Below are 72,089 nucleotides of genomic sequence, written 5' to 3'. Positions count from 1 at the left end.
CGGATGGTATTAAAGGCACTGGAGAAGTCCAAGAAGAGGACCCTCACTGTGCCATTCCCCTTATCCAGATGGGAGTGGACCCGGTGTAACAGGTAGAGGATGGCGTCCTCCACACCAACATCTGGCTGGTACGCAAACTGCAGGAGGTCCTGGGCGTGCTGTACCTGGGGTCTGAGGAGGCTGAGGAAGAGCCGCTCCAACGTCTTCATCAGGTGTGAAGTGAGCGCCACCGGTCGGAAGTCATTCAGCTCGCTGGGCCTGTTCTTCTTGGGAACTGCGATAGTTCATTGAACTATCGCAGTGATTTTTATTTTTTATAGATTTAAATTCAAGTTATGAGTGCATTAGGCTGAGCTGATATGATCTAAATGTTGTGTCAAATGCCAAAAATGAACTTAGTTTATACTTGTTGCATGTGAATCACCCTGTCACTATGAGGATTTTCACTTACGCTCTGTAAAAGGGCAAAGCCATGGAAGGACTCTAGAGCCAACACTCCACAGAAGGACAAGCTGTGCACCAAATGCTGAATCTATATTAAAATTAAGAGTAATTTAGTTTTCAGTGAGGACTAACCATGGTCTTCATGGGTAAGAAATGTTTTTTAAGAACTATTTGATCCAATCATTACTTTTGCTTTCAAATGACCCAAGTCTAAAAATATGCAGAAATGTAACCACAACCAAGCTAACTGCCCAACCACTACATTAAATGGCTGTTTTATATGAAGATACAAACTCAGTGCAGCAGGCCAGTGTGAGGTAAAAGTGTTAGTGCTTTTTCTTTGAGCATGGCTGGCAACGCTGTGACTGACATCTGTTTATTATACAGTAAAAAAAACACTTCACACACAGTTTGACAGATTGATCAGTTTGCTGAAGCTAAAGTCTGACGCTTTAGTTTCCTAAAGCCAAATGTAGTAGCCCTGAGGTTTTAGGGTTGCCCTAGTCTTGCATTCCCACAGTGCTGTGGACTAAGGTGTGGCATCTCCACACATTGCAAGATAGGAGAAAAAAAACAAACACTGGGTTGTTTGCATTTCTTAATTTCTAATAAGCTTCTGTCGCAGAGACGCTGACTCTGTAAAACGGTCTTGAGAAGGAACTTGTTTTGGTGGAACATCTGCACCCCGATAAAAGAGAACGCCACACAATATGAAGTTAGCTGTTCACACAATAAAGTAATGTGAGCATTTATATTAGCTAGATACATGCTAATACAGGGTTTGCCGGGCACTAATGCAGGGGTTTTATCCACATTTTGGACATGGATTTAATTGATATGAGAACTTCTACCATTTATGGATGTATTAAGAGAGTCATAAAGGTGAGTAACGTTATTTTGTTTAAATTTAGTACTGCCAAATTGGCTTTGCATTAAACCAAGCAGGCCTGCCTTATTGCACAATCCAAATTGTCTTCAAAACAATGCCTTTTTCAGCGTCTATAGCTTAGTAGCTTAAAATGTGTGTTGCAAGGCAGGGGACATCCAGAGGAACATCCGGTGGTGCTGGATGTTTCGTGATCATCCAGGAATAAAGTATAAGTTAATACATTCATGTAAAAATATGTTACAAGTGAAATGAACATCATTGAAAATCCCAATTAAGTAAAAGTACAGAAGAATTATCTGCAAAAAATAGAAACTGCTATAACTCATAGACATCTGAAACGTAACAAGTGCCTGGGTCACAAGCCAAAAAGGAGCATAAAATTGGAAATACTGAAGCAAAGTTCAGCTACCTAAAATTGTACTTAAGTACAGTACTTGAGTTAATGTATCTAGTTACTATTTATCATTGACTTGCTGAGAGAGTAGACTAAAATACTACAGATGAGCTCTAAGCTTGGGAAGGCAGCTTCAACACAAATTTGGTGCTACCCCCAGCAATGCTGCTGTCTCAACCCAGTTGGGACCCACAAACTGCTGACTCAGTCTGTTAGGTCTGAGGATTAGGCACTCAAAGGAAACAGCACAGAAGTTATACAGGGTATCACACAGCAAATAATCAGATAATACTAATAGCCGAGGTATAGGTTGTAGAAATCAGCAGAAATGAGCTTGGTGCTGGTGACAGCTCCAGAGTGCGCAGTAGGGTCAGCACCTTGGACAGCTCTTATAACAAGGCTCCACGCTGTTCTTCAACCAGTGTTACTTTTACCACTGAGTTTTGAGTTTCAGGCCCCTATGTCAATAATCTAAGCATGCGGTGTGAAGTGCAGGTGCATTTAGGTTGTGTACAAATCCACTTTTGTTAGTTTAACGGTGGAAAACAGGGTAAATGCGCCAGGCGCATGGTTCAAAAGGGTTGTACTTAGTGTCTTAATTAATCATGTGTGTTTTGGGCGTAACATACAATAAACCAATCAGAATGTCATCTCCCATTCCCTTTCAAAGCCAGGCACATTTGTACCTTGGTGCGTTGCTATTATGATGGAGGATTTGCTAAGAAGGAAGGAGAGAGTTTCAGGAGAAGAAACTGATCTGCTCATGCGTGAAATTTGTTTGTGTGCTGCTGTACGTCCCTGTGTGTGTGTAACAAGCATAGTGTGTGCGCGCTGTGCACGAGCCTTGGCGCATTTTGCTAATGCACTGTTAAAATGACAATGAAAAGCTGCGTGATTGACTTTAGACCAGGTTTTAGTTGGTCAATGGCGCGATATCTTTCCGCTGCCTCAAGATAGCAATAAGCCAAGAATGCACCTGAACACATCTCTTCTTTCACCGTTCACCGTTTCTTTAGCAAACATCTAAAGGAAGATATAGTTGGTTAGCATCCGACATTAATGCTAGAATTTACTTATTCCGAAATGGAAGATTCCCAACTAAAAGTAACATTAAACTTACATCCACAGTACATGATAATTATTTTTAATTTCAGATTAATTTAGTCCATTTTTCTTCCACAAACCAGTAGCATCAGATAATATATAACGGACAGAGACATTACTGAATGCAAAATGCTTTGTATTAACAACAGTGCCACAAGTAAAGCGGCTAAATCAACTTCTGAATATTTTAGGGCGGTGGAGGATGCTGTTTTCTTAATTAGGCCCAGGGGCAAGGTTACAGTATGTGATCCAACACAGGCCAGCAGGTCATTCAATCAGACTTTGCATTATGACAGTAATTAGTTAATTTGTCCCTTCTGTCCTTCACATAATCATTTAGTTTGTTGTCACTGCCAGCAAATACATATTGCCACTGTCCACTGAGACTGTCCTGTCTCATATTTATAGGTCACTTTTTATTTATGATGTTCATGATGAAAATGTTGCTTTTATTGACACTGTCTTCAGGGTCCAGTCTCTTGTTTGGGTGAAGTGTTGCCATATTATCAGACTCTTCCCAGCCTTTCTGCCCAAGGCTGCTTTGTTGTATAGCATTCACTAAGACCACCCACACTACAAACTCCCCACACACTCACTCTTTTTAAAACAGGAGCATGTGCCTTATCTATTTATATCCATCCTTCTTGCTCACTCACAGACACACACTTCAGGGGGGCTGAAAAGCTTGTCAATGGCAGAGAGGGGGGAAAAAAAGGTATAGTTGTGGTAATTTATTTGTTGCCATTAACTCAGATAAAGAAGTTGTTCAAATACTTGCCTAAGGCTGACACTTGGTAAGTAACAAAGCTCTACTTTTTGTGAATCAGTAGCATGTGGTGCCAAAACTGTATGGCCAAAGCTAACTTGCCTTGACGCAGTGGGAACTGTTGTGTATTGTGGGAATCCTCATCGTCTTGTTTTCCTGTATCAGCAGCAAACTTTCCTGTGCATAATCACTTATTTCACCACCCCAATACAAAGGTATCATCATGTTATCGCAAATGTTATTTTAATAAAGCTGCTGCTGACAGAAGTTTGACTTTGCCCTTTGTATGGTTTTGTTTTTAGGAAGATCCATTATATCATGTTGGGCTGTTTGCTGTATAGTTAGACATGCTGAGATACGATGCCCATTGTATCCTCAGACCTTTGGCATTCAGGGTTGTTGGAGCAGATTTAAACACACACAGACACACGCACATTCTTTCTCTCATTCTTTCATTTGAAAGTAAACACAAACCTTATTTAGTGCAGGAGACTGGATGCAGCGCAGTCTGTGCTGTAATCTGCCTCCTCCTGACAATGTTCAATTCAGATGTATCTGAGAGGCAACACCAATCTGTTCTGTCATACATCAATTTCACAATCTGTATCAAACGGCCCCTCTGTCTCTCTTTTCTCTCTCTCAGCATTGCCTCTCACTCTCCCAGCATCTGGCTCTCGTTCTCCTTGTCTATCACTTTTCTTTTCTCACCCTGTATGTCTGCCAATCTTGAGGTTTTCTGGAGGTCAGAATTTATGTACAGATATATTGTTGCCTCCAGAGCCTGTAAAAGTAAAACATGCCCTGTTCCTCCCAAGAGGATTGACAGCATCAGTTGTTTCAGCTAGCACCCCAAAACAACAAATGTTTACGATTAAATGACAAAGTGTTCTAGCGGCGGAGGAGGAAGAAAAGTGAGGTTTTTCTAGAGCTACAGTAAGAAGCAGGTCAGGGTGGATGGACGGGTCAACAAAACATCAGACTTTAACACGGGAGACAGCTTTCCATTTCCAACCACGAGTCAATGTTGTTGTTTTTTAAAGCATAACCACAATCGTTCCATTACCTTAACCACGTATTATTGTAAACAACACAACAAAGATCCCCTTACCTTAACAAAGTGCTAATTTTAACCTACACCATGATGTTTACATAAACCTAGCCAAGTTGAGTTTGTGCCTTACCAAACCTTTACCATCTGGCACATTATAACACAGTTTTGGATGGCAATCCTGCCATAAGGGCAACACTTTGAGGAAAAGCAAGACAAAAGTTGACTATGTCTGTGTATCCTAAATATAGGCTTAAAATTCCTGAATTAATTTGGAGGGAACACATGTTTAATCATGTGTGCCGAGATGAGTGGTGGATGTTGGTTTACTTATGGCAGTAGTAACGCTCTGGCTATAGCTTTAATGGAGTTCTTGAGGAATATAACCAATGACAAAATATATGGGTGAAGTTTATAACGCACGAGAGAGAGGAAAGAAAAACTAAATTTGCAAGAGAGAATATGGCAGGGTGAGGAGAGGAGGACATTAGAGATTCATTAGTGTTTTCCACTCGTTCCATTAGTATCAGCCTGCTGATGCTTTTACTTTTCAGATTTTTGTTTTCAGCTAACAAAAAAAACAAAGCTCCGGGACAGTTTTTCTCTTTCGAGAGAGAGCTTAATGAAGAGAAAAGGAGAGCAAGGTATCAGAATACACAAAAAAGACACGAAAGGAAAAACGAGTAAGCAAGGCAGCACCTGTGTTCCATGCTAATGGCCTTAATGGGTTCATTGACTGTGACTGATAGTGTCCCTCCTTCACCTGGCTTACAGTTCAATAGGGCTGCTGAGCTGAAACACACATTAATAGGACGATGAGAATGTGACGAGTGGCTTTTAGGACTTTTCTTAATGTTTTCCTCAGGATACCATTAATTAGTTGAACTTGATAGGTTGTTTTCAGCAGCATAGTTTACACTGCAACATTGTTTAAGTATTGGAAGTTTTTCTAAAAGTATTTGTTTTCTTGGAACGGTGTCATCTTTAATTTGGACAATGATTTCCAGTGTGTTTAATAGGGGTAGGGGAAAAATGGACACAGCATAGTATTGCAATATTTTCCGTAGCTAAAATACTGTATTGATACACAGACACCAAGTATTGATCTATATTATATATCTGTTGGTCAGTTTGTCTGCTTGACAATCCCATTTTGCGGCAAAAAAATTGAAGTGATAATGGGATAAACCAACAGAGAATTTTATCTTTTTAGATAAAACAGATGTCAACAAAGTTTACTTTTGGGAACATAATACTTTTGGAGAAATTGGAAAAATTTGAAATGTAAAAAAAAATAGTCTATATCCACGACATTCCACTTCCGGGATTGTTCCGTTGACGCTATAAAATCCACTGGATTTCATCTGTACAGGGTAAATCTGTGACTGGTTTGAAGAAATGCCAACAAACCAGAGTACGTTACTCTCCCATCATGGAATGCTGTGTGGACTAGCCAGACCATCCTCCGCAGCGCTGTGGAGGAAGATCTGGCAAAGTGAAATCTAGAAAAAAGGTAATAATTGAAATATATCAGAGAATATTCCAATATGTTTAAAATTGCAATAATATTGTATCGGGACATACAGTAAGTATTGTGATGATATCGTATTGTGAGGCCTCTGGGGATTCCCGCCCCTACTGTATAATTTCTTTTACAAACAAAATGTAGATCCTGGCTCTTTTGAGATAAAAGCCTCAAACTTTAGATCTAAGGGAGTTCTTTAACCAATCATGTAAAAAAAAAAATACAAATGGCGGGCGCCCAGATAGCTCAGTTGGTAGAGCGGGTGGCCATATATAGAGGTGTATTCCTCAACACAGCGGGCCATGTTTTGACTTCAACCTGCGGCCCTTTTCTCCCCCCCTCTCTTTGTCCTTTCATGTCTTCAGCTGTCCTGTAAAAAAGGCCAAATATGCCCCAAAAATAATATTTAAAAAATACAAATGCCACAAATGTTTTTTTTTATGCAACAATCACAAATTAAATCCATAAGAACTTGAAGGGAATTACATTGTCGCTTTACAGCGGTGAAATGTCTAAACATTTCCAAGAACAGTCACAACACTGTAAAATATTTTACTGACAGCATTTTATGGCCAACTGTTGAATGCCATAATAGAGATTTCAGATCTTTACTTAAACCGCTCAGACAATAGTACTGCAGTGATACCTGTTTCTATTTCTCCACTTCTTTCAGTTCCTCATTGCACCCTATTATCTCGTGTTCAGCCCGTCCTCTCTAAGGCCCTTACTACTGCCCAGCAGTTTTTCTGTTCTGTGTGGCTCTTAGTTAGTTGACTGCACTGTCTGGAATAGAATTCCAACCCCTCTATGATTCACTCATTTTATTTAATGGCACGAGAAGCTGGCCGTTACTTTTTCCTCGGTCATCACATCACGCTGAGGCATTTTTTCCCTGAAGGTACATGACCTTTATCAGGAAGCAGAGCTCAGTGTTGCTTTGGCTAACTACTGACCATCTCCCTGGGAGCTCATTAGCCAACCACACTCTCCACGGCCACTTTCTAGACACTTGGGCAATTAGGGTCTTTACAAATACCACCAATACCTGAGGAAAGCCAGGACAGACCAGGTGTGTGTGTGTGTGTGTGTGTGTGTGTGTGTGTGTGTGTGTGTGTGTGTGTGTGTGTGTGAGACAGAAGGAGGGATATGTACTGTGAGTTGTGTGTGTAAAGAAGTATGTGCAGTACTTGTCGCTTAATGGTATTTGAGATCATGGCAGATAGAAATGCTACTCAGATCATATGTAAAAATGAAATGTAGATCACGTGGACTCAGCAGGGCAATATTCAGACAGGAAATTAGCAATAACAATAAACCAAAGCATGGTGTTGGGGTATACTCGAAAGATGAGTTTGCACGTGTCGTCAAACAATGTCTGAAGGCAAAATGACATTCTGTTGAAGGAAACTGACAACTTAACAATAACCCTAAGCAACTCTTAACCAAAACTTTTAACCAAAACTGAAAAAATAAAATGTCAAGCTCTTTCCAAGATAAGTCGGCCAACGCATTCTTTTTCTCAGTGCATTCAATGTTTTAGTTTGGTGCAACACCGGCAGCGCCACCGCTAGTTAGCTTAGCATAGTGAATGGAATCCTACAATCAATAAAGAGAAGTCTAAGTCTACAACAACAACAACCTAATTACTTCTTGAGGCCTGCGTGTTCACAATGGCGCTCATTTATCAACCTAACGTAGAAACCAGCGCAGATATGAGCACAGAAATCCTCTTACGACTGGCTTCACGTGTGATTTATGAAACGTTCATATCACACCAATCAGAGCGTAAGAATGGTCGTACGATCATAAATGGAGCGTCTGGAAGCGATCATAATTTAAATATCACGCCCCAATATTGTCTTGGTTTTGAGGCCTCGCCCCTACTATTTACGACGTGTCCAGACATAATCCGGCTAAGAAGCAGCACTTTTTAGAGATGGAGACTAAAACCCTGACAAATCCTGTCCTATTTGGCAGCCGAAAAACTGGTATTAGGCTGTAGGAAGGATGCGGAATAGAAAGAGATCACTGATGAGATCAACATTGGTGCCGTATTAAATCGCATTCCAGCTGAAGTTTATTTAATTTATACATCCTTGACATATGTATGCTATACTCCTAATAGTAATATATAGGATTCTATTGCAATCTATCAGGCCTACATGTAGTTGTACCAATATTTAAATAGAAACACGGTAGCGGAGTTTTTTTTTTTTATTTTACTCGTTTTTTTTGTGAGTCAGAGCCAGGCAACCCCCCACCCCCACCCCCGCCCCCACGTGCTGGACCACCACCCCGACCCTGACAGCAGAGGGGCTGGAAAAACAAGCCAAAATATGTCGGTCAATGGCAGAAAGAAATTGTTCACCTGTGGCCATTAACGACACTTTAAAAGACAAACGAAAACCTAAAGAATAGATAAAAATGTTGCATTGTCATGTTTCCTGTATTGAATATCATCGCCAAACATAACACTATACGTTTTGAAAGCGAGGAGTAATATCCTGTCTCCTTTGTATAGCCACCAGTTGGAGCTGTGCTGGACACTGCTCTCTGGGCATCGGCTGGCTCCGTAACTAGGCCTACATTTATAGCACCCTGTTTTCCTGCGCAATGTTGTGCAGATCCCCACAGGCAAAACAATGTTGCAGACTTTTTCTGGCGTTTATAGTAGGGTCCTGAGTCATTGTGTAATGTCCTCTTCTGTTTAATACGTTTTCCCTGATAAATAGTTTTTCATTCCCTCGCTGAGAGCACTTAAAATAATCAATTAAAATTAATTAAATTGAGTACTTACTCTTGTGTTTGTTTGATACTCAACCGCATCGAATGCTGAAAAGCCAAAGTCAGCTACTTTGCTATCTCATAACCTAACCACCCGACTGTGTTCACCTTGTTATTGCTACTGGTTATGTTATACACAGTAACTTCAACAATCATAACTACTGTACTTCTAACTATCCTTACTTGTCAACGGCTTTTTACAGCTCACTGTATTTACTGTTTCTCAATACATCTGTGACATTTCATAATTGGTCTAAAAAAAGCATCTCTATGAATCTAGACAATGTGAAACTAATATGGATCCACATCTTGATACCAATCCCACTGGTGACTATTAGTAACAGTAAGAAATTCAGGTATCCGCTGGAAGCAAAACATTAGAGTGGATGTGATCAGAGGTTTGGAGGAGCGACCAAAGGATAGCACAGTGTCCTGTCTGCTTCCGACTGGCAGCCACTTTGGAGAAGTTGACGGCTTGAGTGGGCAGTGGCACTTGATATGTACTTTCAATGTCTTTGAACTTGACTGACAGTCATTTGGGGATGTCATCCACCCGTTGTCTGAACTCCCATCTTCGCTGTCCCGCCGCTGTCCACTGTAGACTGTCCAATTAATAAATGAATGTAAAAGAAATTATTTATATTCTGTGTGTGTTCTTTTGATCATAGACAGTGCTGTCTAATTTGTGAACCTGACCATGCTTTTACCAAAGTAAAAACAGAATAACCCAGACTCTTAATGATGGAGAAAAAAAGAAAATAGGACAAATGTATTCAGAGAGCTGTCAAACTATTTGAAACTGTAAAAAGTTACACAACGCAAAGCCAGTATTACTTCTCCTGTCCTGCCTGTTGACAAGTCAAACGCAAACTCTGTGTGCATTAAAGAGGTGGCGTCGAGGGAGACACAGGGGAGCTTCTTATCATGAAACTCCAAGGTGGACCAAAAACCCAATCCAAGCCTTTGGTATGCTTTCATTAGACAACCAGCGCAGCCTGTAAATATTTACAGTTCAGATCCTCTGTGTGGTTACATTAACAGCAACCTTTGCACACGAGGAGATGAATGAAAGTGTGCATGCTCTCAGTCACTCTCTCCATCACTGAAGTCCAACTTGAAATTGTGAAATACTGTGTGACCATATCTGTTGTGATCAATGTTGAAAAAGAGTCATTCTCATCTGTTTTATTTGTTCATTTGGTTCATAAATTGCAACACAGTTTTTTCTATCTGTAAACAAACCTTAAGACCTTAAGAAAAGTGGGCCCCTTGCAGTAACTCTGAGGACCCCCTTTTGAAGTTCTCTGTTTTAGAACATTGTGAACTGAACAGTGCTTTGTGTTGCTTTGTTCTCAGAGCTCGCTACTGCTTTCAGAATCAACTCACATGGGTCAAGCAAGTAGATGATAGGATTCGGACCCCAAAACAATCCTGATCGAATTGTTTCACAACAATATCTTCACTAAACAATCATCAATGTCTTTACTTCACCTCCAACCTGTTAATCCCAGACAGGTCAAACTGGGGAACATGGACATGATGAAGAATACTCACTACTTGTACACAGCAAGGTTGGCTGATGGTTAGTTCAAGGCTGATTTGATTGTGGAAGACTGATTATACAGTATATACTATCTACAACATTTGAACTGGTTTTGATATCGGTTTTGCTCTGGATTTTAAGAACGTTTTATGTTATGAAAGAGGAAGTGTGATCAAAGTAGCAGAAGTAGATGGAGTTTGAGCCTTTATTTGAAAACCCTATAAATTAGCAAAATGTGATGTACCTGAGCAGAAAAAGAAACCAGCATTTCGAAAATCATTATCCCGCATTTGATGACTGGAATTTTTCCAGACAATGTTTATTATACTGGAGGGAAGGCTAATCGCGATGGCCATCTCTTAATCTGGAGCGCTCATCTTCTGTCTACTTAGAGAGCCCACCATTTGATTGTAAGGGTGGACTGGACTGGGGAAAGAAGTGTGGACTGCCAATTTCCAAACGCCTTTGACCAGAAGGATTTGTGCTGCTAGTTATCTGTTGAGGGTCTCTCCTGCCCCCTGCTGGGCATGCCGGGGTTGAGATCACCCAAGCCTGACAAACAGGAACACAAACATCCGAAACCCTTCAGAAATCAAGGTTTAAATTTAACACATGCTAGAAAAAATGCTTTCTGCAAATCCTGACTTCCACAATCCCTTATTTTAAGAAAGGGTGACTGAGGGGGAAAAAAACATAGCGTGAGCGTACAATACAGGGAGTGTGACAGGAAGGCAGATTCAGAGTGTTGGTGCCCAGAGAATGAGGCAAACATAAAAGACAAAGAGAAAACTGAAAACGAGAGCTCCATAACTGAACGCCATGCTGTTTAAACTCCCCTCTGTCCAGTTATTTGAGTCCAACTAAGCTCCTGACAAACCTTTTAAAAGAATGAGTTAGATAAGAATTATAAACTCTCTCTCTCTCTTTCTCTCTCTCTCTCTCTCTGCCTCCTGCTTTGTCTTCATTGCCACAGGCGATGACTGAATAATTCTGTTTGAGATTTGTAAAAGTGAGGGAGAGAAAGACATCTTGACGTGCTGAATGTGAAAACAGTGATCGTTGAGAGGTGAGAAATATCTTGTCTGCCAGAGGTTGTGCCACAGATTCCCAGCTGAGAGTTGAGACATTATTTTGGTCCAATTTGAATGACACAGAAGAGAGCAAACTGAGATGTCTGTATTACAATATTTGTACTGTTAAAAAAACTAGAATTGAACCTTAAATAATATAACTACAATGTGTGTGTCAATACATTCAGTAGTTGGGAAAATGCATGCTATTTGGGTATGGAATCACCAGAGGCCTCACAATAGGATATCCTCACGATACTTATGTCACAATACAATACTATTGCAATTTGAAACAGTATTTAAATACCGTATCACAGCCTGGAATGGTAACCTGACAGTACAGTCCAAATCACAGATCGCCCATCAGGTTCAGACAGCAACGAAAATTATGGGGGTCAAAAACCATCTGTCCTCCCAGACAATTTATGAGCAGCCGGTTATCAGTCCAAAAGCCATCCATCCAAAAAGTGTTTCCATACTGCAAATGAACCGAACCATGATTCAGTTTGGTCGGGACAGAGACCACCTCTTTCGATTGGACCGAAATATAGTCTTTTGAGCCATACTGTGGTTCAAGGCACCTTTCTTGCCTGCAATTTTGGCAGCAGCACCCGCAGCATAGGGCCGCAAGCCGGACTCAGCCAACATGGGGCGAGCGCGCTAACTGAGTGAGCTATAGGCCACTCCATTAATGTATATTTTTAGGCTGCTTACACAGTCGGCCAGCGATTGTATGCCACGGCCGTGTTTCTTCATTGCAAATAATGTGTTTCACGTTATCATACTTTCACGAGAAGCAGCTGCCTACTCTGTATAAAAATATAAACAACGCATATTCTCCATTTTAGCATCAGCAAATCTGTTATTGACCTTGTGGTCTGTTAAGGAAAGCTGTGAATGTGCATCTATCCGTATTACTTCAGCCTGGCTCGACCTAGTCGCTCCTCTTCAGCCTGGCTTGGCCTTCGTGAAACGCACCAAGCAAGGCTGCACAGATTAGACAAGGTCAAGCCTCGCTTTATCGGTTATCCTGGATTTATAAATTCTGCTTTTGTGAGAAAGCCCACAGGGATGCAAATTTATTTTTTAATGCACACAGAAAACAGAGAGCTAGGTGATTGTGAGGAGATATTCATTGATTTTGACAAAAAAGTGTATTAGACTGACATCACTTACTATACCTTTAACTCTCACACTTTTTATTCAGTTCATACATGTGACCTCTAATAGACATTCAAGTGAACAAATCATCTTATATCAATTCAATTATATCAATCAATTATATCTACACATACAGTACACATATACTAAGGATACAGAAACACATATGAGCAGGTTAGGAGGATTTGACCAGAATTATGAGAGAATTGAAAAAAGGAATAAACAGAAAGGAAAAATGACTTATTAAGTGGTGTATGGATGGAAAGGTTAAGATCAGGAATGAGTGATTTATTTTCATTAATTTATCAAGGTTAAATTTGTTTAAAACCTGAAATCCCTGAAAGCCGTGGTAAACAGGATTTTTTTCAAGTTTCAAGTTTAACAGCGGCGGCAGACTTTTGGACCGTGCAAACAAAGCCTTCTCTTTAATTTCTTTAACCAGCTTCTGGAAATGGTTGACATAGCGACGTGTGCGCATATCCAAAAACCTGTTGATATCCAAGTCATTGAAAATGTTAAAGTAGCTGTGTTTCTCCTTCTGATCGGGTCTGCAGCCTTGCAAACTGTTGGCTGGTTGATTAGTAGTACAGAAACTATAGCAACACACAGACCTGACCATAAGCCTGCGGTAAAACCCCCTATTGTAATGCATATTACGAATGTGCTGGTACACATGTCCAAACAATGCCAGAATGATGCCTCATCTTAATCAGAAAATGCTATATTCGGAAAAAGGCCTTATTAAATTTATCCAACCGGAATATGCTGTTTACATGACCTGTATTAAATTTGTAATATTGTCATAATCTGAATAATAGTGGAATATTGGTGTGCATGTAAACATACTCACTGGTGAGGTTTTCAGACACTGATTGTCTTTGAGCAGCAAGGCACTGCTCTGTTGCAGATGCACTGGGGCCTCCGGGCAATGGTCAAGAGAAAAACAAGAATTTCCTAAGGGGATCATTGTAAATGTAAGACATTTTTATTCTTGTAGTGTCATGTAATATAAAGCAGTACTATTGGCTGTAAATGGGTGGAGGGATGAGGTAGATTATCAGGGCGCATCCTCATTATTCCTCCCCTTGCCTCTGATCCCTTGTTATCCCAAAACTCATCGCTCATCCGTCACCCTGGGGAATGGAAGGAATATCTTTCACATTTGTTTAATTCCCCCAACGTGCCTTCCAGTGCACCTTAAGGCAATTGCATGTTGTTTTTGCTTTAAAACATGCTCCTGTGGTCCTCTGTAACTCGGGGGAAAGACTGGCATGAATATTGCGAGGGTAGGGGGCTTGATTCCCGCTGGGGCCAACCATACTAAAAAATGTGGGGTCTGGTGTTAGCCGTGAGGCACACAGCATGTGTAAATTACAGCATGGCAGCATGTTAAGGTTTTGTTGAGTGTAGTGTAGCTTTAGGCATTTTTGTATCTGTACATATTTTTGTGAAACATACTAATTGTATTTTAGGAAATTTATGTTGATAAAAGCAGGATGAATTCATTTATTTATTGCTTTATTTTTCTGATCCAATACAGGCTCATCATATATCAGCATTGTTTATGTTCCTATCGCTGTTAAGCTGCTTATGTTAACTAGCAGTTGGCGATATCAACCAGATATAAAAAGGGAAATGTTTTACAGTAGGACGTAGGACTGTAACCAAACCATCAACTAAACGTTAGAGCCACATCCACAGCTGAGACACAAGGTTGTTTTTTTTCTGTCAGCAACTGTATCATAATCACCAGTGTTGCATCTCAAAACAGGAGGACTAAATACTGCAATTATGGGTAACATCTGTTGGCTAAACCATTTGTGGTGCGATAAGAGGCTTGAGATGCTGCCAGAGCTATAAAACTGTTGTCAAACACCTGCTGAATGATTTGTTAATGTGACTTACAGTGTTTTTCTTAACTGCTGATATCACTATCATCATCATCATCATCACACATGCGAGCTATTACTATGCATGTCTTTGTTGTTCACTTAAAAGACAGCGGTTTTCCACCCCGACTGGGCACAGTGTATATGGTGCTGTAGCGAGAGCAATAAACTGTTAACGTAGAGGGGTGTGTTTGACTGCAACCGCAGTCAAACTCGTTATCCGAGCGCCACAATCGCCAAACGCATTGCTCAGTCCACATCCATTTCTCTTGTGATGTTAAAAGTAAAACATTAGGTTTTAAAATTGGAACAATTTAAGCATAAGTTTCCGCTGTCTAACTTACAAATGTGTAAGCTTAGCATGTAAACAGGGTTGTGTTGGATCGTGTGGTGAATGGATGGAAAAATATAAGATTAGACAAGTAGTAGAACTAACTAGCTCTACACTGCCATACAAGAAAAAGGCTGTTTCTTTAATGAATGTTTTCTACATCATCAACTTGTGAAGACCTTTTGTCTGGCTCTTGCCGTTTTGGCTTCAGTGTTTTCAAATTATGCATTTAGCCATTAAGTGCATTAAGACACATTTTACTGGTTACTCTTTTTAAAATGAATCAACTGGAAACATTAAAAAGTCCGCTAGGAATGGCTGTGGAGCACTTGAGGGGCTTAGAGAATGGTAAATTGCACTTGTTGACTGCATAAATAAAAAAATTCATACAGACAAAAGTTACAGATTTTCTCATTTTCATCCAAACGCTACAATGTCCTGTTCCTGAACTTGTCAGCCTGGGAGGGAGTCTGGAGAGAACAGACCTGCAACCTCTTTGACACACAATGACACTAGCCACATTATTTCACACTCACTATAAAAAAACCTTGATCAGGAGGTTGTGGAGGGTTCACACTATACCCACAGTTCAACCACCCACTGTGTAGACAACCCCTCCTCAGGCCATCAAAATAAAGAAAATAAATGTGTACAGCATACTAGAAAAAATGTCCTGTCCACACTGGAATGTGGCTCGGAATTGAGTTTTGTAGCTTTTTTGACATTGGGGAAGTAAACAAAGTCTAAAAATGATCAAGACCTGATTTAAAAGTAGGATTTGTCAACAAAGTCAAAATCACAAGGACTTCAGTCGAACAATACAGATGGATGGTCAAGTGGAGTCCAAACTAGAGGTGGTGGAATAAATCGGTACAGCATAGTATCGTAATATTTTCCATTGCAATACTGTATCGACACACAGACGGAAAGTATTGATCTACTATTATATATGTGTTGGTCATTTTGTCTGCTTGACCATCCCATTTTGTAGCAATAAAGTTAAAGAGATGTACAGACGTACAGGCAGAGAGACAGACCAGACTGGCTGTGAAATGAGCATGATGTCCTTTAATGCAAATGTATGGTGTTTGCATGTGATATAAGATAGCTGTATTTAAACACCATGCAAGTATATAACTCTTATCATATTATAATGAGGAAACTGTTCATTACACTATTTCAGTGTCAGACCTTATTAATGTGTCTTGAGATATAACTCTTTTGACTGTGAAATTGTGATGGAAAACTTGTTTTACTCCCCTACCTTAACATTTAATCTGTATATCAAACATTTGATTGTACATTAAAAAAAATACATATATAGTATTACTGTAATGCCTGCCTTGTAATGCAATTGAAGGACTTAATCTTCACCTTATCTCTGTCCACAGCTCGGAAGCTGCATCTCGGAGTTTGTGCTCACGTCACAAAATGTTATGAGTGTGTTGGAGCAGCAGACTGGAGGCTGGCCTTGTTTTTGAAGCAGAGCCTTTTTCCTCTGTGGTTCTTGTGTTGGATGCAGCTTTGTGTCACAGTCACAGTCAATGCACACTGCTCTCCATCTCCATCATCACAGCTCCACAGGGACTCGGAAAGAAGAAGAGAGACAGATATAGACTGTTTGTGACTGTGCGTGTATGTGTGTATGAATGAAAGATGCTGCCTTTGAACCAAAGCATGTTGTTTAAGTTTGTGAGAAAAAATGCATATTTGTCTCTCTGGACGTGTGTGTGTGTGTGTGTGTGTGTGTGTGTGTGTGTGTGTGTGTGTGTGTGTGTGTGTGTGTGTGTGTGTGTGTGTGTGTGTGTGTGTGTGTGTGTGTGTGTGTGTGTGTGTGCCTCCCAATCCTCTGTGGTATTCTCCTTCTCTCTAACCGTCATCCCTCTGTCTGCTATCTGTCCAAGCTTAAAGCACCAGTTGTTTTCTAAAAGGCTTCTGGGAGAAAAAGAAACAACTGGGCGATTACACTTCTTTTATCCTCACAGAGATGTTCTGCTCCTCCCTGTCTTGCTTTTCCTGCAGGAGGTCTTTGCTGTGAGGCGTTTCCCTTTCTCTCTCTCTCTCTCTCTCTCTCTCTCTGTCAACTGATAATGTTGACTTTGCTTCACTTTGCCTCTCGGTAAAGAGACTCCCTCAGTTTCGCTTTGTCTTTCTCCTCTCTGCTCATCTCAGTTTGTCGCTTAATTTCTTTCGAGCTGACTGAAAATGTTAACATTTCTCTGAGATTCTTATCTGCGAGACTGCCTCCTCTTATATGGCGCTCTGAAACCAGCTGGAGATGAGACAGGCTTTAAGGGGCCTTCAGAACTGCTTGCTGAAGGAATCCCGAACGTGCAGCAAAACTGAAACAGGCTATTTCCGTTTTCATCTATGACTTCTTTTTCGTGTTGTGTTGTCTCATGTTTGCAGCCATCCGGAACCACCCATGATACCATCACTACATAATTTAGTAGGAGTTTTCAATCATGCATGCATATGTATGCGCAATCATATGTATTAATTCAATTGAGAGCGTGTGTGTCTACAACTGAGTACCAGCATAGAATATGCATGTGTTGATCTCACTCTTGCTCCCTCCTGTTCCCCCTTGCTCATCAGTCAAGTTTACATTTCAACCCACACTCTCTCTCTCTCTCTCATACACACACACACACACACACACTTCAGAATTTACCATTCTTATTCTCTTCCTGATTTACCCTGGTCATTACTATTCTACTCAGATTTTCCAACTGATGGCCTGCTGCGTACATTTGGCTCAGATCATTTTGATTATGAATAAACAACATGGCTAATCACAGTGCAACCATTTTCATCAGAGATGCGCACGCACACACACACACACACACACACACCTCTCCTCCGTCTTGTATAACACATGAATACTAGAGATGGTCAATACCATTTTACTACTATCCCTGTATGAATGTGATATGATTTCTATCTTTGTTGTTGGTCTGACTCGGGTTAAACTCTTGGTAAGACTTGAACAAACACAAACAATGAATGCCACAGAACTTTCTTTTACAATCTAGTTTGACAGTCGGTTATAATGGCAAAACAACATAAATAAACTACTTTAACGTAGATTTCCTTCAGGGCTTTATTACGTGGTATCGGCTCTGTGCATAAACCCCAGTACTTTACTAAAAATGTTACTGGGAGATATTGTTTGACAGCCAGGGCCCTCTATCGCATTTTCATTACTCACGACAATCACAGCAATCCCACGTCCACTCTGAGAGCCAATGACCAAGCAGGAGTGAGAAGAACGGGTTAAATTTATTTCCTTGTTTTTGAACTAAGACAAGACATGTGTGACTTGAACATCTCACATTTACCAACAAAACGTACCGCGAAAGACTGTGCAAAACATGTCAGACTGTCCTGCCAACCTACATTTTAACATCAATGTACACTGTAAGGTTTTTTCACTCTATAGTCACTGAAGCGACTGCTGTTTCAATCCTGTCGGCTCTCTGCAGCAGGGTGGGGCTGCTGCTTGACTGACGCACGTACTAGCCTGCGCGATTAATCGTTATGAAATCGCAGTCTTAGGTTCTCATTTAATTTTACAAGCCGAATGCATCACAAACGCTACTACTTTCTTCCATGAGTTGTAAACATAGATTGTATAAAATAAGTTTCAAAGTGCTCCCAAGCGCTCCAATGCTCTCTAAAATTATAGAGTAAATGCCCTTATGTTTCATCTTTGTCAATGTCTTTCAATGAGCAAATAACGTTATATCTTTCCGACCATGACATTTCGCGTAGACGTGTATAGTTTCCAACATGGAACCCAGAAATTCCGCCATTCCATGTAAAATTGAACACAACAAACAACATAGTCCGTGCCTGGCATCGTGGCGGCACCAAAAGTTGGAAGAAAGCAGCAGAGTCCTATGACTGTGTCAGATAAAAGCAAGTGCCTTGCAGTGTGAGGTGGTAAAATATGTGAACAGTTTATTACAGGGAAACATCCCACGGATTTGAAAGTAGCCTACATTTGAGAAACAAACACAAGGAGGCGAACCTAGCTTACCTTAACAAGGTAAAGGAGTGAATCAATACAAATTTCTAAAATTGTGTGATGTTTTTGTTGAGTTATTATTACACAATACTTTTTCTGACCTTTTTGAATCCCCGGACAAATAACCCATATTACAAAAAAAGACTACAAATAATAAAAACTAAAATAAAACTAAGCATTTTCAAAAAATAAAAACTGAACTAGCATATCCGCTTTAAAAACGAATTAAAACTAAACTGAATTTGAAAACAAAAAGTAAAAACAAAATAAAAATAAAAGCAAATGAAAAATGCAAAACTATAATAACCTTGGTTCGGTACTGCCAATATGTTTTGTCATGGTCAAAAAAATCGTGGCAGAGAATCGTGATATCAATTCTAAGCAAAAAAATTGTGATTCATATTTTTCCCCAAATCGCGCAGGCCTAGCGCGCACACACAAACACACATGGATGCAGGAAAAACTGCAGATGAGACGTACAGGATGACCTAAATTGAGGACAACTACAATCGTTAATGTAAGTGCTATGATAAGTTAAAGTCGAATAAGTACTTAATCAAACTGTATAAATGTGTGTCCAAGCCCAGGATAGGAAATTAACAATGTAGGCCTAAAGATCAACAAGCCACTGACAGTGACTTTCACTGTCTCCTGTACGGCCCCCCCGGAGGTGACATGAAGGGGAAAAAAACAAAAACTAAGAAAGAAACAAAGAAAATAAATTAAAAAAAAAATAAAACATGTAATGGGGACACACTTTTGCAAGATCATGACTTTGTTTTGCGGGATATTGAGTTTTATTTGAGAGATCTCACAAATCCAACAAACAATAAGGCTAACCTAGCTAGCCAGCTTGTAGCGCGCTAGCTAGCTAGTATCACAATATGATTACATCTCCTTGGTTGTCTAAATACATCTATCGTTGATTTTGATTAGCATTACTAATTAATACTGTAAATGCCAAAGTGAAGATGCTCTATGATCCTATCCTGTCCTATTCATGGTAGCCTCTCGTGGACACTGCGCCATCATTACGTGCTGTAGTACGGGGGCCCGCCTTGATAATCCTGCATAAGGACCCGGTGTTGGCTTGATACGCCACTGCAACAAAGTCCTTGTTGTCCCAAGTCCCTCATCCCGTTAGTTCTCCAGTTACCTCCCAAAACAACTCTAATTTTAACTGCTTCCTGCTTCTTACAGTGCAGACGCTTTGCTGCTTGCTCCTGCTTCTGCTTGCATATTTTTGCTGATATTTTTGCTGATAATCGTGCTTTTCCTCTGAGAAACTATGAGCAGCGGCTCTTGGACACTTCAAAAACACTGGACTATACATTTTTTGTAGACATAGTAGGCTATTGCCATATTTTAAAATTTTTCTGCGTGAGCGTGGCCTACCAATAGCTCAAGCCTGTCCTACAGTGATTGTAGCTAAAGCTAATTAGCAGCAAGATGCCTCCTTTCTCCGTAGAAGACTACTACAAACTCCTTCAGAAGATTGCACTTCTGGAAACCAAGGTTCACCTTCTAGAAGTGAACGTGGAAGTTAACGGATCTTGTGGAAATGACACCACTTTACCATGGACCCATAACAATGGACAGAAGTATGCTAACACACGGCTAATTAGCACCAACAAGACTACAAAGAAACAGGAGGGTGGAACTGGTAATAAATCAACAAGTGGCGGTCCTCCCTGGAACTCGTCTGGTGCGAAGCCTAAGAGTAAATCATTTTCTGGGAAATGGGAGGACGACTAACGGGCCGGGCACAGCGCCCTGAGGTTTGTGATATGACCGGCTGGCCTGCATTATCATCTGGGCAGAGCGCCTCTTCAACCCCTGTACCTAGTAGGACACAGCCGTGGACAGCTGCAAAAGGGAAAATAAGCAACAAAATGCCCCCCCAACAACCTTGTGTGCAACTGGATAACAGATTTGCTCCTCTGCTGCAAGACGCTGGACAGTCATCTGATGACCGGGACTGCGTCTCATCACCACACAGCAGGGTAAGGACTGAGAGCAATTCAAAAGTAAAAAGCTAACAACTGGGCCTCAAACCCTGATTGTGGGTGACTCTGCTGTAAAAGATTTAAAAAACAGTAAAACACACCAAAATACTATGTTTTCCCAAAGACATGGTGTCTGACTTGACCCAAAAAATCCCAGATATCGTGGCAGCACACCCAACTGTGAAGAACATTATTCTGCATATAGGGTCAAATGATGTTGTAAAGCAACAGTCTGAATTGCTGAAACTGGACTTTAGGGAACTGCTTGACACAGTCACCCCCCTAAGCGCAAATGTGTTTATCAGTGGTCCTATACCGTCAGTCAGAAGAGGAGATGAGAGATTCAGCCGACTGTTGGACTAAACAAATGGCTTTCAACTGAATGTACCGTCCACTCTCTGAAGTTCATTGACAATTTAAACATTTTCTGGGAGCGCAGACATCTTTTTAAAGCAGATAGACTTTCCCTTAACAAGCCAGGAGTAAAGCTGTTCACCTCTAATCTGCTTTACTTTCTGCGCTACACATCTGCTCCCTCTGCCAAGGTCACAAAACAAAAGGAAGACACAACAAAGTGCGGCAGTGATCCAGCACAGCCCCCGCCTGTGCAAAGATTTGACCATGGGAGACCAGAGAGCAGAGACACGAAACCTCCACTCCCCTCTTCACCCGTCCAGCACCCCTCAAACCTTCCCAACCCCGAACCTTCTGAGGATTCATCGCTGTCTCTACTGATGTCTCCACACACCCTTTCCCTTATTTCCCCCATCAATTATGCACCCCTTCCTACCCCCATGGCTCAACCCCGGGCAAAAGTAAAACGCCAAGCACCACTACCAGGATGTCAGAAAACTCCTTCCCCCCAGACTGATAAGGACGCTTGTGTGCAAAATCTGGCAAGCACTATCTGATATGTGCCGGGCCTTGGCTGCAGGACTAGTGATACTAATGACTCTTTTCAAGACAAGCCCGGCCCTGTGGATTCAATTCTTCCTCAATTTCTGTTGTGATAGGTAATAGGAAAAGAATGGTGAATAAGCACTTAACTGCAAACTTAGCAAATTTAGCATCCATTCCTTGTCAGCTACAGCCTGTCCCAAAAATGAAAACACACTAACACTAGCCTTACTAAACGTCAGGTCTTTGGCAGGAAAATCATTTTTAATCAATGATTTTATTACTAAGCACAATCTAGATTTTATGTTTTTAACTGAAACCTGGTTAGACCATAATAACAGCGCTGCTGTTCTCATCGAGTCAGCTCCCCCTAACTTCAGTTTTATGAGTGAGAATAGAGTGAATAAGAAAGGAGGTGGAGTCGCCATTTTGTTTAATGACTCATTCCACTGTACGCAAATATGTTATGGAAATTTTGTTTCTTTTGAATATGTTGCTCTTCAATTAAGATCTTCCCCTCAAGCGATGTTTTCTAAATATCTACAGGCCACCTAAATATTGTGCAACCTTCATTGATGACTTCACTGAACTGCTGTCTATTATCTGCATTAACTTTGATTGTGTAATCATTGCGGGTGATTTTAACATTCATGTTGACAGCCCCCAGGACAGGGGGACAAAAGAGCTGTGTTGTGTTTTTGAGAACTATGGACTGACTCAGCATGTGACGGAGCCCACCCACAATAAGGGCACACTCTGGACTTGATTGTCTCCAAAGGTCTGAACATTTCCAAGGTTGTGGTGACTGACGTTGCTCTCTCAGATCATTCCTGTGTTTTCTTTAACGGCACTATCTCTGTGCCCAAAAGTGTCCAAACAAAGATAATCAGAAAACGGTATATCACTGAAAACACCAGTGACACATTTATTCAGCTTTTCTCCTCCACACCAGCCTCTCTGGGCTATCAGTCAGTGAGCTTGTAGATAATTTCAACTGTAAAATTACAAATGTTATTGATGCCATTGCTCCCACTAAGGTCAAAGTTGTATCTGGTAAGAAAAGATCTCCATGGAGAAATGTCCTACTGGTGAGAACAGAAAAAAGAGAGTGTAGGAAAGCTGAACGAAGGTGGCGAAAAACAAATCTCCTGGTCCATTATAACTCCTATAAAGAGAGACTTCGCATTTATAATTTGGAACTGAGGAATGCAAGAAGGTCCTTTTTCTCTGATATTATCTCTAGAAACAATAATAATTCCCGTGCTTTGTTTGCTACTGTTGATAGGTTAACAAACCCTCCAGTACCAGTAGCATCTGAACTTTTATCTACCAAGGCCTGCAATGACTTTGCCTCCTTCTTCAAAGACAAAATTCAAAAGATTAGACAAACAGTCAGTGCCTCCATATCAAGTCCAGGATATGTGTTGTCACAGTGTTCAAGCAAAAATAGTTCCAATATGACAGAATTTCACACGATCAACCATACAAACCTGGAGGACATTATTCAACATCTGAAAACCTCGACCTGTTGCCTTGATGTTCTACCAACGGGACTTTTCAAAAATGTTTCCAATTGTTTGACTTCTGATCTTCTACAGATTGTGAACACATCTCTTCTTTCAGGTATCTTTCCACAGGCCCTGAAAACTGCAGTAATCAAGCCACTCTTAAAAAAGAACAACCTAGACAAGTCACTAATGAGCAACTATAGGCCAATATCAAACCTTCCGTTTTAAGTAAAATCATTGAAAAAGTAGTCTTTCAACAACTCAACCATTTCTTGTCACTAAGCAACAGTTTTGATACCTTTCAGTCGGGTTTCCGACCACACCACAGCACTGAAACGGCTCTTGTCAAAGTCTTTAATGACATCCACCTTAACACAGATAATGGCAAAATTTCAATCTTAGTATTACTTGATCTCAGTGCTGCATTTGACACGGTCGACCATGACATACTACTAGACCGATTGGAAAACTGCGTTGGCCTTTCTGGCTCAGTACTAAACTGGTTTGAATCCTACCTAAAGAATAGGGATTACTTTGTGTCTATAGGTAATTATGCATCTGAGCGTACAAATATGACGTGCGGAGTTCCGCAAGGCTCCATTCTGGGGCCTCTTCTGTTTAACATCTACATGCTTCCACTGGCTCAGATTATGGAGAAAAACAAAATAAGTTACCATAGTTATGCGGACGACACACAAATTTACATAACCTTATCGCCAGGGGACTATAGTCCAATACAAAAACTGACTAAGTGCATCGAACAAATTAACGGCTGGATGTGCCAGAACTTTCTGAAATTAAATGAAGGAAAAACTGAGGTGGTTGTTTTTGGAGCAAGAGAGGAACGATTAAAAGTCTGCGCTCAGCTTCAAACAACAATGTTAAAAACAACAGACAAAGCCAGAATCTTGGTGTAGTCATGGACTCAGACCTGAACTTTAACAGCCACATTAAGACAATTACAAAGTCAGCCTACTATCACCTTAAGAATATATCAAGGGTTAAAGGACTTATGTGTCAACAGGATTTGGAAAAACTTGTCCATGCCTTTATCTTCAGTAGACTTGACTACTGTAACGGGGTCTTTACAGGTCTCCCTAAAAAATCAATCAGACAGCTGCAGCTGATTCAGAACGCTGCTGCTCGAGTCCTCACTAAGACCAAGAGACTGGATCACATCACTCCAGTTCTGAAGTCTTTACACTGGCTTCCTGTGTCTCAAAGAATTGATTTCAAAGTACTCTTGCTAGTTTATAAATCACTTAACGGTTTAGGTCCAAAATATATGCTGATCTGCTACTACACTATGAACCACCCAGACCTCTCAGGTCATCTGGGACAGGTCTGCTTTCTGTCCCCAGAGTCAGAACTAAACAGGGTGAAGCAGCTTTCAGTTTCTATGCTCCTCATATCTGGAATAAACTCCCAGAAACCTGTAGATCCGCTGCTACTCTCAGTTCTTTTAAATCAAGGCTGAAGACCTTTCTATTTGATGCTGCCTTTCTTTAAATGACTAATCATTTCTTAAATTTCTTATGCTGCACTGTAAATTTTATTCTTGTGTTTTATGTTTCTCTTTGTTTTTAACTGTCTATTCATGTGTTTTACCGGTTTTTAATGCTTGTGATTTTTAACTGTTTTTACTTGTGTTTTATCTGTTTAACTGATTTTGTGTAAAGCACTTTGAATTGCCTTGTTGCTGAAATGTGCTATACAAATAAAGCTGCCTTGCCTTGCCTTGCCTAATTGTAGCCTACTTGTTCAGTTTATTTACTCACTTGTTTAATATTTCCTAAAATACTAAATACTAAAATATATTTTAAGTTATTTTGGGGGTGCCTAGCCTTAATTGCTTTCATTGGGCAAGCTTTAGTGACTGTAATCTCCATTTTTCTTGTCACTTACTTGTTGTATTTTCTGCTTTTTTTTTTTAGATGCAAGTGCCTTTAAAGTCAGCATCAAAAGGTGCTTTTTCATGGCATGCACTGTTCCACTTCTTAAATTAATAGCTTTAAATACAGATGAGGGTGGGGTGCTTTGGTGCCGAACACTGTGACTGCAGACACAGAACCTGAAGCCAATCAGAGGATCAGCTCTGACCTTTAAAGCCAGCCGTGTCACCAGGAAGAGTAACAATCAGTCGAGCGTCTAATGGTGTGGGACTTGATTTTATTTTTTTATATACTACAGAAAATATGGTTAAAGCTGTGCAGTGAGTTGCCGTATTGTATGCAAGTGAAGTGGACCAATCCACCATAAGCTCATTGCACTAATTAAAATGAATAGCTTGACAAATAAAAGTAAAATTACAGGAAACAGTCCCAGCTGTTGCAGGTGTAAGGTGACATGGCGTCCTTAATAATCCTGGATCTGTTCCATGAACAGTTAAAGGAAGGCTGATATTGTGCAACCCGGTCTCACGCCAGTTTGTGAAATGGTCACGTAATTTAATTTACTATTCCGTGTACATGTCACGATTTTTAAACGTGACCATTTCACAAACTGCCATGACACTGGGCTGCTCTGGGGGATGCAAAAACAGGGAATTCAAACGCCACACACGGGACTGTGACTAAAACTTGTGCCAGGACACGATCTACAGCCTCTAGGGAACGCAACAACGGGAAAATCAAGCACCACACGCCGGCCACATCAACGGGACAGACCACCACACGTCAGGCACGGCGCCAGGATTCCAGTTTTGGATGGGCCAGACCAATTTTGTGTGGGCCTTAAATTAAAACATGTTATCAAATCACTGTTTAACCTAATACAAATGACTAATATACTGTTATATTATCTGTGCTAACATAATAGAGATTTCAAAAGCTTGATGCTCTTTAAATACGTTGTAAAAAAACATTGTACAAACGTTTCGTTGTATAGGACGACCCTATCCGCGACCGCTCTCCTTGGTTCTGCCCAGAGAGGAGCGCTTTGGAATCTCCATTACGCACCATACCTGGCTGCGCTATTACGCAAAGCTCCATAGACCTACTGTAACAGTGGTCAGGCATTTAATATTTCTCCAAAACATAATTTTGTTCTGCTCGTATAATAGGAGACCGAATATTTCACAATTCTGTTTAATTGTTTGTATGTTGTACAAACGTTACACTACAGATCAACAACACTGCCCGACAGTTTCATTCATTACTCGGGCACAGAACTTGTTCATTGACGTCATCTGTCGTGTAAAACGAGACTCAAGTTATTTCCGAAAGAGACAAACTGTTACTTTAGTGTGATTCATGTTATAACCATATTTAACAAAAGGAAATAAATCACATTAACAACAGACACAGCGCCCATAACAAGGGGAACCCATGAGGGAAAAAGAACAACAGTAATAAGCTGATATAGAAATAGAAATGCGCCTGTAAATTTGTAACGGGTTATGAATCGATTATTTTAATATATCTCAATGCAGACAGAGTAGCCTTCACATACCTTACTCTTATCCACTCGTGGTACACAATTAAACTCGCTCAAAATAGGCCTAGAAGAAGCGAACAGGGAACAACTCATTTCCTCTTTTTCTCTCTGCTATGTTACTAACTTTCAACATGTAGCCTACGAATTCATCGCATGTTTTTAGGTCGCCTCGCACACACACACACACACACCACACACACACACACACACACACACACACACACACACACACACACACACACACACACACACACACAAATTACAGCAGTAGTCGGCGGGGTTTGCTCTTGAAAATGTCATGATTTCATCAAAGTCGAGAGTAACTGTAAGCTCTCTTTCACATGTCAACAGACACAGAGACATGAGGCGAGATGTAAGCATGGTACTCCTAATTGATGTTTTAATCCGGTTGACACTGGAAAAGACGCGTTCAACTGTACAGGAAGTCATCGGCAGTGTTATCAGAGCTTTTAGGAAAGCATTGATATTTGGGAAAACGTCCTAATTGCAAATGTCCATCACTTCAACAAGACTTTTGAGATGTTCTCCTCTTTTGTTCTTCCTCTCTGAGTTGCACAAACACTGAGAGCTCCGACTCTGACACGGTTATGTTGAAGCGCTTCCCTGCATCGTTGAGAGTGGCCGAGCAGGTGGTGTCATTTGTATGAAGGCTAGGAGACATCAGGATTGCTGCAGATGCCATGAGGCCATAGGTGTCAATGTGGAATCGAGTGTTCAGTTCACGAAGCTGGCAGTCTATTAGCGCGTTGGAAATGTTGCGCAGATCACTGTCACTTAATAGACAAACAACTTTTTTTAAATTAAGTTAAAAACTATTTAAGATTTAGCCTATTTTAGCACAAATTATGAGATAATTTTTCATTTTTTAATAATTCTGTATCATTAAAATATATTATTATTATTATTTTTAATGAAAATGTGTGGGTGGGCCTGTTGAAAAGTGATGATGCCGTGCCTGCCACACGTGGGATGCAATCCCCAGGCGCACGGACACGATCCACGGTCTCTGTGGCACAAAACTACGGGTAAATGAAACGCCAAACGCTGGCCACAACAACGAGACGTTGTAGTTAGGGAAATTAAACGGAAAAGGAACAGCAACATGCGGAACATGATCCCCGGTCTCCGGGGTGAAAGTCCTGCGTTGCCTGACCCCTCCGCCACCCCAACCAATCTCCCTGCGCAGATTTTAGGCTTTTCAATACTAATCGCTACTCTAATCCTTCTGTGATCACAAAATAGGCTTGCCATTGAAACATTTACTTTAAAATTGATAATCAACACACGAAAATAACGACATTAATGTGATGTGTACACCAATCAACAGATTAAATACCATGACAATTTCACGAATTGCCATGAGACTGGGCTGATTTTGTGGGTCCCTTGGAAGCAATAATGTACCCATGAATTCACACCACAAAATAAGACAATCCACAAAAGAATGACTTATGATTACTGACAGGTGTTTTCGAACGCTGTCCAGGGATTCGATGCTGGTGACAGACTGTTTGGGCAACATCATTGAGGTTGTTTCACACTTGAGGATAAACACCAAGTGTGTGTCAGGGGAAATGAGCCGGAATGAAGGAAATCTGGTAAATGAGGGAATGGATGTACAGTATACGGATGCATAAATGGATGGAGACATAGGAAGCAAGACAGTTGCCATCTGAGGATTTCAAGAAAATACACACTCTCAGCCTCCCGCCTCTTCTTCTTTCACAGGTATATCTTCCTTCTTCCCTTCTCCCTCTTTCTTTCTCCCTCGCTCCTCTTTTTGTAAATTCAGTATTCTCACCCTGTGTCAAGTGGAAGGTAGGGGACACCTGGGTGCAAATTGCTCAGCTTGCAAACGTTGGAGAAAAGCAGAAAGCAATTTCCCACCATTTCATAGTAGGGTCCATCGCCACTGTTGCCAATCCCTGTAGGGAGCTCAAACGGAAAGAGAAACCGCCACTTAATGGCCAGCCAGACAGCAAGGAGGAGATTAGGAGAGAAAGGAGCAACGAGGGGGAAAGAGAGAGACGTTATCACGGTTCAGACTTGACTAGCAGTCGGAGCCACCTAGATTTCTGTTATTGCCACAGATTTTAAACAGCTGCATCCACAATAAAATGACAATGAAGAGCGTAAAGGGTGGTTCCACATCCTGGAGCAGAATATATGATTCTGAACAGGGTGCGATTGTAACCACCCACTGTCTCTGAACCTGCTTTTATGTGTTATATACTTTCAGTGTGATATCAATGAGCGTTTACAGCCACAGGCCAATGTACACAGTACCTGGGAAGCATGTGAAAATGTTTAGTCATGCCTGATCTGTGTCAGTGGTCAGGAGATTAAGATTAACACATGCCTTCTTAATTGAGTTTTTAAGTGCACTAGTATAATGCCCGTTCAAAATATGCCTGTTTGGAATGGGCCAATTGCTTGGCCTGTGGTATTGCTACTTGAAGCTTTCACCAGAAGATGGCTTTTATTGTGATGAAAGAACCAACATTATGGGAGCGTTTTTTTCCTCAACCTTTTTTCTGCAGCCTTTTAGTTTTATTCACTGTTTAATAGCCAACGCTGTCCAAACTGCTCCAAATTCCAATCTCCAAGTTAATTGGGTACACAAGAAGCCAAGACACACACACACACACACACACACACACACACACACACAGTTTAAGGACGACCCGTTGTACCTCCTAAGCCACAGCTGCCCTTTAGATGTTCGTAATGTTCAGCTCCACTCCTCAACTCCAGAATCTTTATTATACAGTACTACTAAATATTTTGCATGTGTTCTTGATCAAACAACCCTATTGTAGGCAAAAATAATGATTTTGAACAATTCAGCAAAATCACAATTTTTTAAGATCTCATCAGTGCTCGGCAAATCCAATAGGGTTAGGGAAAGATCATGGTTATGGTTGATAATAATAACCTTGTTGTCTCTGGTGCACTTGGAAGCAAACCATGTTTTTTTGGTCTGCACCAGAGTTCAAACGAACTTTCAAACCACCCAAAACCACAGACTATCCAACAAAACACTCAAAGGTTTGGTTAAAAGGGCCAAACAGCTGAGGTGTGAAAAAAAAAACTTTATTCAGCTTCCTCTGTGTAGAGGCTTTGTAGTTGCCTCACACATTTCTCAGTAACCACAACTGTCAGCACCATGGAGCTCTACTGGAGGATAACAGGGCATTTACACTAGATAGCAGCTCTCACACAGTTATTTGAGGTCCTGGTTTAACCTTCCTGTGGCCCACCTTTTCTTTTGATATAATCTTTAAGAAATACTGTTTTGATAGGGAAGACACATTTACACTATTTCACAATGAAGGCTTTTAAATAAGGATCAACAGGACTGAAAAAGAGACAATATTCTTTATTTATGGTATCAACCTTCTAGCAGAGCTTCTTGGTGGTTCAACAGACTAATAACTTCTAGCGAAAACTTGGTAGTACATTTGGCTACTGCCCCTATTTAAAAACATCTAGGAGTCTTTGGATATAATTCAATACCAGCCAAGCTGATCTATTAAGATGTATTGTACCCACCAGAGACCTACGGAGGGATGGTGAGGTCAGGGAAAAGTGAAGACCTTACCTAAAGCTGCTGACCAACATTCAAATCAGCATTTCAAAATCACTCAGCAAGATTAAAAAGGCAGGGACTGGAGTGGGGTAGAAAGGGTAGGCAGTTACGCTCCTTACAGGAGAAGCAATGCTTCTGCTCAACTGTTGACTGTTGGCGTGATTAGATACATCTTGTTCCATTATGCATTTCCCATTTTCTGTTGCATGTTCTCCAAGGAGATTTGAAACATTTCTAATAGCTTTTTAAACGACTTGCTGTCTGGATCACTTACTGTTAGGGACTGAGATTGCAGTGCATGAAGAGAAATGCATTCTCTGCCTCCTTCTCTTTGTCTTTTGATATATAACTTTTCCCTCACTATTTTTTTTTACTTGTATCTCATTCTTTTTACCTTTTCTGTCTCATTAATTAGCGTTCTCCCCATTAGCTGACATGCCGTTTTTACAGCACTGAGTAATTGAAGTAGGAATGAACGTATATATTTATAACTGTCTGGCCCTGTGGCTCACAGTGAAGTGTAGCTCTCTGTGCTACTTTACCTGACACATTATTCATTATCTGCTATTTTAAAAAGGCATGGTGCTACAGGAGAGGTGGCATAGAAAACAATGGGTGGTGTGATGTTGGAGTCTAAAGCATGACGTGCATGTGCAACATCTTAAGGCAGTGAAGACAGGTACACTTGTTGGAAAACAACTATGGTAAAATGTTGCAATGTTTCTATTAAGAATTTTAAAGAAAAGTGTGTACAGTGCCTTAGTGCCTTATATTATTATATTGACATTCATTTCACTGGTTGTAAAGAGGACGTTAAAGGGAGAATTATTGTTAACAACACTCTAAAGCACAAATGGTAAGTATTTAATACACATATCACATATTCAAGTAAAAATGCAATGTTTGTGCTGAGTCTGTGTGAACTGTATCCTAGAGCCACTTTGGTGGTAGATTTTATTGCTCACTTCTATTGCTTATTAACGGCATTGTTTATAAGTTATCAAGATGTGAGACAATCTCAGACAGTACAGATAATAACACTGATTGATTTCTTTATAAAAACACTCGAAAGTAGAAACCTATTTATGACATCCAAAAGCAGCACAAAATATCTGGACAAAACAGTGATAACTGTTCTGACAGTAGCTGAGGCAGGTGGAAAACGTGTAATTTTGTAATTTTGCAGAGGCCCAAGGTATTCATGTATCTCTCACTCCTGAGAAGGGCACGGGATATATGAAGAAAAAGTAGCAGCTCTTCTATACAAACCTCAGTTTTCATAAACAAAAAACCAGGGAAAAATGCTATTCAGTGGAAATGCAATAATCCTCTAAGAATATCATTTGGATTGTAAACTGGAATTTGATTGAAAAACTAAAATGGTAGTGGAGCCGAGTTTGACATATGCAGCCTGTGATATTGTTTGTGCCAAAGTCACAAGTCAGTTCTTTGTAATTTCCTGTGATTGTGTTATAACGTTGATTAGAAACGTCCGTTAATGTCAACAAACAACCCGCCACAAAGAGTTCACACATGCTTTGGACCTTCAATAGTGGCAACACAAACCCAGCCAGACCCGAGCTGCCGCCTGTTCTTCTGCTTCGCTGGGAGATAGCTAGTGATATTAGCATACATCGTGGCCCCTCCGCCTCTACCGGACAGCAGCTCCGACCTGTCTGGGTGTGAGTTTCGGCAGCAACTCGCACCCAGCCAGGTCGGAGCTGCTGTCCGCTCTCCTTCCGGGCAAGTAGTCTCCTAGAGGCTGGGAGTGAAGTGGAGGGACCGCGGGGTGCGCTAATAATCACTAGCTAAAGTTAGCCAACTGCAGAGTCACCTTCCACTGTTGAAACGCTGTCAGAATTTTTACAATAATTTCAAAATGAACACTTAAAAAATTCCAGTAAACATGGCTGGGAAATATTCAGGTTACTACAATATGAACACGTAAAGGAAACACACTCTTTACCAGATGGCAGTTGTTTGACTAAAATAATTTTAGTTTAAATAAATGATATTTGCCTGATCAGAATGTCTTCTCCTCTTCATAACATTGTGACAAATAAACTGTTGCTTAATTTAAGAACAATATACCAAAACCAGATCAGAAATGTTATCACTGATTGCTCTTTTTTAACCAAAATACACAATGTTGATTCATGATGACAGTCATCAACATTGGGAGTTTACGAAGAGTGAGTGAGGCAGCAGTGAAACTATAGCCTCACTCTGGCCTTTCAATGTAAATTAAAACAATCATTACTGTATAATGACTAGGGGTGATCCGAGTATCCGGCTGAAACGAGTATCCTGTACGGATAAGGCACTTTTGCCAAGTACAAGTATTATACGAGTAATATGAGTTAATATCCGTACTCTGATTGAATACGACTCCTCAACTGGCCGCGCAGCGTTCTGTGATAATCACAGCGCCCCCCCCCCCCGCCTACAAACACGCTCGGATCAATCACACACACACACAGAACATGGAGAAATGCGAGCGCGTGCGCTCTCTCTCTCTCTGTCTCTCTCTCTCTGTCTCTCTGTCTCTCTCTCTCTCCCGCTCCCGCTCCCGCTCCATCAGTCAATCGGGTCTGCGGCTAACGTTTAGGGTTTCTTCAGCTTTAGGTTGTTTTTAACTTCGGTTTGTAGTACATACATAGTAACCAGTAGATTTCTGGGGAACGTGGGTTTCAGACATGCTGATTGGTTTAAATGCAACTCCCGTTGCGTCTCTGCCATTGGAGATTTTTTTTTTTTTACTGTCAGCTGCCCCCCGCCCCCCGCCCCGCCCCCTCTCTCTTTTGTGTCTCTCTCTCACTCACTCACACACACACACACACACACACACACACACACACACAACACACCAACACACACACACAAAAACACACACACACAACACACACACAATACCTTCTGTTCTGTACATAGTTTGTTTGTTACCATGACAAACACCATTGATCTGAAGCTCGTTTGCTGTCATGTAAATAGTTTTCAAATCAGCAATAAATATAACAATTTTTGATCAACTCATATCAATTGCATGCTTAAATAACATACCGGTTAAAGCCCCGCACATTTCAAGAGAACCCGACCCACTTCCTGGTTAAATCTGACCACTTCCGGGTTAGGCCCCGCCCAGTCCGAGTACGGATACGGATACATATAATTCTTGTGGTAAACAGATACAGATAATGCTGTACTCGCTCATCCCTAATAATGACTATGAATTATGAGAATGAAAATCCAACTAAACTGACCGATGAATCATTACAATGTATATTAAATTAAGAAATTAACAATTTGTAAAAGTGTTTTTTCCCAGGTAAGCAAAAATACACAAGGGGCCAGTAAAACCCTGATTGTAACAAAAAGTGTTATGATGGACTGTGTCTGCTGGAATTGTAAATAGGAAACAATTTGCTAACACATTCACCATGACAACTTTATCAAATGATGAAATGTCAGTGTTGCTTTAACAGCTTCTAATGGTGCCCCCAATTGGCCACACTTTTTTAAATGCAGGTTTAATGCAAATCCATCCTCTAAAACATCTATACACCACATGAATATCTGCTTTACAGTATGTCATGATGGTATATGATGATGGAAGCAGTGACTTTATGACCCTCCAATCTTACCTCCCATCCATCAACCCTCTGCAGCAATTATTTCCAAAAGCGTTTCTCAGGATGGGACACACGCAAATCCAGACACAATATATAGACTGTATGTGCACATTGACCTACGGATGCACATGAACACACAATGGAAATGTCTGAAAAAAAAAATGAAATGCACACACACACACACACAAATGCAGCAATATGCTGGAGAGGAGTTGACGTAACATATCCAAGTCTCGCCCCACAGTGATGGATGTGTCCAGGCATCCCAAAGCGAGTCGAGGCGTTCCACAACATTGACAGAGAGAGACAACGATGGGCACTTTGTGTGTGAGAGACGCGGGAGAGTGACTGCAGGAGAAAAAGAAAAATGATATTGCGCCGTGCATGCGAATAAGAGAAAGAGCGTGCGCATGCTCATACGTGTGTGTGTGTGTGTGTGTGTGTGTGTGCGTGTGCGTGTGTGTGCATTGATGGCTGTTGTCCAGCGAAGTAGAGCAGAGGGTGACAGTGATGGAGCGGTTCTAGGGAGGAGGGGAGATGAGTGGGGAGAAAAGAGTGGTGAGGAGGACAACTTAGTGCAGTCGGTGGTTGATGACTTGAGAGAAAAAAAGGGAGAGGAAAGAGACATCATCAGACAACAGTGAGAGTGAGCGAGAGGGGGGTTGAGTCTGGCGAGAGAGGGAGAAAGATTCCATTACTAGAGAGAAGTAGTCGGTTGTCTTCTGTGTCCTCGAGGACCACTTCAGAGCAAAAGTGCAGTCAAAAGCTTACACACTGGAAAATTTGAGTCCGGCTGACAATATATTCAATTTCAAAAAGAGATTGCGATCTAAGGTGTCAACAGGCATGGACAACACGTGGAGACGGGGCAGAAAGGCTATTCAGTCCATGACCATGTAATCATTAAATAACAATGTGCAATAATCATGTAAGAGAGAAGTGAGGACAATTATTAAATAAGATGCAAAAGGATTTTTTTTTTCTGCAGTTTGTGAGAGACTGGATACAGTAACAGTAAGTGCGGAGTCCTTGGGTACACAAAATATTTTCAGATTGTTACAAATATTTATAAACCCCATTTCCAGACAAAACATTGACATTGGAGTTTAGCAAAGCCTGGATTTCTTAGTTTTGAACATTGTTTTTTTTTTTTATTATTTCTTCCTACTGTACTGGGCTGAGCTGTTTACCCTATTACTTACGGTGAGAGTGTTTGCTGTTCTGACTGGAGAAGAAATAAGGAAACAAATAGATGGTGTGCAGTACAAAGTGCTGTACTGTACAAAGGGCAATTCTTTTAAATGTTCTCATTTTACATTGCTAACCTGGGCCAGTTAGAAGAAAACTGCAAGGACATTTGAAAGACAACACAACAAGCCAAGCAAAGACCTTTTGTGACTTTGGAACAAAAAAAAGACATTAGTAATAATATCCCAAAGAACGAGGCAGGTAAAACTACATGACAATCGAGAAAGGTTTGATTACATCAAGCCTTTTACAGGGCAGGTTACGTCACCACTCCTCAATTCATCGTTTGTGAACTGCAGTGTTGACCACGGTCACAGTTAAAACTGATTGAACTTTAAGTGCAGCGGCGAGTCTTAAATCCAAAGTTATGGCGTGAGCGACAGCTTTTTTGCTCCCTCCATTGGAAAGCAATGGCTCACACAGGTGCTACTAATAGTATGTAGCGATCCTAAACCACTGGCAAAATGCAGTGTACAGGATGGTCTAAAGGTATTATGATACCTAACCTTTACAGCCAAGAATAGCAGTGGGACACTATGACTTGGAGGGGCAGAAGCCAATCAGGCGAGAGGCTAAAACTGATCATGGGGAGCAGGTGCGCAGACTGCAGGCCACCTCCACACTCCTGAGACTGCTGCTGCCTCTATGTTGCTGGACTTTGAGTGGTATCCTTGTGGCTCTAGTGAACCAAACCATGATGCTTCAAAGAAATGCTTGTATTTTATTGATCAGGTAATGTAGGCGTGCATACCCCCTGGGGTATAGGGTTGGGCCTCGTTTTAACAGTTCTATTTCCAATTTTGATTCTTCCTTTCGATTCTGGGTTCTTATCGATCTTACCGGGTTTTTTCAACGTAAAACTGCTGCTTGTTGGGCTGCAACACAACGAGTGCCTGGAAGTGCGGTGGTCGCTACGGAAACTTCAACGTGTTAAATTTAGAACCGGTGATCAGATTCAAAACAAACTTTTCCAAACGATTACGATAAAAAAAATTAAAAAAAGATTCCAATGGATATCATTTCGTTTTTTTTTTATTGTACTTTTCACAGGGATGGTCGGTGTGCTGGGGAGTCCACTCGCTTTTGATGATGACATGGTTTGGGGTGGAATATTGAAAAGTGTGGTGTTTTTATTTCAAGTGTGGATTGTTTTATCCTTTTGACAGACAGAATACTTCCAGTGCTGTTGGCTTCCCGGCTGTGGTATGACTGTCCTCTCCCCTCCTGTTAGAGTTGTCTTAGATGTTCATGATAAATAGCCAGTTATGAAGCCCCTCTGTCTCAACTCAATTGTTAATTCTGTTTTAGTGGCCTGAGTAGAGATGGAATTTAGTTACTGAGCTTTCACTTTTGATATGTGCCAGATCAAAGCAAATGACTGACCACAAGACACATTAGTGTAAATTCTGTATCTGAGATCAGATCTATTTTTCCTACACAATATTCCAATTATTATTTGTGGGTGAGAGGCGTAGCAAGTCTATTCATTTTCTATTTATTTTCACTCAGTCTAAGTCTAAGCTGGCAGGAAAATTTACATGTTTACATTAACAGTTGTTATCTCACAATATCCAGTTTGTGGCCAATTTTAGGTCCACACATTTTGGAGATAAGATCTCACCTGCAGCCAAAATCCCACCTCTGATATTTCACAAGGGCTGGTGAAAACAGACAAAAATCTCATTTACATTCAGCAAGGGCAGTTCAACATCACCAACAGCGGCCTCAAAAATGGTGATACAGGGTCTATTGTATTGGATTGCAATAGACTTAAATGTGTACCCAATAAACTGGTAACATCAGTATACGTTGTATTACAGAACCAACTCCTGTACCTGACAGACCACAGAAGCACTTTGTTATCAACACAAAAAGTATCACCTCCCTTGATGTTGAAACTTCCCTCTAATACAGAATGATGAACACTTAGCATCCCTCAGCTTCCCTCAGTCTCTCATAAGTTGAGCAATTAACAATGCATTACATGTGTTAGGGTTTTATTTATGACTAACAAGCAGTTAACAAATCATGATTTCCTCCATGACTGAGTGTAATGTCGGGTCTCCGTGGAAATTCGGCTGAGTTACAGCAACTTGACAGCTGTATTTCATAACAACCCGGCCACGCAAAGCACAATAACACTGATTTAGGTCCCTGTCTAAACCAGCCAACCCACACACTGCAGCGCTGTATCACTTTATCACACCCTGTATCCATCTCCCACAACAAAACAAGCCGCAGAATAAGCACAATACGAGTTAAGTGGTGCTAAAGTTAAAGAGATGTTGATTTGTTGTCTGGCTGGCAGTTTTGTGCCGAGGGAAGTAATAATGAAAACAACAGGAATGAGAAGTTTAAGGGCGAGATGGGGACAGAAACATAGAGAGACAGGGAATAAATAAAGTTTTTCAAAAGCACAGAGAGAGACAAGGAATCAAGTGGGTTTTTTTAAATACAGTGAAGCACAAAGACAAAATAACAAAGAAAAAGCAAAAGAGCCAAAAGACAGACAGTAGAGAAGGGAAGAGGCAAGCAGAGAATGCAAATGAGAGGGGAGAGTGTTAGGGAAATGATTGTCGCTATTACAATTATCATTAGCATGTGTTGTTGGCAATAAGTCATCTCATCATGGTGGATCTTATATTCATGCTAATTGTGGAGGATGTCGTGTTTTAGCATGCAGGGGGCTCTCTGTTACTAGAACACTCATGGTTAGCTCCACTAAATGGCTGAAAGACTCAAGAGAGGATACACACTCTCCTGCTCATAGTTACAAATTGTGTATTTCCAGGCATCTAAAGACTTTATCTGTAGGTTGACTGCAAATTAGCTCAAAAGCTGCCAGTATTCTCGGTCAGAACTGCTTGTCGGACGGTCAAATACTGTAGCTTCGGAAATCCCCTACCCCCACTCCTTTTGGACAGATTTCCAAAAGCTGCCATCCAACATTCACACCCACTAGTGATTGGCAAACTGTGTGGAAAATTCTCTTGTTTCAGGTGAATGACTGAATGCAACACTACAGTATGACTGCCTTCCAGGAGAAGGTCTGACTATTTACGTGGTAATCCCTGGATTTAAATGATATTGCATCTGCCCCCTCTCTATGACAGCCTACTTTCCACCCTTCCTTAGAGTGGGACCGTTGGGGACCGCTATAGGCATGCTAGTGGTCTGGCTCTACGGCTGTATGCAATGTTGAACAACTATGCCTCCCTGAATATCTGTTGTGTCTGTGTCAAGGTTATAATTGTTAACAAAAATGAAGGAAATAACTAAAAGTAGGTGGGGAAAAAACATTGTTAATTGAAATAAAAATAAAAACATGGCATAAAAAAGATAACTAACTAAAAATGTAATGTCTGTTTGCAAAACTAACTTATATAAAATAATTGAGTAAATGACCATAGTTTTTGTCTCTGTCATAGAGCAAACAACGTTATTTCTTTCTGAGTTGACATTTCCCACCATAGACCTTTTTTAAACAGTCTATGCCATAGACGTATATATTTTTGGACTGGAATCAAACACACAAACGTAAACACAACGTAGTCCATGCCTCTCGTATGGCATCATGGCGGTACCGAATATACAACTGTGTGAGTCAAACAACTTCAAAAGACTTTACCACTTTACTTAAACCAGTTAAAAACACCTGTTTGTGTATGTCTTCTTTAATCTATTGGCTATTTAGGTTTTTTCCTGGAACACGTCACTTACAAATTGTGTACTTACTGCAGCATCTTGTCTAGACTGTTTATATATTTGTGCTCATGATATATACATTTTTGGGTACTGGTGTTATTGTTGAATACATTGTGAAAGCATATTTTTAAAATTGTATGATGTTTTTGTTGAGTTATTATTACACAATACTTTTTCTGAACTTTTTGAATCTTGCCCCTGACAAATAACCCATATTACAAAAAAAACAAAAATTAACAAGTAAAACTAAACTGAATTTGAAAACAAAAAGTCGTAACAAAATAAAAATAAAAACTAGTGAAAAATACAAAACTATAATAATCTTGGGATGTAGCGATAAGCAACAGACAAATGTGAACAGACTACAGCATGCAGAGATTAGCTGTGATAGTGCAGCATCAATTTGTCTGTGAACAAGGGTTGCCGGTTTTACTATCAGAGTTTGAAAATAGTATTTCAACTACAGAAAAGTTCCACATCCTCTTTACTAAGCCATGTTCATGGCTTATGCTTGCTGTAGTGTCCCCGGCACATTGGTGCACAAGTCACAAATGATATCATCGTGTATTTAGGGTACTATTGTCTGAAACTAGCCCCATATGGGATAAACGGCTGTGATTGGCCCGACCAGAACCTGGCTGGCAGGAAATTTGTCTAAAAGGAAAATTATTACTGTAATGTGAGTCTTTCTTTGTCTTTTTTGGCCACTTTAAGTACCTCTATAACAGCCAAAATAGACACACTTCAAAATCCAATCTTATCTTGTCTGTCCATGCGGTGTTGCACTGTCAGTGTCATCTTTTCGCGCTACAATTTTATCAGTTGGAAATTTGTTTTTCACTGCGGGAGAAAAAGGACCTGTGGTGTGAGAGCATGGGAAAAGTGCCAATTGCTATACTTGCAGGGCCCAGAGGACATAAGAAGATGGAGTAATAGAATTCTTTTGCTTGTTTTCCTTTTAAAGTGGCAAAAAGGGGCAACGATGCAGTATAGCTTAGTGGTTAAAACATATTGTGGTGACAAAATGTTAGTTGAATATTACTTTTTTAATTATGGTGTCAGAAGTGTACATTTGCCTGATTCATCCTCCCAAATCAGTCAACTCCTTCAGTTGAGCCAGCTTAGCATGTCTGTTTTCAATAATCCTTTCAGGACCACACATCTAGTCTCTGTCTTTGTTATGGCCCATTCAGACCAAAATAAGCAGGGTATTGCGTGTGTGTGGGAGTGTTACTGAAACGGTAAATTTGTATGATGTCCTGTTGTGTTCTTTACCCCCCCAAATGAAGTGCAAGTAGACTGTTGCATGATTAGCCAACGCAAAGTGACACAGCGTTGAGTAAAGTCGGTCTCAACTTTTGTTTTTTTGCATGTCCCTCCTGCGCAAACCGCGCCACAGCCAGAATGCACTACCCCCATTCAAAATGAACGGAGAGACTGTTTTTTTGTTTTTGCTGCACCTTCTGACGGCCAATGCAGGCGATGCGAGTGCCCACTTAGACCAGCAATTAGTTATTTGACTCTTAAATACTCACTCAAAACCACAGCAATGGCTAAATAAAAGGCCAAATGTCTGTAAGTGTAAGTATACTGTACAGTTTCCTTTGTTATAAAGAAATCATAGATTAATACTCTTGACCTGTAAAGTATAAATTCTAAAACATTGTGGTGTTTTTCAAAAAATACTGTGCCTGAATCTTAGTTATCTACTTCTCTTCACACCTGAAAGGAAGCAGGGCTCAGTGAGAGGAAAGTCCTTTTCCTTAGGCTAACATTGCATACACACATACACATTAAGGTACATTTGCAGTAGGGCTGCACGATTATGGAAACGTGCTACTCACAAAGCGACGGCTGACTCATTTTGAATGGGTCCAGTACTGGTCGAATGGCGGGTCAGCGGAGTTACACACACCGTGTGTAGGAAATGTCTGTATCGTCACTGCGCTGCATTTTTATGAACTATGATATTCTGGCCATTGGTCGCATCTCTTGCAGGTCCAACAGGCTCCGTCTCACCAGAGTTACCAGCGGAACCACTGGTATAAATACAGGTTTTCCTCTCATGCTTAATAATATACAGCTGTGTTAATAACAATTAAAACTGTGGAGACATGTAAAAGTGTGGACCGGTGGCCGCTGTGTCTCTCCGTGTTGCTGGGGAGATGTGAGGGAGTGAATGGGGGCGGGGCTGTGCGTAGAGTAAGAGGAGAGATCCAACACAGGCACGGCTTTACAGAAGAAAAGGGTAATGTAACGCAAAATTAAACCATATCCATATAAACAACATTGCTTCATTTGTGGAGAGGCAGCGGATGCAAGGATGTTAGGTATACCGGTGCAACCTAGGAAAAATATTACTCACGCCCTAGAGCCCTGTGAGCTAACAGACCCTAACTAGCACTGGTCACTGCTGTTGTCCGAAAACCAACACAGACGGGACAAAATGTTGCGTTTACTAGTAAACTGGTAAACCTTGTGACCGTATAACCGACTGCTATCTGTTGTTGAATTTTCCTCACATTACTCTGTCCTCTTTAACTGTCTATATCTAGAAACTAAGCTGCGCGGTGCAGGGAACAACTCTGACTGGCACATGATCAGACAGTGGTTTACAGAGCGGTAGATGGGCTTTGCAAAAAGAAAAACATTTCTATGAAATGACCAATTTAAAATATTGCTCAATCACGCCAATTTGATCGTGGGAAGCCAAAAGTGTGATTATAAGTTGACTGTGCAGCCCTAATTTGCAGGGTGCACAATTTACTTTCTGTACTCTAAGGCAGTACTGTATGTAAAAACAGTTTGGAAACTTACAAATTTCAGCATTTTTGTTTAAGAGCTGAACGTTCAGAAAGTAGTTTGCCCTGTACAATCTCCCCAAGCGATTAACCTTACCTTAAATGTTGAATTTTTAAGTAGAAGTACACAGTAAATGCTGAAGTAATTCTCACCAAGAGAGCTCTGGATTTTACATTAGAGTATTAGCTCTTTAGCCTCTGGCTAAAAGTTTTTCACATTCATTAATATTAATTGGACAAATGTAGACCAAAGGAATAGTACATACAATTTCTTATATGTGGTGGTGTTGAAATTTAATTACTGCAGCTTAGTAGTAGAATTTGTATACTGCATTTTTCACTCTTTGCCAAAACAGGAGACTACCTGATAGTGTGAGTGACATTTTACTAACGTTAGCATGTATCTAAGTACATGCAACAATGTGAACACCACAGTGGCTTAAAAACAGAAACACTCCAGTCCTGCCTACCTGGAGCAGATGACCAATACCAAAAGGCTGGCTTTGAGTTGTGTAACAGTTAGCTTAATAACAAGGTAAAACAGCTGGCTCTGTCCAAAGGTTAAAATTTTTTGTTTACCAGTACCTCTAAAATGGACTAATCAACATGTTATGCATTTTTTTTATTATATCAATTTAAATAGCATACTATAAAAATGACACATTGTAGCCGTTTACCAACTGGCCGAATATCAACGATCATCAAGGGATGATCAACAATTTAAAGTAATTACTTTCAGGACTAAGATGTTGAATCTGCACCCTACTGTAAATCACAAGTGACGCCGTTTTGTTTTCTTTGACTTTAATTTTCGATTCCAAAACGATTCTCAACGATTGTAATTACAAAACGAAAAGAAAAAAATGAACCTGAAAAATGAAAATGAAATTTTTGGAATTCTATGAATCAATTTTGAATCGGTAGAGCTTGAATTGATTCATGAATGTAAATAGATTTTTTTGCACACCCCTAATAATAATGTTGGAACATGATGCTGTGATCTTGTCATCTAAAATGTGCGTTTAAATGTGCTGATTCCAAACAGACAGCTTTGTTAAGGCAGTTTGGTCTATAGAGTTCCTCTGTGAACGTGCATACACGTATTGTTTTTAATCCCTAACATTGTCGCGCAGAAGCAGCAGTACCCGTCATTGCCGGTAACATACTCGTATCACAGTGCAAGGACCAAAGCTTTGTGACCAGTATCTAATGACTAGCAAGCACTTTCTTACCGCTGCTGCAGTACAGCATCTTCCTTGAACATACGCTCCAGAAGCAAGCACCCGGCTACCTCAATTTGAGGCACTAAGTGCTGAACAGCTTCCCGTCTCCAACCTTTTCCTCTTGTCCTGTATTCATGCCAGCGTCATTTGTTTTTAACTCCTTTTTCAACTAAAGCTGTATCTACATGCTTGATAAACTTTGCCTCAAGTTTTTTAACCACGTTACCACAGAGACAACACCACACTAATGCTTTTTGGCAAAGAGCAGGGCTACTTTGCATCTGATTGGCTAGAACTCATTTCATTGGTAGGTGGAAGTACAATGATTGGTTAAACCCAGCGAATCACAAACAATTCCCATGTGGACTTTTTAATTTATTTTATTTTTATGAAATAGTTATACGCCGGAAATCCCACACTAAGCCAGAGTACTTTAGTAAGCCCTGGAAAAAGCGAATATCAATTAATGTAATTCATTTTGTGTTTTTCACTCTTTTCTATCAATCATTGACAAACAATGCATAATTTTTTTCTGTTGACTCCATGAGGGATTTCCCATCCTGTGTTGTGGAACCACTGGTCTATGGTGGTCTTGAATCATGTTATGTGAAGACACGACAGCAGAGAGAAAAAAAATATGCATTGAGTTAGATATCTCAATAAATGGAATCTTCACTCGCTTGACTTAGTGACCCTAAATACGGAGGCTTCCTGTTGTTTTGTTCAGCAGCATTTTATGTAAAATGTCTTTGGCAAAGATGATTACCATGTACCTTCTGTTAAAATTATTCTCTTACTGAACAACTTTACAGTGTGGGTTCAGATATTAACAGTAGGGGAGAGAAATTAGTAGGACTTAGTGTTAGAAATGAAAAGAAGTGTGGGCAGGTGCTAGTACGGAAATAGGCATGTGCTGTTTGTTTGCACACATGATGTATGGTTACATTGCAATGTATGATTAGTGTGTGAGTGGGCAGTTGGCATGTTTCCCTCCTTGAGAGTTGAAACCAAAAAGCGAACAGAAACTACAGCAACAAGTCTCCTTGTCCCACGTTAGACAAGAGTCCTGTAGTGCAATCATACCTCTGATTACAACCACCAAGATTATGCTGATGAGAGAACTGCAGAGAAACCATCTCTGTAATCTCTGACACACTGTGGCACATTCAGAAAGTCACACTGACACACCTGTAGGCAAGCAAATCCCTATCCCAATGAAATCCATGCACAGCTGGTTTGTGTGCTCTGAATGTGTGTGCGTATGACTATGCCTGTGTGGGTCCAGAAACTCATCACTTTACAAACTCAAAATTACATCTCCTGAGGTCTGTCAACTCCCTCTCATTGTGTGTAGGCTTGCATGTCTGTGTGTAGCTGGTTGAAAATTACTGTACTCTTTCTTGTTGTTTGTGACTATAAATTTCAAGGGCCCAGGGGTGATATGGATGCCACTAAGACACAGCCTCATATAACACTGGCTTAATGTAAGCCAGAAAGTAATTGTGAGACTAAAGACCCCCTCCAATTCTCATTTCTTCTCCAATCTAACTGCAATCAAGCAAATCTCAGATGGCAGTGGACGCGTGGGCGCCTGTAAATACGGCACTCCTTCTAATTAAGTCTTCAGGTTCCCCAACTTTATTGTGGTGTTCGGACTGCACTGTGCCAGCAGTAATAATTAAAGCCAAGCCCTCTCCTGTGGATGTGTTTTATTCCCAGATTTAAGTACCTTTATTAATCAGAGGAAAAATGCGGAAACGATCTTAAGGAGAATGGATCTGCAGTGCAGCCTACTTATTTGTTTTTAGCTCACAGCTCCAGTGATATTGTGTTGGGCTTTAGGTTGCATATAAGTGGATGTGATAATGATAAATTATGAGATATTTCCAAAAGATAAAACATTGCACTGGCACTAATTCACAGCTGGGGAACTTATATTATAACATCTAAATGAGAGCAGGGGTATAAACATTTAGCTGCTGGTGTTGCTGGTGAGGGACTACTTAGTGGCCTTTTACCATCAATTACTTTTATTCCCTTTGAGAAAAAAGCACAGCAATGACAACAAACAAGTCAACAATACCTGCAAAAGAACAGATAAGCCATAACATGGACTATGTTTGAACAGGGTGCATAAAAGGAGCAGAGAGGCTTGCTGGGACAACGGTAGTGTTGGCTTCTATTTGAAGGAGCCTCGCAGCTTTGAATATCTCTTTTTCCTCTCTCCTTGCAGAACAAACAGGACCACACAGCACACATCCAAGCAAGTATTAAAGTATTTTATGATTTAGGCCTTTTTGGTTCATCTTTTTTATGCTGCTCCAACTGCCAACAATTTCAAGGAATACGAACAGCAAAGCAAGACAGAGAGAAAAGTGGGACCCTCACACTCTTTTTGTCAGTCAAACATCAGGAAAAAAAGCTTAGCAGCCTGTCAAATGTTGTTAATTACTACCCACATCTCTACTTCTCCTCTCCTTCTGGCAGACTGACAGTAGGCCAGACCAGGAGGAAAAACATGTTCTGAAATACATTAAGGAGCTTGCAGTCTATTTATATTAAACTCATAATGAAATGGAAAACAAATGTGTGAAGGTCCAATATGTAACATTTCTGCATTAAAATGTCTAACAACTATACCTATGTTATATATTTTGTTGAGTTGTGTACTTACACTATCCTAAGTGTTTCCAACAACGTTCAAACCCAGAGAAATCTGTTATTTTATTTCAATAACACGGAACGTTTCATTTAGTTACCGGTCACTGGCATAATAAAACCTTTGACCCCTCTGGTCCCTCTAACTTCAGTCAAAACACGGATGATACGTTCGAGAGTAATTATAAATCATACAATGTCCCAGAAAGAATAATACTCAGTAACCATAATACAGGTTGCTTTCTGCCACACAGCATAATTTTGTCATTGATTACATGCAACTTACAACACAGTAATATAGCAGAGATCTTAATTATTGATACATTTCAATATTGATCGATCAACGTTATGTGCTACGTTGACAAGTAATGTTAGCGTTAGCTCATGCAAATGTTTGGTGGGGAACGTGAACGTTTTAAGCGTTCAACATTGTTCAACACGTCAATTAAGTTATTTTAAGTATAATTGTTTTAATCAAGGTAAAGTTAATGTTAAACAGCACTGGGCTAACCCATGATTACGTTCCCCAGCTAGCTTTAACATTAGCTGTAGATGGAAGACAAATCTAATGCTAATTTAGCTAGCTCTCCCACCCTGGTTTTTCTGCTTCATTCCCCACCACTAAGGGACTTCACTTGGGATGAGAGCGGACAACTGACCGGGGGACACGACACATCCACAGATAGCCAGCCGCCAACCACTATTAATAACTTAAAGCAGTCTGAAAGCAGCCAGCACAGCTAGCAAAGTTTTATGTTCTGCCGGGGAAACAGACCACATCACCCCAGGCCGACAAGTATGGCTGGCCGCGGTGTTGTACTAAAATTGTCCCACCTTTAGTAGTCTTCTTTACAGTTACGTTTGACCCATGTTAGAAAAAAACTAACTATCCAACACGTGTTCTTTGATTTGATGAGGACGAAGAAAGGCTGGGGTCCAATTGAGAATTAAGAAAAGGTTTAATGAAAACAGCATGATGAAGATGATAAGACAAAGACCATACGACACAAAACATGATAACACTGCAGCTGACAGCGGGCAGACAACATGATCCCTCTTCAGAGACGTGTTGAACAGCCCCGAACCATTCTAAGTTTCAGAATTATATTCCCTGCACCGCTGCGGTTCCCTTTCACCTGGTGTATTTTAACCCATTGTCATTGGCCCGTCGTTGGCATGGTAATATCTTGAGGGCATCTCAGTGGCTGTCTTTGCTGTCTGAGAAAAGTATGGGTCACACCTCTAACATGCAAAGCGGGGGTTCCTCCCGGACACGGATCTAAAGCTATCATGTAAATGAGAAATTCTAACAAAAAAAAAGTTAATCTAAATTCTATTGTCTTAGCATAGTCTAAGACAGCAGAGGGTTGGAGACAGAAGGTTTCTTCCTGTTGTGAAGCAATTGGTTTCTTTCTATTTGTTAAATGCCAGACTTGACCTGATCAATTCTTTAGAGTCAGAGGAACAGAAAGGGAAGGTGAGAGACAATAGGGCCGTCTTGATCCACTCTTCACTGAGACAAAAGATGATAATTATACAGCATATGGAGCCTACACCATTGAATTAAATCATATCTTTTCAACTCAACTGCAGCATACTTAAACAGAAATACATTGTTTTTAACTTTTTTTAAATACAACATCCACAAATGGTGACTGTACTGTGGAAAAAAGGTGCATCCTCCGCTTGTATCTCCGGGGCCGCGGCTCGGCACTGGAGATACTCGGCGGCCAGCCCCAGCCATGAAGTAAGTCTCTCCGCGGTGTGGAGTAACGGTGCTGAAAACATCCAAAATGTGACACTGACGTAAAATAAAAAATTGAATCAAGAAAATTTTATAATGGGGGGGAAACTGAAGCTATTTTATCAGATTGACATAAATAAACTAAAACTAAATTTAACGTGGATAAAACTAATGGATAAACCCATCCATGAACAGATATATTTTAATCGGCAATTGTATTAAACAATGCAAACTACAACTTCCATAATTCTACTTCATCGTAATCAAAAAGCAGTTTTGAGCCATTGTGTTTATTGTGAAACCCCTAGCGGCAGAATATTACATATTGTATGTTTAAAGCTTCTCATCAAACTCTGCGAGAAAGAATATAAGTGCTAATAAGACTCTTAGTGCTACAACAAAATAAACAATCTTGCAAAAGCTTGCGTAGATCTGCTCTGTATGCGAAAGGCTAATTAGTGAATGAGGGGCAGCTGTGTAGGCAAGTGGCTGATAATGAGGGCATTAACAGAGGATCAACAAGGGGCACACACACACACACACACACACACACACACACACACACACACACACACACACCACACACACACACACACACACACACACACACACACACACACACACACACACACACACACACACACACACACACACACACCACACACACACACACTCCAGATGTCTCTTGGTCTCACTATGGACCATTTTAGCCTTTCAATGAGTCCCCCTGTCCCCCTGCATTCTATGTGGGATTTCTAGCTTTTTCTATTACTGAGAAGTAGTAGACGGGTAGCTTTCACTGTACTGTGGTACTGGGATTCCCCTTATAAACATTAGTCTTGCATTGCCAGACCTACCTCCACAGCGCTGCAAAGGAAGTTCTGGCGAGTCCACACAGCATTCTGGGATGGAAAAAAAATGTGCTGTGGTTTATTGGCATTTCTTCAAACCAATCACAACCCTCTTGGGCGGCGCTAAATGCTGGACACAATAATGGGGGCCCTGCAAAATAGCCTCGGGAAGGGAACTTGTTTTGGTTGAGTGTGTGCTCGCTCAAAAGTAAAGTTCAAAAGTTTTAGTCGTGCAACAGAAAACTGAGATTGGACAGATCTCGTCGGTCTAGCTAGCTGTCTGTATTTTCCCTGCAGAGCTCTCAGGAGAAGTTAATCATAGTTCTCATAAATCGCCTGGAGTTGAATGCCAACACAATGAAAGCGGAAGGACATCCGACCAAAAATGAGGGACATCCGGTGGATCTTGCGACAGCACAGGAGCAATCCCCATATGAATTGTCCATGTAACTACATAAAAAAGTACTGCGAGGATCACTTTTTTTTAAATTGCTATCCACCTGAATTTTCATTTGCCCTAAAGCATGTTGAATCAGCATGAAACTCTGATGTCTCATGGTTCAATTTTGATATCTGAAAAGCATGCTAGTGTGTTTATGTAACAGTGATTTTCAAAATTACATTAATTCTAATGTAAGCAGCAAGTGAACTTGATATAGATTCCCGTACTGGTTAATGTGAAAAAGAAAAGAGGAAAAGAATGGTAAAAAAGTAAGATAAGGAAAGAGTAGGATACAATAGCGATGGAGGAAAAAAACAATACAGCATAGTATCACGATATTTTCTGTTGCAATACTGTGCAAAAATCGATCTTTTATGTGTTAGTTTGTCCGCTTGCAGCAATTTTTGCAGCCGTACAACTGAAGTGAGATGAACTAACAGAGAAATGTAACTTTTTAGATGAAACAGATGTTGACAACGTTTTCCTTTGGGTACATAATTTAAAGTTGGAAAAAAAATTAATGTTTGGAAAAAGGTAATAAAATTCAATATATTACAGGATATTGCAATATGTCAGAATTATATCATATTGTATATATCATAAGTCTCATGATCATATCATATAATGGGGCCTCTGATGATTGTGTGTAAAATAATCCAAAATATTACATTTGATTGAACTAGGGCTCAGGGATAAAACTATCTTGTAACGGGATCGCAATAAAATTCAAGTCGATAACGATGATAAGCTTTGGACCCATGCCAGGCACGGCTCGTGCCAGGCACACTCACTTCCAGTTATGAGCATTTGTCTGTTGCTGATGTGTGCCCCTCCTGTGTTTAGCGTTTCTCTCCTGTTAAAATACGTAGCGCCACTATCCATAATTGTGGTTAGAAATGCGTTTTGTTTCATGTTTACATAGCATTTAGGGGTCTTGAAATTAATCATTGCATTGATGCAGTGACAGACCATAATTGTTTATTGCCTACTGCTGTTACTTGTAGATTTTCTAGTTGTTGCTTTTTTTTTTGCCTGTTGTCTTCTGTGTTCTGACTCAGCTACATTCAGGAAGTGTCTTTTTTAAGAGCATATACAACAAAATGGGGAGTTCAGATACACTGACCAAAATTATAAACGCAACGCTTTTGTTTTTGCCCCCATTAATCATGAGCTGAACTCTAACGTCTAAGACATTTTCTATGTACACAAAAGGCCTGTTTTTCTCAAATATTCTTTACAAATCTGTCTAAATCTGTGTAAGTGAGCACTTCTCCTTTGCCAAGAAAATCCATCCACCTCACTGCTGTGGCATATCAAGATGCTGATTTCAATCTGGAGAGACATGCTTGCAGATATGCAAATAAGATTTATTTTACGGCTCAAATAAAATGTACAAAGTCTTTGGCGATTACACTCCATCGCTATACAAATCTTTTGCATATATGTACACTACCGGTCAAAAGTTTGGGGTCACTTAGAAATTTCCATTGCACTCCATTATAGACAGAATACCAGCTGAGATCAGTTGCATTGTTTTTTTAACCAGCGCAGCCGTTTTTAGATTACATTATGTGCTGACATAATTGCAAATAGGTTTGCCAGTGTTTTTCTAGTTAGTTTTTTAAAATGATATCAGATTAGTAAACATAATGTGCCTTTGAATTGAATGAATGGTTGGTGATAATGGGTAATGTAGATATTGCATTAAAGATCAGCCCCCCCACTCAGATCAGCTGGTATTCTGTCTATAATGGAGTGGTATGGAAATTTTCCCCAGCATGTTCCCTTGGATCAGAGAGGCTCCGAAATCAGGGTAGCAGCGGTCGCCTTGGTCCCGCTCCATGTTCTGTGATGCCATGTTCAACTGCTACACTGCAGTGCCCTGCTACGTCCTGCTACATCCTGCTGTGCCTTGTAATGCCGCACAGCGTCCTGCTATGCCATGAACTACTACAAAGAACTGCTACAAACTACTATTTTTTTCTATTTTTGTTATTGCCACTCTTCATTCTAACCCCAACCGGCCCGTCAGACACCGCCTACCAAGAGCCTGGGTCTGACCGAGGTTTCTGCCTAAAAGGAAGTTTTTCCTCGCCACTGTCGCACTGTTGCTTGCTCTGGAGGAGACTACTAGAACTGTTGGGTCCTTGTAAATTCTGGAGCGTGGTCTATCTGTATAGTGTCTTGAGATAACTCTTGTTATGAATTGATACTATAAATAAATTGAATTGAAAATTGAATTGAATTGAAATTTTTCAGTGACCCCAAACTTCGGACAGGTAGTGTATCTACATTACCCATTATCACCAACCATTCATTCAATCATCCAAAGGCACATTATGTTTACTAATCTGATATCATTTAAAAAAAACTAACTAGAAAACACTGGCAAACCTATTTGCAATTATGTCAGCAAATAATGTAATCTAAAAACTGCTGCCCTGGTTAAAAAAACAATGCAACTTATCTCAGCTGGGATTCTGTCTACAATGGAGTGCAATGGAAATTTCTAAGTGACCCCAAACTTTTGACCGGTAGTGTATATTGGGGTAGAGAACCATCAGACCCCCCGATGGAATCAAGACACCTGTGGTGGCAACGAAGGAGCCCGAAGACCTGACCGAAGGAGGCTCCGGACTGGTCAGCTGGAGTAGATGCCTGGAGGTAGAAGGGGAGGTGGCGGGTTGCACTCTTTGCCTAAAACGACAGCTGATGGCAAAGAGAGATACGATTATTTAAAGCAGGGTCGTGACTCTGTCATTGGCCCTTGCCATTTGTGTTAAATTCTGATTGGTTTAGCAGGAAGGTGAACGCCTCCAACCCTGAAAGGATTTACGTTGAGATACATTTCGATCAGGAGAGACTAGTTGGAGATATGCGACAATTATACACGCATGATAAAATATACATTTATTAGGATAACAGCTGAATTGATTTAGGAGTGCATCGATTAATAGTTAGGTCTTCCTGAAAGAATTTTTACTGAGCTACATTAGAAAGCGTGATTATTGCAAAGGTGTGCCTTAAGCTGGCCACAATAAAAGGCCACTCAAAAATGTGCAGTTTTATCACACAGCACACCCATTGCAGTAACTCTGAGGACCCCCCTAGGGGTCCCGGACCCCCTGTTGAAGATCTTTGGCTTAAAATACAATGCAATAACCATCCATGTTGCAGTACCAAGACAGTGTTAAAGAAAAAAAAAAAAAAATGGAATCAGGCCACCTGATGGATGGCCTTCCATTAAAGGGAACAGTAATTGTACTGCTTCATGCATGTATGACCTACAATGTATAAAAGCAAAACCTACAGGGACGAAAAAGAAGCGGAAAGAGAGAAGAGGAAGAAGACAGCCAACTGTAGTTTCGTAAGCCAGTGGTCTCTTGTCATTATAGGTTGTCCAGAGAGACTGGAAGGACTTATGACGGAGACTGAAAGAGTATAGTTGTTACCCCGGAGAGGTGAAAGACAGTCTCCGCATGAAATACTGTACATCCTGTAAGAAATTTGTGCAAACATGCAAGACACACCAGATTGAAAAATTCAGACAGTTTTTGTTTTTACTTCTGTTTCTGTGCACACATCAAGTGCATACTTTTGAGCATTTGCATATGTATGAATGTGCACATGTGTATGCTTGTACATGTGTGTCAGTGTGTTACATGCATGAATGTGATAACTAATTGAAACCACAGTGCATTTTGCAGGCAGAAACCACTATATTCCAATGTCAAATCTGCAGAGAGACCAGAATCAGGCCAAACCCAGGAAGAGCTGATGGCTTATTAATGCACAGGGACCTGGTGTGTACCCGACACATTCAGATTGTGCATTTAGCTTTTTGCCCCATTACGGGTGATATTAAGTCAGAGGGTGCAGGGCCCATTTCCAAAGAGCTGGCCTGTAATGAGAGATCAGAGGCGAGGTTTTATCATAGGCAATAAAACACGAGAACTGTGTGTCTGTTAATAAGACCCCGAGAGGATTGGAGAGGGGGGTGAAAGGCGTGGGATCCTACGATCAAAGACATGTCTGCCTGGAGAGGAGAGAAGAGGAGAGGAGCAAAGAAGAGAGGAGTAAAGAGGAGAGGAGAGACACATAAAGGGCAGTGGAATGAATTGAAGCTGGATACATAGAAAAAAATCAGGGAAAAAAATGATAGATTGTCAAAAAGAACAGTCTTTTCCCAATTGTTCCTATTTAAGTGTTTTATTCTTTCAGCTTCTCTTTTCTGTTATGGCAGTATAGTGGTCTTTGTTCAGCTTAATGAGTGATGCCTCGGTTTACATTATTGTTAATCTTGCATGGTCCATTTAGGTTTCTTTCTCATAATCAAGAAGTCAAGAACTAAAATCATAATCTTTCATGCGGTGCTGTCTTTACACCTTGCATTAGAGTGTGGCTTGTATGTCAACTGTGTCTAAATATAGCAAATTAGATTACATTCGCATCTGAAATTAAAAATGGATGTATCTGCATTATAGATGAGATTTCCTTCCATTGTCACAAAGCAAAATGTGATTGTCTTTCAAACTGACCATACACTCTCATTTTTTACTATATTATATATGACATTTTGATATAATGAAATTGTATTTATTTTATACAGTAGTCTGTATGTTACAATTGATGCAATCTATTGTAACTTACTACAGCTACATTTATTACCAAAAACTACACCTCTTTGACACCAAAACCTGAGCATTCTTCTGTTGCACTGTATCAGATTATGCACATTAGGGGTTGAACGGTACACAGAAGTCCCGGCTCGGGTCCGGTACAATGGAGGGAAAAAGCAAAACAAAAACGCAGAAGGCAATATGTTATTGTTTATGTCTCAGGCTGTACCACCCAGTGGCATTGTTGTTGGTAGATGTAGCTAGTAGTTGTTTATTGTTAACCCCAAGTAAGGACGACAAGGCAAAATAGTGATACAGAAATTAACTGAATTTTGAGGCAAACAAAACACTTTCAAAAAATAATAGAAATTGACGCGAGTCAAAAGGATCACATTATAAAAAAAAAACATACACGGTTTCCTATCAACAAGTCATTACTAAGGACATCCAACAGACTTTTGCCCGACTCCCTCAGGTTTTCCTCATGTTCTCTGTCACAGCAAATGCAACTGCCAGACTATATAGGCCTGAAACCCACCCTTCAAATTGGACCATACCAACTCTACAATGAAGGGGTGGCTCAGGTGACTAGACCGTTTAAATACAGCCATCCAGCCAAAAAGAATATATCTATTAAACATAACAGTTTGAGGAATGGCTAGGTTAACAGGCGATTTGAATGTTGTGATCATTATAACAGAACATATGAACTCGATAAATAAACATATATAGCCAACGTGACGGCAGCCATGCACTCCGTCACAGTCATACAGTCTCTCCCCTGAGCAAGCTGCAATAGCCTGAAGTGTGTAAAGTAAGATGTAAACAGTAAATAATAAGTACCCCACATCATCTCCAAACTCCTTATGTAACTTGTAAACAAAATGCAGCATCTCTGTTCAATGCAAAGACGAACTAAATCACCGGATTAATGCAACGTTATCACGACATCTCCCGGCCATTTTTCACCGCAGAATGCTGCTCCTTGCCTGGCTAAAGCGATTTTACTGAAGTTAGCCTGAAGAAATAAGGCGTCTGTCCCAGCTAATGTTACTGTTCGGAGCTGCAATACTGAAAACGTAACACTAATCTACAACATCAGTCTTGTCCAACACTCTTGCCTGTACAACTGTAACTGACTGGGAAACCGAAGTTATCCCAAACTTGCGATCTTAAAGAGGCTGGCAGGTCCTCCCTCTAGTGGGTCACCACCACTAGTGCTGCTATCTCTGACTCACTAAACTGCATACATAGGCGGAGCTCGGCTACATACGGCGCATCAATCAGTTTCGTCGAGGCTACAGATAAGGTGTCCCTGAATAACCCGCGTATCTAACAGTAGTTCCACATTACATTAATTCTGCATTACATTAATTAATTTGAACGCAAGTTTTATTTATTTTTATACCATGTGTATTTATATATATATATATATATATATATATATATATATATATATATACACACACACACACACACACACACACAGAGTTTATAACATGGACACATAGGTCCCAAAAAATATGCAGTGCCGTTTAAGTAAGTGGAAGCCCTGCAGAAGTCCTTTTTCATCTGTTGACATGGGGGTCAGAAATGAAAACATGACTTTGGAGCAGCTGCACTTGATGTGACAGGAGCCTTTCCAATTTATTTTGATTGGCCCTGCTTTATGCAAGCCTTGGGTAAATTTCCCATGGGCACTTATGCGGTCTCACAAAGACTTGGAAATTCAGAACGATGCCTACAAGCACAAACTAGAAATGAATGCAAAAGTATCATCAGAGCCGACATGTCTATTAACTTTCAGCCACTGCGTGTTTTTGTGGCCAACACAGATATCTTTGTTTTAAGCTGCTGATGTAATTTTAATCAAAACATGTTTACAACAATAAAGCCTAGTATGCATAAGGTCTGTATGAAATCAAAAATCCACTAATCCACTAAAGGTCCAAAAATGAAGGGTAAAACATGTATAATTAACCATGTCTATCCAGGAACATTGTATATATACTGTGCTCACAGGTCAGGGGACGAGAATATTAGGCCAGTCTCTAATAACTAAAACTTATAATGTTTAACTTATGTTTGTTTATCTACAAATGTAGAGAATCTAGGCAGCTGTATGATAGAGGACTGTTTTTGTCTCAGGACTGTCTCCTTTTGTAGGTCGAAGGGCCAGCCACACTTTAGCCTACTTTCCAGAAAGAGACAGGCTGAATTAGGCTTCAGCATCTTTGTTTACCTTGAGGGTTCAGCAAAACGTAACGCATGAGTTTAAAATACACAAGGAAGACAGGAACTTCAGAGAGTTGGGACGGCACCGCACAATAACACATTGTGGTTAAACTGTACTGTCTGCCTAATTGACTCCTCAATTCAGTGTTCATTAAATGCTTCTGTGTAAGTCTCCCAAACCTTCTTCACGTACTGTATGTGAATGAGTTTTGCTGCTCCTGAGTTTTTTCTTAACATATACCATACATACTGTCATGAAGAATTCTCCGGGGCAACCAGATACATCTAGTGAAGTCCAACCAGTGTCAATTAATGCTTTTCTCAACAGCTGGCAGATTGGTACTGCTTGTTTTAAAATGGAGGGCACTTACCATGGTGAGAACTTAAATGAAGATCTTACAAAATCTTCAGCAAAAGCTAATTCAGACTGTAACATGGGGGAAATAATCAGACTGGATTTATAATTGACTAAAGGCCACGTGGTATACACTGAGCGGAGATGTGGACCTCAATATGATGATGATCCTCATCTGCAGCCTCTGCTCTGAGTGCTGGCCATCACAGTTGGTCTTGTTGGATAGCATCGACAATAACAAGGCACACACCGTATCATCAGTATGAAATATGTACATAGACATAGTTTGAGAGTCAAAATTGTGGTTGACATGACAACCCTAAACACCACAATAATTAGCTACTTTTTTATGTTACAAACCCTTGCTTTTCTAACATGGACGTCCAATCAGTGAGAATTTGAAATCCATTAACACAGCTGACTCCTCTGCCCATGATGAGCTGGAAGGCAAACTCTTTGCACTCCCTATCCTAGGAGTCCTTAATGAAGCAGGATTGATAGTACGCCAGCGGAAACACAGCTCACCTCATCAGCAACCAGCCAGGGGAAGGACGCTCTCCAATAAATAGTGCAGGGAACACACAATTAAGGGCCCACATATCACCGCTCCGTTATTACATCCTACCAATTAAGCATCAGGGGCAACCTCCTCATTTGTATCGCTTTACGTCTGTAATCAGTAATTTAGTAATGATGTGCTGAGTCTCAGCAGCAGACTCAATAACCAGTGAGAGGGTGAAAGTGGGTGTCTGACTACTTCATGTGCAGTAAAATTGTAAGGTAAAGAGTTTAGGCTGTGGCTGAGCCGGTCTTCTGGCCTTTTAAATAAAGACAAAAATTTGGAAGTATGTGGAAAAAAATGCATGAGACAACAGGTATTTTCTAATTATCTAAAGCCTCTCTGTTAACTCAAAAGAGCCATGAGCTTACAATACGTTTAACTGATGCTCTGCTTATAAAGGCCAGCAAAAGCAATGATAATCTTCTTTAATACGGATGTGTTGAACGGCATGCCTTTTTTCATCAAGCCAAACTCAAGAGCCCTCAGGCTGTAAAATGAATGAAAGGTGAGCGGAAGCAAGAGATCAAGCATTTATGATCTGTTTTTAGCACTATGTCTCAACCAAAGAGATGTGCATATTCACTAAATACAAGCCTCTACAGCCACTTGAAGTTCCCATCTATGGACAAGGACTTGCTCAACATAGCTGCTCACACTGTTCTTGTATGTGTGGCTTCTGAATGTTTATGTTTGACTGCCATCTAGTGTGTGAGATGTGCAAGTGTCTGGCTGATGCTCAGACTTGTAAGCAAACATGCAAGATTGTTCGAATAGCACAAAGACTTTGGAGGCTTCTTTGGCATTAAATGTGTTTTAAAAACACATTTGTCATCATGGTACTTTTTGAATTACCTATTGTACTTGTATTTTTACAACAGCCTCATTTTACTATAGTAGCAAAGAGGCAAGTGGATGCTAACCACCCAGCTCTGATGCACTACAATGTTTCTTAGAGACCGTTACCTCTGTTTGTGTGAAAAACATAAATATAATGTAGACATTTTTCACTGGTGATACCATAAGTTTGCCTTAAGCTTATGCTTCTTCTCAAAGCCTGAAGTTGCTCCGGCTGTAGTGTCTGACACTGATACATACTGTATAATTACTGTCTTGATACACTCGTGGCCATCATGTATTCCAAAGGGAATGATGGGAAATTTCAGTTAGCTAATGCACCCAGTCATTGTGCTAGAATCATGCAGGAAGGACCTTGAAAACCAAAAAATATTTATAAACAAAAATATTTAAAAATACAAAATTATTTATAAAATTAATTAATAATGATCTGCCCACTGCAATCTCCTGATCCTAATCCTATGGAGTACCTTTGAGATAAACTCCATTCCAGCCTTCCACAAATGTACCCTAAAGCAGTTGCACTGATTTAAAGTTTCTTTTCACTAACCCTGAAGGCATTTAATAGTCTGGGATTGAGATGTAGAAGTTTTTGTACGAAAGCTTCAGGCATTTGAATGTTTCTCTCAGAGTGATATCATGGGCCATGAATATGACTTATGGGAAAGAATGCCACTCTGTCAAGGTCCCTTTGGGCACAGTGTGCAAAGTTGCCCTCTAGTCTACTGTACCTTACTCACACAAAATTGCTGTAATAATTCCACTGCCTCTAATGGCTACATTTAGCATGTACAGTAGCTGCTGAATCACTGTCAGAGTTTTAACTGTAAAAGCATGATTCTGTAGATCTATAGACACAGTATATGGGCAAATTAGTTTAGTGTCATTCTCATGTTGAATGTAACAGGTAGGGAAAATGAGACAGGGGGCTTAATGTTACCAGCTAGGCTAGCCTTTAGTAGCTGTGTGTCGTTGTTTTATGGTATAAGGTAAGGTAAGGTAGCAGCCATTTGTAACACTATATTTGTTAAAGTTCCTGGAAGATAAAAAATATATGTATACTTTGTATTATTTACCATATTTCACTTTCACCTGCCTAACTCCTAAAGATTCTTTAGGTACTTCTTAAACATTGAGAAACTTTAACAAAGTGGATGCCCTTAATTTCCCAAAATAAAAAACGTGCTTTTTTAATCTTGCATGATTATATATTTTCAAATCAGTGAGTTCAACATTAGAGATTATAGTATATAAGTAAGGATCTCATTTTTGCTGAGGACCCTGGGGGCATGTTCACAGTATGCCTGCTGAAACATACAAGTGTTTTACCACGATAAAACCATAATTTAATAGGCTAATCTTGTCATCATCCATCCACTTTTTAGCAGACAGGGCTCACGGGAATACAACCAAACATAGCCACTGACTGGCTACATGGATGAATGATCTGACAAGAATGGAAAAAATTTGTTCATCGGTAAGAAAGTGCCGGAATGAGAGCACAACTTCACAATTGACTAAGCAGATGAAAACCACTGAGATGTATATGAATTCATAAATAATACACAAGGGCCAAATATCACGTCTTGAATCTTGCTCATGATGGAAGTTGAGCTGATGCTACCTTGTATTACAATACAAGCATATTAGGTATTTTGCTTTGGTGATTGTGCCAGAGGACCGATAAGTCAGACTGATAAGACTGATTTGTTATTCTATTTTAACATGGACCCTATTTTAACGATCTAAGCACATGGCATGATGCGCCTGCCGCAGGTGCGTTCAGGCATGTACAAAACCACTTTTGCTAAGTTATGCGGAAAAAAGGGACCTTGCGTCGGCAGAATGGTTCAAAAAAGTTGTATTTAGTATCTTAAGTAATTTATAAACCAATTAGAGTGTGATCTCCCATTCCCTTTAAAAGCCAGGCGCGTTTGTACCTTGGCACATTGCTATTATGATGGCAGATTTGCGGCATAATATTTTATTTTTAATCTTTTGCATGTTTGAGTTCTGTTGTGCGTCCCTGTGTGTGTGTGTGTGTGTGTGTGTGTGTGTGTGTGTGTGTGTGTGTGTGTGTAACAAGTAGGGATGCACCGATACCACTTTTAAGATCAAGTACAAGTACTTACATTTGGGTACTTGCCGATACCTAGTACAGTGTGCATGCAAGATAGGGCCCTCAGTCAGTGATGAGGAGTCTACTGTCAGTGTACAAAAATTTCCCCATATAGGAAGGTAATACTGTTTACTCATTCACTGCCCCTCCTAAATTTACAGCATAGATTGGAGCCATTGTTATGACATCTGTTTCGCTCTGTTTTGTGCCTTCCCACTGTAATAAATTCAACAACAAAATGTGCTGTATATTATACTAAAAAAAGAAAATTACATCAAAAGAATGTTAGAAAGCCCAGGTAATTGTATTGTGTGAATGCAAAATATTATGACACACTTGCTACTATTATAATAATAATAATAATAATAATAATAATAATAATAATGATGATAATAATGATCAATAGTAAATGTTTAGTACAGTAGACACACAGCAACACACAGTCTTGATTGTCAATTTCTTTGCTTAGCTTCTTCCTCCATCATTTTTGTTCATTACTCTTGCTACAACATTTCTGCCAAACTAATCAAGCATGGCTGCTAATTTCTGATTTGGCCTGGAACAACAGAATATCAAAGAGGCATTGTCGCCAGGATATGGGCACTGCAGGAAAACCATCTCACAGGGGGAAAATAATTTTGGGATATTTTTTAAGCAGCAAGATAAAGAAAGTTGAGAGAAAATAGATGTGCGTGCAAATAAAAGTGTTTGAAATTAAGGTGCATGTAATTTACATTCTTCAAATTTTCAAGATGTTTGACATTGTGCAAGCAGCAACAAGGGATGTATCTGCCCCTATGACGGATGAGAAATTACTTTTAGGGACAGCTTGCATGCTGACCAGTAGTGCTGCAAAGATATGAGATGTTACTCAGACACACTAACATATGCACTCATTGAAAAACAAGCCTTTGCGGACTGGAGCAATTCTGCTGTGAGATTACAGCTCGCTCTGATCTGTGAAAAAAAGTGTGGTCTTCTCCCACGGGACAGACTGTAAACAAAAATTACAAAATGCTACAATGTCACACAACATCAAACAGTAGACACGTCTCAGAGACCAAATAAACATCTAGAAATTATTCATGTGCTCTGTTCGATCAGGGATGTTTATTTTCTCTTGTAATCAGCCATTGTTGAAGTGATTATTAAGCAGGCATGGATGCTAGAGTGGTTAGGCAGAACAAACTAAAAGACTCATAGACTGGACAGAGATTTGTGAAAGGAGAGAGAGAGAGAGAGATAAGAGAAAGAAAAAAAAGACAGTCGAGTGTGTTGGCTGATAATGAATGCAATCTGCATTTACATGATATCAGGCTACAGTGTCTTGAGAAAGTTTACACACCCATGCTAAAGTTGATTAAAAAGAGGAATAAAAAAACATCTTTTTGAAATTGATGTTAATGCCTTAATTCAGAAAATAGGGAAATCCAACCTTTTAAGGACACCAATTTTCTTTGTGAATGAATAATGTATTGTAAATAAATAAATGTTGTTAATTAAATTACAGGGGGGACTAGTACTGTATACACACCCCTATGATAAATTCCCATAAAGACAGGCAGATCTTTATTTTTAAATGCCAGTTATTTCATGGATCCAGGATACTGTGCATCCTGATAAAGTTCCCTTGGCCTTTGGAATTAAAATAACCCCACATCATCACATACCCTTCACCATACATAGAGATAAGCATGGGGAACTTTCTATAAGATCATCTCTCAATGCCAATCAAACCAGCTATTAAGCTAACTGAAATAACACCAAGCCAATTTCTAGGTATGGTGAAGGGTATGTGATGATGTGGGTTAGTTTAATTCCAAAGACCAAGGGAACTTTATCAGGATAGTCTCCTGGATCCAAGATATAACTGGCCTTTAAAAATAAACATCTGCTTGCTTGTATGGGAATTTAACATAGGGATGTGTATACTTATGCACCCTGTATTTTAAGGAAGAACATTTATTTATTTACAATACATTAGTCATTGACAAAGAAATTTGGTGTCCTTAAAAGGTTGAATTTTCCTTTTTTTAATTTTATTAAGGCATTAACATCAATTTCCAAAAAATGTTTTTTATTCTTCTTTTTAATAAACTTTATACGGTGGCCGAAAGGGGCAAACGCCCTGCAACTTCAGAAAACACACGCAAATAGACAAAACACAAGCAAATTAAGAAAACAACTTCATTAATTTGACAACACATGTGCAGCATTCAAAAACACACAACACAACCAAATAAATAAACGTGATGCAAATTAAAAAACGATGCAAAAAGAAAACGCTGCATCCAGATTACACAATGAAAGTTCTCCAGGCCTCTAGAGGGAGCAGCTACAGCTGTAAAAGAGGAGGGCCAAATGTTAAAATGAATACTAACCTTGTTATGTCGCCGCTATCTTCATTGATCCCGTTTACAAACAAACCTCATCTGCTCGCTCTCTCTCTCTCTCGTTCTGTGGGGTCAAAAATCCAGCTGTTCCACTAGGCTGCTCCCTCTAGAGGCCTGGAGAACTTCCGTTGTTCCGTTTTTTGTTGAATTTGTTTTTGTTGTTCGTTCATTTTTTATTGTGTTTGATTGGTTGTGTGTATATGCAGCGCGTTTGTTGAATGCTGCACACTTGTTGTCAAATTACTGAAGTTGTTTTCTTAATTTGCTTGTGTTTTGTCTATTTGCATGTGTTTTCTGAAGTTGCAGGGTGTTTTGCCCTGTCAGCCACCGTAACTTTAGCATGGGTGTGGTGTGTGTGTGTGTGTGTGATCATCCCTGATGAGAATTTATAAGCTCTGATAACAGACAAAAGTGTTTTTTGGAGAGATGCTTCAAAGCGGTTCTTGGATGAACATAGCTACACATTAGGACTACACGGCATTGTCTTAAAATATTGAATGCAATGTGCATTTAATGATACTGAATAGACAAAACGATTTCACATCAAGAAGAGATAAAGTCGAAATACAATTTTCCAAACTTCCAACATAACAAATATTTCCCTTAAAATTAAAGTGTGTCTATTTATATAGTAAATAAGTAAAAGTGGAGTCAGTGGACACAATAACATAAACAAATGGGGAGAGATATGGGGATGTATCTCTGTAGTTACTTCTGTACATTAGTGGTCTTACTGTGGACTTCATTTTACTTTCAGGTGTTCCTGTTATTTTGTCCACCAAGAAAAATTGTATTACTACTTACTACAATTAGGCTAGTTAATTAAGTCGTCCAATCAATTATCCCTATATTTATTAGTGACTTCATGGGCTACAGCTCAACATTCTAATGTATATATATATATATATATATATATATATATATATATATATATATATATATATATATATATATATATAAACAATAATAATAATTCAGTTTCCACATGGGCTCGGAAACGTGGTAAAACCATGCTACCACTAAATGATAAAAAAAAAAAACACACAACGTTGATAGACTGTGTTAAACAATCGTCCATATAGATCCATGTTAAAAAAAAAACCAATCCTTAATACAAAAACACATTACAAATTGGCAAATCACAAACTCCAACCTTTCTACAGACAAAATCTTACTCGATGTCTGCCGAGCACAAGCATTTTCCAATGCAAGAATGCTGCTGGATTCCACCACCAACATGCCACAAACATGAGTTGAACCACATCTGTCAGCTCTACTGTTTTGCACAACAGACCGGTATACTGCCGTTAAAGACACACACTGACCCATCTATAACACTGGACTCACCATGAGCTGCAGGTAACGTGTCTCCGTGCGGAGTCTCCCGAGGGCCTTTGTCCTTCCATTCAGCCAGGCATTTGCGTGTGAGGTCTTTCTCGAAGGCCAGCTGCACTCGAGAATTTCTCATTTCCAAGATCATCTGGACTGGAGACTGCAGTTGTGGTTCATTGACAGCCACATCCCATGCCACGCGAACAAATGACAGCAGTGGGCTCCAGCCGCGGGTCTAACGTTAGCTTGGCATTCCATCATCATTTCATCCCCTCCTTCTCTTTACTCCCGCAACTTTTCGTCCAAACCCAAGCTGAACTATATTTTATCGGTTGGATTTCCATTTTCATAAAGCCACTTTCTTATATCCATGAATATCACCAACCATTACTATTTGATAATGCTAGCTTCCAAAATTCTTTGTGCGATGCCTTTAACCCTTGACCTTAAGGGTCACTTCAGGACCTTTTTCTTTAACTTTCTATGCTTTCACACCGCAGCGCGGTAACCATAGATTGTTAATATTGAGACTATGGCGGTAACTTGTCGCCTCCAGTCAGTACATTGAGAGAAAGGTGGCAGAGGGGAGGCTAAATTCAGCTGGCATCCAGGCTAGCAAGTGGCGGTTGTCGCGCGCGTTTGTAATGTGACTTGATTTGACAGTCGACTGTCTTCATTCTAAATTAGGCTACTGTATGTATTACTAAAATTATAAATTAATTAGCGTTATTATAATTAGAATATTGTTCTGCTGATATTTTTGAGCAATCTCTGGCAAAAGAATTAATCATTAATGAAGAGCTATTTTATTCAATGTGCCCGAAAACAGCGACGAGCCCCGCATCACTCTTTTCTTACGTCCTGAACTGAGTGCTGTGTCCTTATATCGACCACGAGACGTCGCCATTTTTCTCTTCTCCTTCTTTCCACGAGTCACTTTACCATCTGCCGAGTGGTCATGTGACACATCTGTCAGGGGACAGCATGGCGGACATGCATGTGGAACCTCAAAACAAATTTCACCGATTGTCCAGCTAACCGCGCCACGAGAAACAGCGATACCGCGCGTGAAGCCGGGCCGGCGGTGCCCGAAACGACAGCAGAATGGACGAGGATAACAAACTTCAGTTCCCGTCTCTGCCTGCGACCAAGGAGGACCTTCTGGTGAGTGTACACAACAGGCTGCGTTAGCCGATTTGCAGTGTTTGGCTGGCTAATCTGAGCTAGCCTCCACTCCAGCAGCTAAAATATACGCAAGAAATTATTCGTGTTGTTGGGCAGAAGCATAACGCATTTGTGTGGATCTGTTAAACATGTCCGCGTGTTTTTTTAGTACGTCTGTGCCAGTATCTCTTCCAGGCTAACTAACGTTAAGGTAGCCTACTGTTCACTGCCAACCCTGAGTAGCATTGTCACCAAACACTAGCCACGTATGTCCTTAAAGTAAACCGGTAGCTAACGTTACTCATTACACACCCTGATCTGGTGGCTGAAGTACCTCCAGCAACTGTGACATCATCAAAGCAACTTCCCTCAGTTTCTAACCACGCTTTAAATTCCATTTTTTACAGGACTGGGCTTATCCAATGAGACGAGAAATGCAGGTATGTAAAATGAGTTTGTAGTCTGTATAGGGAAGAATAATGCTTGACAGTGGTTCACTATGCACCAAAGTAGTAACCTATTGTGATGATATGATCACATGACAAATGCATTGAATTAATTTACTGTATTTTCATATTATTCATACCCCTGGCAAATTCTGACTTCAAGTTACTTTTATTCAACCGGCAAGTTTTTTTTTCTTGATTAGAAATGACGCAGGTATCTCCCAGAAGATGATAAGATGATGTACAAGAGGCATCATTGTGGAAAGAATTATTAATCATCTTTTAATTACATTTGAACAAAAAGTGGCATGTCCACAATTATTCATACCCTTTGCAAACTGTCAGTCTATAGGACAATCCAAAGATGTATACCATTCCAAATAGTCCAAGCTGTTCTAAAGCATCCTAATTAGTTTGATTCATTGGGAACAGCTGTTTTAATCACTGAGGACCTCACATTTTTTGAATTAAGGCATTAAGATCAATATCTGAAAGATGGTTTTTTTATTCCTTTTTGGAATGGATGTGTAAACTTTCTCAAGCCGTGTGTGTGTGTGTGTGTGTGTGTGTGTGTGTGTGGTGGTGTGTGTGTGTGTGTGTGTGTGTGTGTGTGTGTGTGTGTGTGTGTGTGTGTACACACATACGCGTACCACAGCTTTGGCCATTCTTACTGCCTGTGCTGTTAGTGATGTTTAGCACTGTCTTTATTTTCAGGAGATATTACCGGGACTGTTTTTAGGTCCCTACTCAGCTGCAATGAAAAGCAAGGTAATATTTGTTTTTGTTTTTTTAGAAGTTAACCACAGGTACTTTGAGACAGTGACACAGAGAAAATAATACATGATTTGATCAGATTTGTATAGCTCATATTGTTCTCTTGTTTCTCATTGTCTAGCTGCCAAGCCTTGAGAGACAGGGCATTACACATGTTGTGTGTGTCCGCCAAGACATTGAAGCCAATTTTATTAAACCTAATTTCCCTCATACATTTAGGTAAGAACTCACTGTGCGATGTACGTTGATGTGAACTGCCTTTTTGTTTGAAATGTTAAAAAAATATATTATTTGATCAAGTGATTTCTCGCTAAAAACTAAATGTTATCTCTTTGCAGATACCTTGTGTTAGATATTGCTGACAATCCAGTGGAAAATATAATACGATTTTTCCCCTCAGTGAGTTACTAAGTGGGCTTTTTACTTCCTGTGTTTCATTGCACTGAGATGTTCGACATTTACACTATGGCTGATATACTATCATTCATTCAACAGACTAAAGAATTTATTGATGGCTGCTTAGCAACAGGAGGTAATGCCATTTCCCTTTTTCATACGTGTTGAAGCAAGACTAAAGAACTTTTCCTCTTCGGTCCCCCTACAGGTTGGAAGCGGAATTGTCCATTACCGTTATCATTACCCTTATTCCTATGTCTCATTCGAACTACAGATCCGCTACCTGATCTGGCAAACTTAAAATAATGTTTCTGTGGTTCATCAACTTCTCTTCTGCATTCGCTTTGCAGCTCTCTACCAGCTGTAACCGCACTAGGCAAGTTTCCCAGATCGGATAGCGGATCTGTAGTTCCGATGAGACATCACGACAGCGGTAATGGATAATCCCACTTCCAACCCTTAGGGGAACCAAAGCGGAAAAGTCTTTTAATGTTGCTTTAAGTAGAAAAAAGTCTTTTATCAACAATCTTTTGTCCTGTTCTTTTAGGAAAGGTACTGGTTCATGGTAATGCAGGGATATCAAGAAGGTGAGGTTTGTTTTGTTTTTCAATTTCATTATATAAGTTCACATGCATTGTATCTCATGCACTTAATTTCCATTACATGTTACTGCTAAAGTTTTTTTTTTTTTAATTAAATATTCTTGAATATTGTATTTATAATTTCCTTCAATAAATTGATCAGCAGAACCTAAACAGCTGGAAATATAAAATTGTCTTTACTTGACTTTATTTATTGTTTCAGTGCTGCCTTAGTAATTGCATACCTTATGGAAACATTTGGGATGAAATACAGGTGGGTTTGTTTGTTTTTTGTCTTTTTTTTTTTTTTTTTTTACATCAAATTATGGCTTTTGTCTAAAGTCTAACTTTTTTTTACATGTATGATTTATTTTTTTTAAGGATATAGATGCACATTCCCTTGTGTTTTTGTATTGTAGGTGACAATCATGTACGCCATGCCTCGCATATATCTAAGGGTGTGTCAACTTTACGCATAAATGTAAAAAAAAATATAAAATGCAAGTATAATAAAGAACTAAAAAATTCTGCAGAGATTTTTACAGTGTGCCTACTTGGTGCACATCCTAACAACAATAAAACTAAATATATTAAGTGTTACGTGTCTTAACCCTTCAGAGATAGACCTTTTTAAAATTTATTTGAGACCTTTCTATTTCCCAGTAACAGCTATGATATAGCTAGCGCTAAACCAACCAGACTCCATTTAAAAAAACAGTACTTTTAGCGTGTATAGAGCCAACATATATTCACATGTAAATCGGTAAAGTATGTGTTTATTTCAACCAACACTAGAGTTGTCATGGTTGGAAAAGTGTAGAGAACACCAAAAACAGCTTTTCATTGTTTTTATTTGGTTTGTTGATTTTGAATGAAAAGTGTTTTAATGGTGCTAAAATTATTATTTACATTGAATCTGGTGGGTGTGGTCCATTGTGACATCATGTTGGCTGACAAATAACCGTACGTACACAACGCCACCGACTTGAGTTGAAAAAAAGCTCTGGCCACCCCACCAAGGACGCTTGTCAAAAAGTACGGGGAAGCTTTTTGACACTTTGGCCTCTCTGACGTGGCGGCATTCTCTGTTCGATCGGGAGAAGCTCACACAGCCACGGCCATTACACTGACACTAGAACCCTTTATAAATTACATATATAATGACAGAAGTTGTATTGTTAATTGTTCGCAGCGGAGTCTGTTAGCAGTTAGCCGCGAGCAACCACCGGATTAAACCGAGTGATCCGTGCCACGGACCATTTAGAGACGATGTGGCGGTTGGCATTAACTGGTCACTATGTACAAACAATGGTATGGACGATACGTAAACTGTGTTTAGGAGAAACCGTGCTTGATATCTGAATGCTCATTCAGCCCCATAAAGGCCAAAGTCTTGTCTTCGGTTTAAACTTTTAATTAGGTTTCTACGTTAAAGTATGTCGATACAGCATGGCCCCAAAGAGGTAGCGATTTCCCATCAAAGTCAATAAGAAATCTTTTTGACGATTTTGTGAAAACCACGCAGCAAATGTTGAAAAGTCATAACACACCATTCCCGATCATTGCAAACGTTTTTATGTATTTTGTGTGCGCTTGTTTCCAACACTGCGTGACTAGTAGCGGGACAAAACGCACATCGGCACACTGAAATATACTGCAGCATAATTGTTTGAATATATATATAACATACAACTTGATGTTGTCAATGTGTTTTCCTGTAGTGACTGTTTGTAGGGGTGAATCTCAGTATTTCAGTGGCTGTGGTTGTAACCTTTTGCTTTTATTCACTTTATAGGGATGCATTCAGCCACGTCCAGGAGAGGAGGTTTTGCATCAACCCCAATGTGGGCTTTGTGCATCAGTTACAGGTAAGGCTTAACTTCTTAAGGTCTTCAAATTCTGATTAATCAACATGACAGTCCAATCCATAAGTATGCATTTTCAACCCATTCCCTTATTAAATAAGTTGTTGTCAACAAAATATACTTTCTCAAGATCCTTGACTTTAAAAGGCTAGGAAACAATATGCTAGGCGGTTATCTTTACATTAGAAGTTCTTATTTTGAGTCAGCCACTATTGGTGTGACACTGCAGAAATTGTATTTCTATCCCTACGCATGTACCATACATGGTACGCATGTACCATATCTACTGTCTTCCAATAGTCAGCCTTTATTGGTCACATTTAGCAATCCACTTATTTGGACATCTGGCTCACAAGTGCAGGCGTATGGATACGCTGATATTTATAATAGGCTGTATAGTAACTTAGTTTCATTTCATAGTTATAAAAATAAAATTAACTAACGTTATCCATGTTTATATTCATAATATCACAAATGATATATCCACCCACAAAAAAGCCTGAAAGTAGGAAGTTAGAACGGAAGTACAAAGAGTTCCTATCAAGGTGATACACCGTCTCACCTCGTCGTATTGGTGTAAACTGGCAGGTTGCAGAATGTTGCACACCGCCCCGCTGCAAGTTTCAACTTGTCTCGTCGCAAATCCTTGGTCTGAAATGGGCTTTAGGCCTCTGAAGATTCGAATCATGGTCCTGTGATCGAACTATTCTGGCTCACCCTTAGTTGGATGTATAAATATTTAGTTTTAAAGCAGAGATGCTGTGACTTGTTCACAATAAGATCAGACTGTCAGCCTTTTGAAGCATGTTCAGTGATGAAGACATTGTACCTAAACATACTTTGTTTCTGACTGTACTCATTACTAATATAAATTACTGAATTTGTATTGTTGTAATAATCAGTGTTTGTTTCCTAGGAATATGAAGCGATCTACCTAGCCAAATTAACCATTAAAATGATGTCACCTATGCAGTTGGGCCGGTCCTTCTCGTTACAAGCTGGGATGCAAGGTTTGTACATAATGTGCTTCCACGCTACTACTGTCTCCTCAATTTCTTTTGTTTCTCAGACAGACTTGTTCCAGAACGGAATTCAAAACAAGGTTGACTGGAATGTTATTTAGGCATGGTGTAGCATTAGTTGTTTGTTTGGCACATTGTTGAGTCTGTCTTGAAGCTGACATAATCTATCACCAGTGTTCAGTGATGGTGTTCTAGAGCTTGGTTGCACATTTGTGCAAAGCCGTTTTTAATGGTGATAGTTTTCTTTGAATCCACAATGGAGCTGGATTTTATTTGCTGGAAAATCAGCAAATATGAGCGAGAGCCAGGTCGATTGGGTGATTTCTTACTGAACAGAAGACATGAACAGACGCTTACATTTGAACACTTGGAGCCCTCCAGAACATTTATGATTTTTAAGCTTCTTTTTTTCTCTCTGAATGGCAGGGACTTCTCCCAGCACAGGCTACGAAGTGTTAAGGGTTTGAGAAGTTCTTTAATCCAGGAGGTTTTACAGTTATCAAACTGGGTGTGCTGACGTATGCAGTATGTTTTAGTTACTTTTATTTTATTTTTTGTCTCCACATTTCATACAGGAAGCCGTAAACGCAGCCTGGAGGAAGATGAAGACTTTGGAGCAATGCAGGTCACAGCAGCACACAACGGATGAGCTTTGCTGCTATTTAGCCGTGTGGCGCAGTGCACTCAATTTTCCCCAACATTTTTAATGGAATTAAAAATGTAAATATTTGAACTTTTTTCTAAGGGGAAGGGTCAGGGGTGGGAGGGCGGCCACTCATGTCTGAGACATGGAGAATGGAGGGGGATCAGGCCAATTTAATAACTTTTTTTTCGAGCTGTATGCACTGATGGGAGATTTTTTGCAGTTTTATAGTATTTAAAGCATTTTGCATTTGCAGCGGGACAGTATTGCAATAATGCACTTTCGATACTTGAATTTGTGTAGATGACCAGAAAGGTGCAGTCAGCAAAAGGGAAAGTAGCAGGACGTCGCCCAGTGGAGGACATGAGAAGAGGAATAGCTAATGCATTTATTTTGGGAGTAATAGGATAATGGACTAATATCAGGCTTTCTGTGGGATAGTAAGGATTGGGGGAAAATAACAACCTACTGCTTAATAAAAACGAGTCTGACTGTGTCCTGTTCAGCTGTGTTTTTATAACTTAACATTCTTGACAGTATTTTGTTACATGTTATTCAAAGAATTCACAAGTTATACTTTTTACTATTTTAACATTCGGGAAACCTTGCTGTGTATTTCAGTAAACTAAGTAACTAAGAAGCAGTCACTAACTGACCACTTTTGAGTTTATGGTCGTACAAGTTGTTTGAGCTCTGAGTGCACAATGCATCTTACCCAAAGATGTTTTGCCACAACCAGAGATGGGAAGTAGAAATACTTTGACTGTACTCAAGTAGATTTTTCAGATTTTTACTTTGCTATTTATTTTTGTGGCGACTTTTCTTTTACTCTTTACATTTTAACACGAATATCGGTAAGTTATACTCCCATTTTACAAAAATTGGCTCGTTACTTTAGTTTAAATAATTTTAGTGGAATTACTGTTATTTGTGTCAACACCAAATTCAATCTAAGAGAATGGGAATATATGTTGCACTTGAGGCACCACTACAAGACTTCTTTTTGTTTAGTAATTCATGATTTATCCTTTTTAGAAGCCATATAAGCACATACATACATTCCTTTAAATGTTAAGGGGAAGACTGAAAAAAGAAACCTGGATCTGTGAATTCTCACAATCCCAATTGAATTCATATCTTTTTCAGTTAAAATCTTATTAACCTGGAGTCCCAGTCACAATAATCAAATGGGATGTTTTAGGCCTATTGGCAAACATCCATTTAAAATGTAGGCAATGGCATAAAGAGCCTGTTTCCATGTCCACTGAAGTTTCTCACCTTGCACTCAGTACTGTGTGTGGTGTCCAGGTAGCTTTGCATAAAAAAAAAAAAAGGTTGTCATTTGCAAGGCTACTTTTACTTTCAGTACGTTTTCAGCCTTTGTTACTTTTACTTCAGTAAAGAGGTTAAATCAGTACTTCTACTTTTACCAGAGTATTTTAACAAGTACCTATACTTTTATTTGAGTACAGGAAGTGCATACCTTTGCCATCTCTGGCCACAACTATGATTAGTAGACATTGCCCATCTCGTAGTTTCCCAGTCTGTACAAAAACATTTTCATAGTTATAACATGAATTAGCATTATAATACAGATGTCACGGATTTGTTTTACAGCTAGAAATATAACCAAAAGAAACATGGTAGGTCATAGAATATTTTATGTGACTATTACATATTTGGAAATAAATTACATTAAATATGTTCCCGTAACTTAAATAAGACTCCATTTACAAAAATCTTTATCCATTTCCCATCATACATTGTTTTAATCCTACAGCTGTGATCAAATATCGACCAAATACAAAACTTAGAGAACCTTAGTTAATCACTCACCACTGCCTCACGAAATATAAACTCGTGTTGACTAGAAATGCATTTTAACAGTCCTGATAGTAATGACCATGTCTTGCAGTATTCGAACCTTCATTATAGTCAACAGCAACACTCCTGTCAAAGAAAAGCCCGCCGAGATAAAGAGCACTTTGTACCA

General features: G+C 39.9%; 2 protein-coding genes and 1 long non-coding RNA gene across 4 annotated transcripts in view; 1 reads left to right on the top strand and 2 right to left on the bottom strand.

Annotated features, from left to right (window-relative positions):
* Window positions 1–26,372: 26,372 nt before the first annotated feature.
* LOC116669404 (uncharacterized) lies at window positions 26,373–43,449 on the bottom strand. The gene is made up of 3 exons (XR_004326772.1): window positions 43,101–43,449; window positions 40,613–40,618; window positions 26,373–26,383 (listed from the first exon to the last, which is right to left on the bottom strand). It is a non-coding gene; the product is annotated as an uncharacterized LOC116669404 (long non-coding RNA).
* Window positions 43,450–64,118: 20,669 nt separating this feature from the next.
* On the top strand, window positions 64,119–70,590 carry LOC116707395 (serine/threonine/tyrosine-interacting protein A-like). Its single transcript, XM_032544712.1, is given in 12 exon segments — window positions 64,119–64,295; window positions 64,298–64,369; window positions 64,777–64,809; window positions 65,530–65,583; window positions 65,711–65,808; window positions 65,928–65,988; window positions 66,085–66,121; window positions 66,533–66,572; window positions 66,790–66,840; window positions 68,362–68,434; window positions 69,348–69,441; window positions 70,029–70,590. Coding segments are annotated over 12 exon segments (780 nt in total). The 5' UTR covers window positions 64,119–64,202; the 3' UTR covers window positions 70,103–70,590.
* Window positions 70,591–71,739: 1,149 nt separating this feature from the next.
* Window positions 71,740–72,089, bottom strand: part of LOC116707396 (glucosamine 6-phosphate N-acetyltransferase) — a 3,678-nt gene continuing 3,328 nt past the window's right edge. For both annotated transcript variants that reach the window (XM_032544713.1, XM_032544715.1), the window contains exon 6: window positions 71,740–72,089. This exon is cut by the window's right edge and continues 771 nt beyond it. The gene's annotated coding sequence lies outside the window, so the exon portion shown is untranslated.

This window comes from Etheostoma spectabile, chromosome 19 (genome assembly GCF_008692095.1).
Source record: "Etheostoma spectabile isolate EspeVRDwgs_2016 chromosome 19, UIUC_Espe_1.0, whole genome shotgun sequence".
NCBI lineage: Eukaryota > Metazoa > Chordata > Actinopteri > Perciformes > Percidae > Etheostoma > Etheostoma spectabile.
This window is presented reverse-complemented; position numbering and strand designations above follow the sequence as displayed.